A 72,089-nucleotide genomic window follows, 5' to 3' on the forward strand; every position below is an offset into this window, starting at 1 on the left:
GTTATAGTTAAGCAATATAACATAAGCAAGTGTGTCGTGTTCTCGAACATAATGTTAAGTGACATACAGTACACAATATTGTCTGTTTTTGCTATTTCACCAAAGAAAATAGTTCCCAACAAAGCCAGGATATAATTAATCTGCGTTGTTGAACGAATCAGCTGAATGAACGATTAAAGTGACTCAGCCATTAACACAGCGACTCGCTGCCACCTACTGACGCTTTACTTCATATTTAACGTTAAAAAAAAAAAAAAAAAAAAAAACTAATTTCACATCTATGATGTTAGAATTTGATAAAATTATGCATGAATGTAATAAAATTATGCGATCTATAAGCTTTGAACATGTTTTTATTAGAGTCAAGTTGAATCTAATATAACAACAGGGCAGAGCAGTTAGAAGCGGGAGTGGAGGAACAGTTGATCAGGTAGTCTACATGTATTTATTATTTTTCTTACAAAAAAAATAATAAAAATCAGGAAGCATACCCACACTTCTGTGCATGTTTGCTTTTAATGTTAATTTATATTTTTAAGATTTTGATTTATTTATTTATTTTTGGTGTTGCGTGTAACCACTAGACGCAGCCGCGCTTAAACTTCGAGGCATATATAGTCTAGTAAAGTATATTTATTTGTTAATTTAATTTTTGATCTAATTCTGATTGTTTAATCTGATGTAGCCTACATATGTTACTTAAGTTGGCTTTTTTATTTCTTTGTTAAATTGGAGATGACGTGGAAAAAGAAATGACCCTGTTTGTTTCAAGTGAAGTTGATAAGAAGTTGAAAAATGCATCCGTTTTTATATTTACAATTAATTTTTTTAATGATAGTGTTCATGCAAATTTTTATCTATGAAGAGGCTTCCTTTTGTTTTTTTTAAGTAAATGATAATTACTGTTTTGAATGTCCCAAGATTCATGGTTTGTGATTTTATGTAAACAATGGATCAACAAAAACATGGATTGTGTGCTGATTATTTATTTATATAGACTGATTTGTTTTTATTTATGATTAATGATGCATGAATGTATGAATATTAAAAATAAATGATGAAAATTGAGGTTAAGAGAACCTTAGGGGAACGTTAAGAGAACATTATGGGAACGTTCTACAAACCTTAAAAATGTATGTTCTGTGAACGTTATGGGAACCAAAAAATTGTTAGCTGGGTAGGTGTAGACCTACATATTGTACGTATAGTGTTATGATCCGTTTCGATGTTTTTTTTTTTTTTTTTTTTTTTTTGGGCTAGACAAACTTTATGTTTTTATTATAATGTATTTATTGCAACAACAATATAAAATATATTCCATACTAATACTGTTAGGTCAATGAATTTATGTTTTTAGTTTTAAATGTTTGTTAAGTAAGTCAACTGAAATTATTGTTATTTTTATTTAGGGTTAATAGATATAGGGATATATGGGTAGCTCTATATTACAGCATTAATATTTTTTATATGAGCCAACATGTGATATAACAAGCAATAGCAATATTTAGGGACAGTATAGGAGAATCATTAAATTAAATGTTGAACTCTGGCCTATACTGTACATAAATCAGACATATCGCCAACGTATGAACATCTTATAAACATCTTAAAAAGATCGGATTTACATCATTCATAACTCCTATACATACTCCGCTAATGCTTCATCTCTGAGCGATCCACCGGTGACGTAGGCTATTAGAGACGTAGTACTGAATATGAGCAAAGGCCCTAAATAACACGTCTTCCAGATGAAAAACGGAGATTCTGTTCATGGGGATATGTAATTTTTTTCTTACGTGCGCTCTCATTAATCCAGACCGAGTTTTTTTTTTTTTATATTAATCTTTTATTTGTTATGTATTTTTAATTTATTATTATTGTAAAACTTTATTTAATGTAATTTTAATGTGAAAAGTGCTCAGGTGCATCCTGTTTTCACCGATGATCCTTGAGATGTTTCTACAACTTGATTGGAGTCCACCTGTGGTATATTCAGTTGATTGGACATGATTTGGAAAGGCACACACCTGTCTATATAAGGTCCCACAGTTAACAATGCATGTCAGAGCACAAACCAAGACATGAAGTCTGCAATTGTCTGTAGATCTCTGAGACAGGATTGTATCGAGGGACAGGGTACAGACACAGGGGAAGGGTACAGAAACATTTCTGCAGCATTGAAGGTCCCAATGAGCACAGTGGGCTCCATCATCCGTAATGGAAGAAGTTTGGAACCAGCAGGACTCTTCCTAGAGCTGGCCGCCTGGCCAAACTGAGCGATCGGGGGAAAAGGGCTTTAGTCAGGGAGGTGACCAAAAACCCGATGGTCACTCTGACAGAGTTCTAGCATGTCTCTGTGGAGAAAGGAGAACCTTCCAGAAGAACAACAACCATCTCTGCAGCACTCCACCAATCAGGCCTGTATGGTAGAGTACAATGACACCTAGCACACAGCCAAGATAACAAAGGAGTGGCTACAGGACACCTCTGTGAATGTCCTTGAGTGGTCCAGCCAGAGCCCAGACTTGAACCCAATTGGACATCTCTGGAGATTGGACGATAGGAAATCGATTGGACATCTCTGAAAATGGCTGTGCACCGACGCTCCCCATCCAACCTGATGGAGCTTGAGAGGTCCTGCAAAGAAGAATGGGAGAAACTGCCCAAAAATAGGTGTGCCAAGCTTGTAGCATCATACTCAAAAAGACTTGAGGCTGTAATTGGTGTCAAATGTGCTTCAACAGAGTATTGAGCAAAGGCTGTGAATACTTATGTACATGTGCTTTTTTGTTTTTCATTTTTAATAAATTTGCAAAGATTTCAAACAATCTTCTTTCATGTTGTCATTAATTAGGTATTGTTTGTAGAATTTTGAGGAAAATAATGAATTTAATCCATTTTGGAATTAGGCTGTAACATGACAAAATGTGGAAAAAGTGAAGCGCTGTGAATACTTTCCGGATGCACTGTATAAATAGAACAGAAGAGGGAAAAATTAAGAAAAAGACTTAATTTTTTTTTTTAAAGATCTATTTTAAATTTTTTGAAGGAAAGTAAAACAGAAATGCAGGCATACAACAAGTAGTCAGAAGGCAATCTTTTTAGGTGACATCCACCATGAAATATAGGCCAGTAAATCAGTGTAACATCAATATGGTAACCTAATAAACACAAAGCATCCCTCTAAATAAACAGATTTTAATTTACTTTACACTTTGTGTGGTGCTGCATGGACAAGGTGTCACGATTCCCTCTTGAAGCAGCGTGCTCTAAGCGCGAATGCGCGAGCACCTGCTTTTCGGTTGTTGACTGTAATGACATCTGGACACGTGTGTTTTGTTTATGTTTCTGTCATGTCTCCTCCCTGTTCTGTCATTGGCTGGGATTTCACGTTGGTCTGAATTGCTCTCAGCTGCTAGAGGTTTAGACGCTGAACATGTCCGCATATATACCGCGCGCCTCCCAGCCCACAACGCGGAAGATTAAAGGGTTAGGGTTAGTTTAGCGCGGGTCATAGTCATGGGCCCTGTTTAGAGTTAGTTCGCGCTGGATTATCCGCTTCCAGTCCCTCGTCATAGTTCGTTTCTTGTTCTGTTTATCGACCCTGTTTTCCGTGACCACGACCTAGATTCCTGCCTTGCCCCGTGTATGCCTGTTTGCCAATCGCCTGACCTCTTGCATGTTTATGGATTACGTTTTGGATCACGTTTTGGATTTGTCTGCCTGTCTGTCTTTCAAATAAACAACTGTTCATCCTGCACTTGCATCCGTCCTATCTCTGCTCCGTCACGATTCGTGACACAAGGGAAGTAGTGCTGAAAGAGCTGATATAGCCAAATAATAGGCCAGTAAATAAAGGCGTGTAGGCTTGTACGTGCCTTTATAAACCGCTGAAGCTTGTCACCAGTGCACATTACCCCAAACTGAGAAATCGAGAAGAAGTCCTAAAGAAACCTGCTTTTTTTCAATTACTGCTTACAGGGTAAGTAACTTCACGATGTTTTTTCTTTTTCAGATCTTAACATTTCGATTTCTTTCCCTTTTCCCGTTTTAGTTCACCTTTCCCCTATTTACATCACATAGATAAGCTTATTTTTTGACAGACTGAACTGTAATATATATGTAATATATATGTTATATATATATATATATATATGTATATGTATATGTATATGTATATGTATATATATATGTATATGTATATGTAATATATATATATATATATATATATATATATATATATATATATATATATATATATATATATATATATATATATATATATATATAAAATAATGTCTGATACATCCTGTAGTGATAACAGGTAATATGATTTAATCTTATTGACTAATTAATTGTTTGGTTTGGTTATTTGTGCTCGTTGAGTGCAGGTTATGACAGTTGTAGAATGAACACTTGACTTCATGAGGCTCAATTTCTGTGGCCACTTCCAAACTAAAGGATGATGATTAATGGGATGTATTTCTACTTTTAATTCATTCATTTTTTTCATGACATGATTTTTATTTTTATTTTTATAGTGGCTGTGAGATAAAATGGACATCAAACCACTTTTTCGGAAACTAGGCATAGGTGTACAACTCTTTACATTTCTTTTTGCCCTCCTAGTTCTTGGACTGGTACTATGGGCTTACATTGCCCATGTAAATCTTTTAGCATCCCAGTATGGCATTATGGCCTTTGGCTTTTATGGTCTTCTGCTATGTTTTCATCTACTGGTCCAGAGTATTTTTGCCTTTGTGGAGCACAGGCGGATGCGTACCCGAAAAGAAGCTTGTTCCTACACCAAGACTGTGGGTTTTACCATCTCTGCTTACCAGGAAGACCCAAAGTACCTTTGGGACTGCTTAGAATCAGTTAAGGCACTCTGTTATCCACCTGAGTTGCTCCGGATTGTCATGGTGGTGGATGGTAATACAGAAGAAGACCGCGACATGATGGAGATGTTCCAGGAAATTTCTGCAGATCAGGATCCCAGCTGCTATGTGTGGCAGAACAATTACCACACACACCCAGCTGGGATGGATCCCCAGGAAGATACCCAGCTCAGGAAGGTGGAAGAGATTATAAGAACCAAGCGATGTGTTTGCATTATGCAAAAGTGGGGAGGAAAGAGAGAAGTGATGTACACAGCATTCAAGGCACTGGGATCTTCAGTGGACTACATACAGGTAACTGGGGTTTGATCAGTTTATATCAATAAATGATTTTACACAGAATGAGAGTATGTGTTATATTGTCACTTGTTTCTAGTACAGAAGTTGATCTTTTCTCTTTTTCCATTCCTCTTCTGCTGCATTTTATTCCTCAGGTGTGCGATTCAGACACAAAGCTGGATCCCCTGGCAACAGTAGAACTGGTCAAGGTGCTTGAGAGTAACACAAGATATGGTGCTGTGGGTGGCGATGTGATGATTCTTAACCTGAAAGACTCATACATCAGCTTCATGAGCAGTCTGCGATACTGGATGGCTTTTAATGTTGAGAGAGCATGCCAGTCATTTTTTGACTGCGTCTCTTGCATTAGTGGCCCCTTAGGTAAATGACAAGGATTGTGTGAAGTATTAATTAGTAATGAGTAATAAGTAATTATATAATCAATTAAAAGTATTTAGACCTTAAATCCAATTTTAAATACATAACTAAGATTCATGTAGATAAAAAAAAGAACTTCATAACATATTAAAATATTATATTTAGGCCTCATTGTACTCTTTTCTCTCTTGTTCAGGGCTGTATAGGAATGACCTACTGCAACAGTTTTTGGAAGCTTGGTACAACCAAACATTTCTTGGCAGACACTGCACTTTTGGAGATGATCGTCATCTTACGAATTGCATGCTGAGCATGGGCTAGGCTACCAAGTAAGTACTGTACTTGACCTCTTGCTTCCATTAGACAATTAGATAATTGTATGAACTGACATTCAATTAATTTAACCCACACAGTAATCTCTGACATGCATACAATAATTACAGTAACATATTTTTATTTTTCTTGTCTCATCAGGTACACAGCTCGCTCAAAGTGCTATACAGAGACACCGTCCCAGTTCCTCCGTTGGTTGAAGCAGCAGATGCGGTGGACCAAGTCATAATTTCGTGAGTGGCTCTACAATGCTATGTGGTGGCACAAGCATAACCTTTGGATGACCTATGAGTCCATTGTGGCTGGAATCTTTCCCTTCTTTGTAACAGCCACCATGATCCTGTTCTGGATGGGTACGCTTTGGAATATCCTGTGGGTCCTTTGCTGCATTCAACTAATTGGGCTGATTAAGGCAGCCTATGCCTGCATCTTGCGACAAAATTTTGTGATGTTCATGTCTCTCTATTCTGCCCTGTACATGACAAGTCTTCTGCCCACTAAGTATTTTGCTATGATTACCATAAATAAGAGCAGTTGGGGCACTTCTGGCCGCTGTAAGCTAGTGGGAAATTACATGCCTCTCCTTCCCCTGTCAATATGGGCAGCCATCCTGCTGAGTGGTTTAAGCTACACAATCTATAGGGAAAGCAAGCAGGACTGGAACTCGGCTGCAAAAAAAGAGATCAAATATTTGATCTATGGTGCTGTGGCATATGTCAGTTACTGGTTTATAATGGTCTTCGTATACTGGATGTGGGTTCGTAGACTGTGCCGAAAACGTTCTCAGGGTTACAATGTGAATGTGTAGTATAATTTTCATGTGCTTTATTTATTTATTTATTTATTTATTTATAGTTTGTTTGTTTGTTTGTTCACTTGTGTGCGCAATGTTTATTTATGTTTTTGTTTATGTTGATTTGTTATGCTTGTTATGGACTGTTTATAACATATTAGGATAATTTGTAAAGCATCCTGCAATATGAAAAAGTTCCACTGTATTATAGAATTTACTCTGTGTTATACAAACTTTGTGAAAGATCAAATTACTTTGTGTTTGAAATGTTGACTGAAACAGTATTTATACTTGTGCACTGTGGCACCTATTTACTATTTCAAATGTATTTATTTCTTTTATTCTGTGACATTATATTGGTGTACATGTGACAGTTGCTGAAAGATCACATCTATTAATGTCAATTGGATGGTTTGAGATAAGGTTACAAGTGTCATGTCACATGTCATTTCCCATCCTGCACAGTAGCCTACAAACATGGCCGCCATGGACTACACTTCCCACACGCAATCACATGTTCACCTTCTTCAGAATACTAATCACACACACCTGTTTCCAATCTCACACACACACACACACACACACACACACACCACAGTGTATATAAGAGACTGCTCAAACACTATGACTTTGCGTAGTATTGAGTTAACTCTTTGCCAAGCGGTTTTTCTTTGTTCTCGTCTCGTTTCATTTTATCTTTATACCTCGTATCTCGTTTCCCGGCTCTGATTCAAACCTCGCCCTATTTATGCCTGTTTGCTGATCGCCTGACCCATTGCCTGTTTTGACCACGCTTCTGTCTAATGATTTGGATTTGTCTGCCTTAATCTCCTTTAATAAAACGTCTTTACCTGAACTTGCTTCCACCTCAGTTACCGCTACATGACAACAAGGCCTAAGGTTACAAGAAAAAAATTGCAATATTTCAAGAATAAAGTCATAGTACTATGACAAAATGGTACATAATGTTCATGTCTTAAAATGAGAGATGGTTAAAGTTTAGAATTTCAGCTTTTATTTCATTGAATTTACAACCCCAATTCCAAAATGTTGGGACAGTATGGAAAATGTTAATACAAAGACAAAAAACAAAGAGGGGTAATTTGTGAATGTACTTTGACTTTATTTAAAATTATATATATATATATGTGTATATGAGACAAGGTATGGTCACAATTTCCCCTCACGGTAAGCACTGGAGCACACAGTGCGAGCACGTGCTTCTGGGTTTCAGTGACACTGATTTTGTTTACTTTTGACAAGTGCGTTTTGTTATGGATTATGTTCTGTCTCCGCCCCAGTATTGTCATTGGTTGTTTCCCGTATGTGTCATGATTAGTTTGTCATTTAAACCCCTCGTGTCTCATTGTACTTCACGAAGTGTTGAGTGTTATCACTGTGCCAAAGCCTTTGTTCATCGTGTTTGGTTTCATGGATTTTGATCTCGCTTCTAGTTTCTCGGGTCGAGGCTCGCCAATCTGCCAACAGATGTGTCAGCGAATAATCCAAGGAATTCAAGGAATCCTGTCAAATCTCGGTGCTTAAAGGGCTAGACCACTCCTGAATGCACGTGATCTCCGATCCCTCAGATGTCACTCTCTCAAAAACCGTCATGAGTCTGTAATAGAGATCCTATCATGGGTTCAGGAATACTTTGCCTCTGCCTCATCTGAGATGGACAGCAGCACAGCGGAATCATGTTTTGTGGTCCGACGAGTCAACATTTCAAATAATTTTTGGACAAAACAGCCGTCGTGTTCTTCGGGCCAAAGAGGAAAAGGACCATCCATGCTGTTATCAGTGTCAGGTCCAGCGTCTGTCATGGAATGGGGGTGTGTCAGTGCCCATGGCATGAGTAACTTGTACATCTGTGAGGGCATCATTAATGCAGAAAGATATGTACACATTTTGGAGCAGCAAATGTTGCCACCCAGAGCAGGACAACGCCAAACTACATTCTGTGTGGATTACAAGCACATGGTTGTGTAAGCAGAGAGTGTGGGTGCTAGCATGGCCTGCCTGAAGTCTTGACCTGTCTCAGAGTGAGAACATGTAGCACATTACAAAGCGCAAAATAAGGCAACAATGACCCCGTACAGTTGCGCAGCTGAAGAAATGCATAATTGATGAATTGTGGAAAATTCTGCTTGCTAAACTTAACCAACTGGTGTCTAAAGTGTGCAAATGCATAATAAGTGTTATTAAAAGAAAAGGTGGTGTTGCACAGTGGAAAACAATGAACTGTGCCATTTTTTGGAGAGTGTTGCAGTCATCAGATTTGAAATGACTCTATATTTTCAAAAATAAATTCACTTCACAAAGTAAAACATCAAATAATGTGTGTCACGTTTCGTGACGCAACAGCGATAAGGTAGGATGCAAGCGCAGGTTGAACAACAGTTTTATTTAAAGAGAGACAGGCAGACAAATCCAAAACGTGATCCAAAAACGTAATCCAGTAACATGCAAGGTTCAGGCGATCGGCAAACAGGCATAAACGAGGCAAGGCAAGAATCAACGTCATGGTCCTGGGTATATACAGGGTCATAAACATAAACAGCAGGGAGGGACTGGTAGCGGAGAAACCAGCGTGAACTTAACAAACGAAACTAAACATGACATGAACTATGAACTAAGACTAAGACTATCAATCAAAACGTGAAACTATGGACTGCGACTGTGGTTATCTATCGTAAGGACTCTAAACTAATCGACTATCTAACTCATTCAACATTCCGCATTGTGTGCTGGGAGGCGCGCGGTATATATGCGGAGATAATCAGCCTCGTAATGGCTGACGGCTGAGGAGGATTCAGACACACGTGAGCCTACAACCAATGACAGAACGGGGAGGAGACATGACAGAAACATAAACAAATGCACGTGTCGAAATGTCACGATTGTCCACAAGGGAAAAGCAGGTGCTCGCGCACCTGCTCGTGCACGCACGCTCACATGCTCCACAGCGCGCTGCTTAAAGGGGAACTCGTGACAGAACCCCCCCCCCAAGGGCACTACTCCCGGAGTGCCATGAAACATCCATCTCCATCGGTGGCCCCGGCCCCCTGGGCAGAATGTCCCAAGCAGAGCCTGGAGACCGCACGGCGTTCTTGGCAGAGCGACATCCTCAGCTGAACAGGTAGGCAGAGCGACGACCACAGCCGGGCAGACAGGCTGAGCTACGTCCTCGGCGGAGCATGAAAGTGGAGCGACGTCCTCGGCGGAGCATGAAGGCAGAGCGACGACCACAGCCGGGCAGGCAGGCTGAGCGAAGTCCTAAGCAGAGCATGAGGGCAGAGTGACGACCACAGCCGGGCAGGCAGGCTGAGCGACGTCCTCGGCAGAGCGACGACCACAGCAGGGCAGGCAGGCTGAGCGAAGTCCTCGGCGGAGCATGAAAGTGGAGCGACGTCTTCGGCTGAACAGGGAGGCTGAGCGACGACCTCAGCTGAACAGGAAGGCTGAGCGACGTCCACAGCTGAAGAGGGAGGCTGAGCGATGTCCACAGCTGAAGAGGGAGGCTGAGCGACGACCTCAGCTGAACAGGGAGGCTGAGCGACTTTGAGGTAGCTGAACAGTGGGGAATCCTTGAGACCGGTAGGAGATGGAGTGACGTCTCACGGAACGTGGAGGCAGAGCGACGTTCTCCACTGAACATGAAGGCTGGCGAGAGCCATAATAGGGGAGAGAGAGTGGGAATTGGTCTCCGCCCTGACCACAGACTCCCCCTCCTGTCGGTGTGGCATGGCGTAGTCCTTTGTGAACATTGCCGGTGGTGACCTGGTGCATGGTCTGTCCCGCCGCGGCAGCCCGAGTATGCGGCCATTCTGAGCGAGTAGTTCATCTGTCCTTCTTCCCTGCTCCAATAGTCCTCTATACCACTCCTCATATGCTGCAAACCAGGCGTCCATCTTGGTGATCTGCTGCTTCTGATAAATGGTCTTTCGTTCTGTCACGTATCAAGGTTGCAGCTCTGGAGTTGAGATCACCTCATAGATCTCAGGCTGGGGCTCTGAGGTCACCAGGTGAACCCTGGGCATGGGCAGAACTTGTGCAGCCGTGTCGGTAGACTCGGGCATGAGCAGAACTTGGGCGGCCGAGTCGGTAGTCGGTAGACTCGGGCCTGAGCAGAACTTGGCTGTGTGTATCGGCAGACTCGGGCGTGAGCAGAACTAGGCTGTGCGTGTTGGCAGACTCGAGCGTGAGCAGAACTTGGCTGTGCGTGTCGGCAGACTCGGGCTTTGGCAGAACTTGGGTGGTCGTGTAGGTAGTCTTGGGCGTGGGCTGAACTTGGGTGGTCGTGTCGGTAGATTTGGGCATGGGCTGAACTTGGGCGACCGGGTCGGTAGACTGGGCGTGGGCTGAACTTGGGCGACCGAGTCGGTAGACTTGGGTGTGACATCAGGAACTTGAGACTTGACTTGGACTTCCGAGACTGGAGCCTTGACTTGGACCTCAGGGACTTGAGATTTGACTTGGACTTGGACCTCAGGGACTTGAGATTTGACTTGGATTTCAAAGACTGGAGAATTGACTTGGACCTCAGGGACTTGAGACTTGACTTGGACCTCAGGGACTTGAGACTTGACTTGAACTTCAGAAGCTTGAGACTTGACTTGAACTTCAGAAGCTTGAGACTTGACTTGAACTTCAGTGACTGGAGACTTGACTTGGGCCTCAGGGACTTGGTTGTCCGTGTTAACATCAACTTGGTGGCTCATCCGCTCATAATGCATATGGAATGGAAGATCAGCACTGTTCACCACATTAACTCCCTTCAACAGCTCATCCAAGTTGTAGCTCTGCCCTGGTTCTCCAAACTCCCTCAGAAACAAGTCCAAAAACTGCCTACTGTCCTCCAGTACCCGGGGTCTCATGGCTGCTACTCGCTGTGCCCACTTGCGAGCTGGGCCAAAAAATCAGGACATCATGAACTTAATCCATTGTCCCACCCTTGGCTTCGGGTCAAACAGGCTTGAGAAGTAACTCTGGCAGTCTATCATAAAATAGTCCGGATAACCAAAGAAGCCATCATACCAATTGGGAAGGTCCATGAAAGTCCATTGCGAGAACTGCATAGAATCCAATGCGGGGATGATTGGCGTGGACCTCCAGGTTCTGCGTTCTCGTGCTGCATCCATAATAGGCGGAATGTTCTGTCACGTTTCGTGACACAACGGAGATAAGGTAGGATGCAAGCGCAGGTTGAACAACAGTATTATTTAAAAAGAGACAGGCAGACAAATCCAAAACGTGATCCAAAAACGTAATACAGTATCATGCAAGGTTCAGGTGATTGGCAAACAGGCATAAATGAGGCAAGGCAGGAATCAACATCGTGGTCTCGGGATACAGGGTCGATATACCAAACATGAAACATAAACAGCAGCGAGGGACTGGTAGCGGAGAAACCAGCGTGAACTTAACAAACGAAACTAAACATGACATGAACTATGAACTAAGTCTTAGTCTTAGTCTTAGTCTAAGACTAAGACTAAGACTAAGACTATGAATCGAAACGTGAAACTATGGCCTGAGACTGTGGTTACCTATCGTAAGGACTCTAAAGTAATCGACTATCTAACTCATTCAACATTCCGCGTTGTGTGCTGGGAGGCGTGCAGCATATATGCGGAGATAATCAGTCTCGTAATTGCTGACGGCTGAGGACGATTCAGACACATGTGAGACTACAACCAATGACAGAACGGGGAGGAGACATGACAGAAACATAAACAAATACATGTGTCGAAATGTCACGATTGTCCATAAGGGAAAAGCAGGTGCATGCGCACCTGCTCGTGCACACGCGCTCACATGCTCCACAGCGCGCTGCTTAAAGGGGAACTCATGACAATGTGTTAATAATATGTTTTCAATATAGTATAGGTTAGAATATTAATTAATTAATAGAATATTCAAATGACTCTTTTTTTTTGGCATTTTCCATACTTTCCATACTTTTTCGGAATTGGGTTTGTATATGTAGATATGTTAAACAACATATAACACAGCACATTTTGTATCAGACCACCCAATTTTTAGGCAAACAAAAATATTGGAAAATCTGACGGATAGGTGCTACTTGTTACCCAGGTGTGTCCTGTTAGATTGACAGTAAATAGCTCTGAACATCTACTTTTGGTTTTAGCCTTCAGTTTCACCTGTGCATTTGGAGTTACAAAGGATAAACCAACATGAGGATGGGTTCCCTCTTGAGTATGGTTGCTGTCATGGATGCTTCCTCATATCATCTCAAGGAGTTTTTCCTTGCCACCTTTGCATGCTCATTAGGAATAAAGTCATACATTTAAAATATATATCCTGAATTTATATATTTCTGTAAAGCTGCATTGGGACGATATGCATTGTTAAAAGCGTTATACAAATAAAACTGAATTGACATTAATTGAATTGAACATGAAGATCAGATATGGTCTGGTCTGCACTTATATAGTGCTTTTTTAACCTTAGCGGTTCCAAAGCACTTTATATTCACCCATAGACACACACACATCAATGGTAGCAGAGCTGCCATGCAAGGTGCTAACTTGCCATTGGGAGCAACTTGTTGTTCAGTGTCTTGCCCATGGACACTTCAGCATGTGGAGTCATGTGGGCCAGGAATCAAACCGCCAACCCTACAATTAGTGGACAACCCACTCTACCACCTGAGCCACAGCCGCCCAATATAGCTGTCTATGGCAGAAAAACACGCCATTTTGAAGCTAAGAAAGAGAGAAAATCAATCAGAGGCATTGCACATACATGGGGCATAGCCAATACAACAATTTGGAATGTCCTGAAAAGGAAAAAAAAGACTGGTGTACTGAGCAACAGACACCGAATGGATTGGCCAAGGAAAACAACAAGAGCTGATGACAGAAACATTGTGAGAGCTGTGAAGAAAAATCCAAAAACAATTGTCAGTGACATCAACAACCTGCACAGAGCAGGCTTGAAGGGATCACAATCTACCATTCGAAGATTTGAGAGCAGTAATATAGAGGCCATACCACAAGATGCAAACCACTAGTCAGCAGTAAAAATCAGAAGGCCAGATTGCAATTCCCAAAGAAATACAGAGATGAGCCACAAACATTCTGAGATTAATTAAGATTAAGATTAACTTCTACCAAAGTGATGGAAAGGCGATAGAGTGTGCAAGCAAAAGTATCTGTGTGTGTGTGTGTATTATATAGATATACACACACGCACACACACACACACACACACACACACACACACACACACACACCCTCATTAGCAAGTCAGTGTGCGGGTGTGTGTACATGCACCAAAGTTTAGTTTAATGCAAAAGAGAATTATTTTGGGTTTAATATTTGCTTTTGGGATAGAAACTGATCACTGAGGTGTTTTTGAATTGTTTTAGAATTTCTAAGAAAATGGCTCATGTTCAAGTATGTTGAAGCAATTGGGAAAAACTATAAATATAATATTTCTGACTCTGCTTTCCTCCCCCAGTCAAAAGACATGCATGGTAGGCTGATTGGCTAAGTGTCTGTAGTGTATGAATGGGTGTGTGAATGTGTACGTGATTGTGCCCTGCGATGGATTGGCACCCTGTCCAGGGTGTACCCCGCCTACACTCCACGTTCCCCACAACCCAGTAGGACAAGCAATATAGAAAATGGATGGATGGATATTTCTGATTTTTCACATTTGCTGTTGTGTTCCTGAATTTGCTCTTGTGTTTTTTTTTTTTTTTTGTTTTGTTTTTTGTTATGTTTCTGAATTTGCCGTGTTGTTTTGGTTTTGCTGTTCCATTTTCAGATTTCTTGTTGTGTTTATGAATTTCCTGTTCGTTTATTAATGTGTTTTGCACTTATAGCCCACCCCATTACAGTTAAAGCAATGCTTAATGAAAGCATGGAATTAGTCAAAAAGAAAACATCTGTCCAGTCATTGTGGGCGGATTCTGACAAAAAGACTATTTTAATTCTCTGACAAATGCATCCCACCCATCCTGTCTTATTCTCATTGCTTGCGCAGAAGGTCCTGGTGATTTTTTCCCCATGGGTTTTGGCTGCATATCTGTGATTGATTAATTGAGAAAGATTAGTTATTTAAATAAATAGGAAAATGTTTGCATCATACTCCAACCATACTTGAAAACATAGGGTAATATCTATTAAATCCAGGACTCTCTGAGAAGAACTGGGCTGGTAGCAAAGATAATGTCTACAATCTGGTATCTTCTCCACTCACTGTTAATCCCGCACAAAATATAAGTTTATTTATAGTGCTACCAATTTTACAGCCTTTGTAGTTGTCTAAATATGTATTTTAGTCAGTATCATAAACAGAAAATCACAACACACACAAGCTACAAGTGACTAATGTTAACCTGTGTGGTCTTATATATTAGGCAGATTATAACACTGTTCTAAATGTCAGAAAATATGCAATTTGCATTCATGTCACAGCCAGAACTACATTGGATATAAAAGGTCTAAGCACCCATGTTAAAATGAGAAGTTTTTGTGATGAAAAAAATTAAACCACGACGTTAAATCATGTCAGAACATTTCCCACCCTCAATGTGATCAACAAAAACATGGATTGTGTGCTGATTATTTATTTATATAGACTGATTTGTTTTATTTATGATTAATGATGCATGAATATTAATGATGTATGAATATTAAAAATAAATGATGAAAATTGAGGTTAAGAAAACCTCAGGGGAACGTTAAGAGAACATCATGGGAACGTTCTACAAACCTAAAAAAAAAAAAAAAAAAACTTTATATATTTCCTAAAAGAAAGATTTCTTGGCTTACCAAAAACAAATCTTAAAAATGTATGTTCTGGGAACACTATGAGAACCAAAACTTGTTAGCTGGGCAGTTGTACATTTGTATTGTGTTAAGATCCGTTTCAGTCTGTTTTTGTTGTTGTTGTTGTTGTTGTTGTTGTTTTGCTAGACAAACTTTATGTTTTTATTATAATGTATTTATTGCAGCAATAATATAAAATGGATTCTATACTAATACTGTTAGGTTAATGAATTTATGTTTTTAGTTTTAAATGTTTGTTAAGTAAGTCAACTGAAAATATCTATATTTTTTATTCAGGGTTAATAGATAGAGGGGTATATAGCTCTATATTACAGCACTAATATTTTTTATATGAGCCAACATGTGATATAACAAGCAATAGCAATATTTAGGGACGGTATAGGAGAATCATTAAATTAAATGTTGAACTCTGGCCTATACTGTACGTAAATCAGACATATCGCCAACGTATGAACATCTAAATGAATAAATGTAAATGGAATGGCCAAGTCAGTAGTGTAATTTTCCCCTCTTTCAATCTTCTTTGTATAGTGCCACACCACTATCATGGTATTAGGGCTACATATTCTGTAATAATAAATGAGGCCTAATTAAAGTTATGCGTTATAATTTTGAATTTTGATTAACAAAATCACAAAAAGCAATGTTTTGTGACTGAACTCCTTAAGAACTAATTTCTTCCTTTACACGTCCCTAATACCCCGCCCGTTCACTGGATGACGAATCAAGCCAAACTTGTTTAATTTTTAGAATAAGGGAGCAGCAGTCTCACATCAACAGCCTGATATCTGAGTGTTACTCAATGTGCGTGAAGAGCTATAAATAGAACAGAAGAGGGAACATTGAGAAAAAGATTTATTTTATTTATGTTTTTATTTTTATTTATTTTTTTTATTTTAAATTTTTTGAAGGAAAGTAAAACAGAAATGCGGGCATACAACAAGTAGCCAGAAGTCAATCTATTCAGGTGACATCCACCACGAAATGTAGTAAATCGGTGTAACATCAATATTGTAGCCTAATAAACACAAACCATCCCTTTAAATAAATAGATTTTAATTTACTTTACACTTTATGTGTGGTGCTGCATGGACGAGGGAAGTAGTGCTGAAAGAGCTGATATGGGCAAATAATAGGCAGTACATCATCATCATCATCATCATCATCATCATCATCATCATCATAATAATAATAATAATAATAATAATAATAATAATAACAACAACAACAACAACAACAACAACAATAATAATAATAATAACAATAATAATAATAACTCATCATCATCATCATCATCATCATCATCATCATCATCATCATCATATGTAGATAATTAAATATACAAACTTTCAAATTGAGTACTTTCAGTAAACTAGTTTTTAAAATGTATGCCAGAGAAAGTACTCCTAACCTACAACAGCAATTTGCCAACAATTACTATTTTGAATTTATGAATGAACAGATTTAAATGTATTGATGAATGGATGAAATGAAAGTTGCACGGACAAATCATTTAAGAGATGTTCGTCTTATGCAGGTGACTCGGGATGGGTCGATGACGTTAACGGTACCAAACCTGCTCAAGAGTTATGAAGGCAAACTCTGCATAGTTTTGATTATGATGACAGATCTGATGATTTTTCAGCTTGATATATGAGGATAGGTTCCACTGACGTAGGCTTCTGTACGCATATCATTCTGTGTCACCACACGCAGAAGTCTCGTTTTCAACTTTTTTTTTTCTCTCTCTCGAAGGCGTGTAGGCTTGTACGTGCCTTTATAAACCGCTGAAGCTTGTCACCAGTGCACATTACCACAAAGGGAGAAATCGAGTCAGAAGTCCTAAAGAAACCTGCTTTTTTTCAATTACTGCTTACAGGGTAAGTAACTTCACGATGTTTTTTTCTTTTTCAGATCTTGACTATCAGAGTCTTAACATTTTGATTTCTTTCCGTTTTCCCGTTTTAGTTCCCCTTTCCCCTATTTACATCATATAGATAAGCGTATATTTTCTTTTGAATTATTTGAACGACAACATTGATCAGACTGAACTGTAATAAAGTTGTTTTAAAAAAAAAAATGTCTGATACATCCTGTAGCGATAACAGGTAATACGATTTAATCTTACTGACTAATTAATTGTTTGGTTTGGTTATTTGTGCTCGCGCACTAATTAGTGCACAAAACTATGTACTAAGGACTAAGCACTTTTAAGGTCAACGTAATTGGGTATTTTCCTATTGAAATATCTAATTACAAATTACTGTTACACTTTAAAACTGGCCTATCCTCCTTGCTAAAATCTCAACATTTGTGTTCTCTGTTAAATATTTTTTTCATGACATGATTTTTTTTTTTTTTTTGTAGTGACTGTGAGATAAAATGGACATCAAACCACTTTTTCGGAAACTAGGCATAGGTGTACGAATCTTCTTTACATTTCTTTTTGCCCTCCTAGTACTTGGACTGGTACTATGGGCTTACATTGCCCATGTAAATCTTTTAGCATCCCAGTATGGCATTATGGCCTTTGGCTTTTATGGTCTTCTGCTATGTTTTCATCTACTGGTCCAGAGTATTTTTGCCTTTGTGGAGCACCGGCGGATGCGTACCCGAAAAGAAGCTTGTTCCTACTCCAAGACTGTTGGTTTTACCATCTCAGCTTACCAGGAAGACCCAAAGTACCTTCGGGACTGCTTAGAATCAGTTAAGGCACTGTGTTATCCACCTGAGTTGCTCCGGATTGTCATGGTGGTGGATGGTAATACAGAAGAAGACCGCTACATGATGGAGATGTTCCAGGAAATTTTTGCAGATCAGGATCCCAGCTGCTATGTGTGGCAGAACAATTACCACACACACCCAGCTGGGATGGATCCCCAGGAAGATACCCAGCGCAGGAAGGTGGAAGAGATTATAAGAACCAAGCGATGTGTTTGTATTATGCAAAAGTGGGGAGGAAAGAGAGAAGTGATGTACACAGCATTCAAGGCACTGGGATCTTCAGTGGACTACATACAGGTAACTGGTGTTTAGATAAGTTTATATCAATAAATGATTTTACACAGAATGAGAGTATGTGTTATATTGTCACTTGTTTCTAGTACAGAAGTTGATCTTTTCTCTTTTTCCATTCCTCTTCTGCTGCATTTTATTCCTCAGGTGTGCGATTCAGACACAAAGCTGGATCCCCTGGCAACAGTAGAACTGGTCAAGGTGCTTGAGAGTAACGCAAGATATGGTGCTGTGGGTGGCGATGTGATGATCCTTAACCTGAAAGACTCATACATCAGCTTCATGAGCAGTCTGCGATACTGGATGGCTTTTAATGTTGAGAGAGCATGCCAGTCATTTTTTGACTGCGTCTCTTGCATTAGTGGCCCCTTAGGTAAATGACAAGGATTGTGTGAAGTATTAATTAGTAATGAGTAATAAGTTATTATATAATCAATTAAAAGTACTTAGACCTTAAATCCAATTTTAAATACATAATTAAGATTCATGTAGACAAAAAAAGAACTTCATAGCATATTAAAATATTATATTTAGGCCTCATTGTTCTCCTTTCTCTCTTGTTCAGGGCTGTATAGGAATGACCTACTGCAACAGTTTTTGGAAGCTTGGTACAACCAAACATTTCTTGGCAGACACTGCACTTTTGGAGATGATCGTCATCTTACGAATCGCATGCTGAGCATGGGCTATGCTACCAAGTAAGTACTGTACTTGACCTCTTGCTTCCATTAGACAATTAGATAATTGTATGAACTGACATTCAATTAATTTAACCCACACAGTAATCTCTGACATGCATACAATAATTCAGCAGTAACATATTTTTATTTTTCTTGTCTCATCAGGTACACAGCTCGCTCAAAGTGCTATACAGAGACACCGTCCCAGTTCCTCCGTTGGTTGAACCAGCAGATGCGGTGGACCAAGTCATATTTTCGTGAGTGGCTCTACAATGCTATGTGGTGGCACAAGCATAACCTTTGGATGACCTATGAGTCCATTGTGGCTGGAATCTTCCCCTTCTTTGTAACAGCCACCATGATCCGACTGTTCTGGATGGGTACGCTTTGGAATATCCTGTGGGTCCTTTGCTGCATTCAACTGATTGGGCTGATTAAGGCAGCCTATGCCTGCATCTTGCGACAAAACTTTGTGATGATGTTCATGTCTCTCTATTCTGCCCTGTACATGACAAGTCTGCTGCCCACTAAGTATTTTGCTATGATTACCATAAATAAGAGCAGTTGGGGCACTTCTGGCCGCCGTAAGCTAGTGGGAAATTACATGCCTCTCCTTCCCCTGTCAATATGGGCAGCCATCCTGCTGAGTGGTTTAAGCTACACAATCTATAGGGAAAGCAAGCAGGACTGGAACTCAGCTGCAAAAAAAGAGGAGATCAAATATTTGATCTATGGTGCTGTGGCATATGTCAGTTACTGGTTTATAATGGTCTTCGTATACTGGATGTGGGTTCGTAGACTGTGCCGAAAACGTTCTCAGGGTTACAATGTGAATGTGTAGTATAATTTTCATGTGCCTGCTTTATTTATTTATTTATGTATGTATTTATTTATTTATTTATTCATAGTTTGTTTGTTTGTTTGTTCACTTGTGTGCACAATGTTTATTTATGTTTTTGTTGATTTGTTATGCTTTTTATGGACTGTTTATAACATATTAATATAATTTGTAAAGCATCTTGCAATATGAAAAAATTCCAGTGTTATAGAATTTACTCTGTGTTATACAAACTGTGTGAAAGATCAAATTACTTTGTGTTTGAAATGTTGACTGAAACATTATTTATATTAGTGCACTGTGGCACCTATTTACTATTTCAAATATGTACCCTTGTCCTTTAACAATCTAGTTATGCTGATAAGAGTTGTAATGTACTTGAGGCAAACTGTAGTCAGTAGATTCTGTTTAGCAATGCAAAATTTTCATTAAATTTTTATTTCTTTCATTCTGTGACATTATTTTGGTGTACATATGACAGTTGCTGAAAGATCACATCTATTAATGACAATTGGATGGTTTGAGATAAGGTTACAAGTGTCATGTCACAGCAAACCAGTGACTACATTTCCCATCCTGCACAATGGCCTACAAACATGGCCACCATGGACTACACTTCCCACATGCAATCACATGTTTACCTTCTTCAATACTAATCACACACACCTGTTTCCAATTACGCACACACACCACAGTATTATAAGAGACTGCTCAAACACTATGACTTTGTGTAGTATTGAGTTAACGCTTAGCCAAGCAGTTGTTCTTTGTTCTCGTCTCGTTTCATGTTTATTGACCTCGTTTCCCGACTCTGATTCAAGCCTCACCCTATTTATGCCTGTTTGCTGATCGCCTGACCCATTGCCTGTTTTGACCACACTTCTGTCTAATGATTTGGATTTGTCTGCCTTAATCTCCTTTAATAAAACTTCTTTACCTGCACTTGCTTCTGCCTCAGCCACTGCTACATGACAACAAGGCCTAAGGTTACAAGAAAAAAACTGCAATATCCCTCCATCAATCTTCTATACCGCTTATCCTTTTCAGGGTCACAGGGAAACCTGGAGCCTATCCCAGGGAGCACTGGGCACAAGGCAGGGTACACCCTGGACAGGGTGCCAATCCATCACAGGGCACAATCACATACACATTCACCCACAACGGAAACTTTGGACATGCCAATCAGCCTAATATGCATGTCTTTGGACTGGGGGAGGAAACCGGAGTACCCGGAGGAAACCCCCGCAGCACGTGGAGAACATGGGCTAAGGTGGGAACATGTACACACAGGGCCAAGGTGGGACTCAAACCCCCAACCCTGGAGGTGTGAGGCGAACGTGCTAACCAATAAGCCACCGTGCACCCCAAAAATTGCAATATTTCAAGAATAAAGTCATAGTAATATGACAAAATGGTGCATGTCTTAAAATGAGAGATGGTGAAAGTTTAGAATTTCAGCTTTTATTTCTTTGAATTTACAACCCCAATTCTGAAAAGTTGGGACTATGGAAAATGCTAATAAAAATAAAGAGGAGTAATTTGTGAATGTACTTTGTCTTGTATTTAAACAAAAAATGTATCAAGACCAGATATTTGATATTTTACTAAATCAACTACATAGCTGTTTTTTTTAAAAAATGTATTTTGAAATTGATGCATGCAACACATTCCAAAAAAGTTGGGACAGGGACAATTTAGGACTAGCGATGTGACAAGTTGAAATAAGAAGGTGATGTGAAACAGGTGAGGCAATAATCTAATCATAGTATCTAAGGAACCTCCAAAAAACCGGTTTGGACCTTGAAGAGCAAGGATGGGTTGAGGCTCGCCAATCTGGCAACAGATGTGTCAGCGAATAATCCAACACTTTTAGAACAACATTCCCCAACGACAAATCGGCAGGATTTGGGGCATTTCAACTTGTTCAGTGCACAATAAAAGATTCAAGGGATCCAATCAAATCTTGGTGCATAAAGGGCAAGGCCGAAGACCACCTCTGAATGTGTGTGATCTTTAATCCCTCAGATGTCACTGTCTTAAAAACTGTCCTGAGTCTGTAATGGATATCCTGACATGGGTTCTGGAATACTTTGGCTTGGTCTCATCTGAGATGGACAGTAGCACAGTGGAATCATGTTTTGTGGTCTGATGAGTCAACATTTCAAGTGGTTTTTTGACAAAACAGCTGTCATGTTCTCCTGGCCAAAGAGGAAAAGGACCATCCAAGCTATTATCAGAGGCAATGCAGTCCACAGCCATAGCCTCTATGCACGCTCACCCCGCAAGACTCCATTACTAAAGAAAAGGCATGTCAATGCTCGTTTAATGTTTGCTACAACTCATTTGGACAAGCCTATGAAATACTGAGAGAGTGTAGTCTGGACAGCCGAGAGCAAAATTGAACGTTTTGACTGTCATACTACAGACCATGTTTGGAGAAGAAATGGCACTGCACATCACCCTAAAAACACTATACGAACAGTGAAGTCCTTCATATAATTGAAGGAATGATGAATGGAGCCCTTTACCAGGTGATTCTTGAGAAGAGTCAGCTGTCATCCACCAGGATGATGAAGATGAGACATGGGTGGACCTTCCAGCAGGACAACAATCCAAAGCATACAGCAAAGGAAACTCTCAGTTGGTTTCAGAGAAAAAAAAAATTAAGGTGTTAGAATGACCCAGTCAATCACCTGACTTGAATCCAATTGAACAAGATTTAAAGACAATATGTTTTTAAGAATGGGCCAAAATCACACATTAATAATGCAGCCAATTAATTTCTTCATACAGGAAGTGTCTTGAAGCTGTCATTAAAAACAAAGGTTTCTCCACTAAGTATTAAATAAATTTCTGTTAGTGTGTTCAATACTTTTTTCCTGTGTCACTCGTCTTTATTAGCCACAACTTCATTTATGACCGTTAATGTTTGAATTTCTTTATATGTGTGGATTTCTTGAGATAATACTAAAGTCTGGTGAAAATTTCATGTCAATAGCCTCATAGGAAATATATTTTCTAAAAAAAAAATGTTTATGCCTTCAATACCTATTTCCCCTGCTGTACATGTTTGCACCTATTTACCCTCATTAGCAAGTCAGTGTGCTGGTGTGTTAATTATTAAGTTCATTATTTTGGGTTTAATGTTTGCTTTTGGGATGTAAGCCGATTAGTGAGGTGTTTTGGGATTGTTTTTTAACTTCTGAGAAAATGGCGCATGTTCAAGTATGTTGAATCAAAATGTTGAATATAATGATATTTCTGACACCGGTTTCCTCCTCGAGTCCAAAGACATGCATGGTAGGCTGATTGGCATGTCCAAAGTGTCCGTAGTGTATGAATGGGTGTGTGAATGTGCCTTGCGATGGCTTGACACCCTTGTACCCCATGCTCCCTGGGATAGGTTTCAGGTTCCCCAGGACCCTGTGGCATAAGCAGCATAGAAAATGGATGGATGGATGGATATTTCTGATTTTGCTGTTGTGTTCCTGGATTTGCTCTTGTGTTTTGAATTTTTTTGTTAGGTTTCTGTATTTGCTGGTGTGGTTTTGGTTTTGCTGTTCCATTTTCAGATTTCTTGTTGTGTTTATGAATTTCCTGTTCGTTTATTAATGTGTTTTGCACTTATAGACCACCCCATTACAGTTAAAGCAATACTTAATGACAGCATGGAATTAGTCAAAAGGAAAACATCTGTCCAGTCATTTTGGGTGGATTCTGACAAATAGAGTATTTTAATCCTCTGACAAATGCAGCTCACCCATCCTGTCTTATTCTCATTGCTTGCGTCAGAAGGTCATGGTGATTTTTCCATTGGGTTTGGGCTGCATATCTGTAATTGGTCGATTGAAGAAGATTAGTTATTTAAATAAAAAGGAAAATGTTTGCATCATACACTCCAACCATACTTGAAAACATAGGGTAATATCTATTAAATCCAGGACTCTCCGAGAAGAACTGGGCTGGTAGCAAAGATAATGTCTACTATCTGATATCTTCTGCATTCATTTTTAATTCCCCACAAAATATAAGTTTATTATAGTGCTACCAGTTTTACAGCCTTTGTAGTTGTCTAAATATATATTTTAGTCAGTATCATAAACCGAAACCACCACAACACACACAAGCTACAAGTGACTGATGTCAACCCGTGTGGTCTTATATATTAGACAGATGGTAACACTGTCCTAAATGTCAGAAAATATGCAATTTGCATTCATGCATATAGCCAGAACTATATTGGATATAAAAGGTCTACACACCACTGTTAAAATGAGAAGTTTTTGTGATTAAAAAAATTCAACCACAACGTTAAATCATATCAAAACATTTCCCACCTTCAATGTGAAATTACAGTGTATAGAAATTAAGTGAAAAAACAAATTAGAAACATTTTAGGGACAAACAGTGAAAATAAAAAAAGTTACAATAACCTTGTTGCATAAGTATGCACACCGTTTTATAATTGGGGATGTGGCTGTGTTCAGAATGAACCAATCACATTCAATAAAAAGAATTATCATCAGAGGTGGGCAGAGTAGACAAATATTTTAGTCAGCAAGTAAAAATACTCATAAAAATAATTATTTATGTAACAGTAAAAATAATAATTTTAATAATTACTTGAGTAAGAGCAATAAATTATCAGATGAGAAGACTACTCAAATAGCAAGTTACTAGCCACTTCCAATCTGATTCCAATGAAGGGAATATCCTGAATCTCAGATTACATGGAGAACTGTAATTCACACCTCTCCTTGAAAGTCTGTCTGTTCTGTTTATATGCTATTAAACCTGGGTTCAATATCCCCGTCCTGTGATGGGTACAATAACACATAACCTGTCATTTTCAACACAAAATCGCACACACACACCCCAAAAAACAAACATCTTCCCAACAGTTGACTGTAATTTTTAACACAAACTTGGCAGTATCTGCATTTAAACAAGACAACAGCGAACAAAAGAACAGACTATGGACCGGAGTGTGTGTGTGTCTTGACATCTTTTTTCATGGGCTAAGTCCTGGAAGATAATGGCCAAAGAGGGTAATGAAGCAAGCCTGTCGATGGAGGCAGGACACCCACCCCCCCTTTGGCCATTATCTTCCAGGACATAACCCGCAAAAAAGTAGGGTTTTTTGCGTCCGCAAACCTCTTTATTAGACCCGCAACCTCATTACACATGATATAAACGATTATTTTTTAAAAGTACATATATTCATTAACATTTAACAGTAACAGAGGAAGGCCACCGAATGTAGCAAAGTAAAAATACATTTCTGTGATAAATTTTTTTTTACTTAAGAGTAAGTATATATATGGCCAGTTAAACAAAAGTAATTTTTTTTTCAAAAAGTTACTCAAGTAAATGTAGCAAAGTAAATGTAGCATGATACTACCAACTCTGAATATCATATAGCTGATATCGAAATTATTCTGATTAACCCCAAATAAAGACCAGCTGATTTTCTTGAAATTTACTGGCTTTGACTCTTGACTGCTGAAACCATGGTCTGTAAAGAGCTGACAGAGCCTGTGGAGCTTTTTGTACCCCAGGAGAGGAGTACAAAAAAAAACAAACAAACAAAAAAACATTATATGTACCATGGAACACTGTGAAGGCCATCATCAACAAGTGGAGAAAATGGAGCACCATAGTGACATTACAAAGAACAGGACATCCTTCCAAAATTTACCCCAGTTGTGAGTTGCTGAGTTTCAGAAATACCTCCCCTCCATAATACCTTGAAGGATCTGTCTGAAAGATAGGATTCAATCCAGCACAGAGCCATTCTGGTGATGCCCAGGCTAGGGAGAGTTGACAGGAGCATCTGATGATTCACAGTGTCGAAAGCGAGAGGTTGAGTAGGATGAGGACAGATGATCTAGGGGTTGCTCTTGCTAGTCATAAGGCTTCAGTGATGGAAAGCAGAGCAGCCTCCGTGGAGTGATTGCTATTGAAGGCAGACTGCTTGGTGTCCAGGAGGTTGTTCTGTGTGAGCAAATTGGAGAGTTAATTAAAAACAGCTCTTTCAAGCATTTTGGAAAGAAAAGGGAGGAGGGAAACAGGTCTGTAATTGTCAAATTCAGCAGGGTTAAGTGACAATTTTTAAAGTAGTGGGGTAACCCCGGCCTACTTAAATGAGGTAGGGTATGTGCCAGTAGAGAGGGATGTCTTAAAGATGTGTGTGAGTGCAGGTAATAGTGTGGGAGAAGGTGAGAAGGGTTAGGGTCAAGAGGACAGGTTGTGGGAAGGCTGGGGAGGAGGAGTTTTGAGACATCAGTCTCTGAGAGCGGAGAGTAATTTATTTTTAAAGAAAAAGAAAACCAATGAATAAATTCTTCATGTTGCCCACTTACATCATTTGAAAGAAATAAAAATGAAATAACACTCACAAAATTATGAGCTCCTGAACCACACGACACCTTCAATCCCCAGGAGTTGAAACTTCCAACATTTTAGATGTACACTGTATAAAACCACAGAAAATGACAAATCACATAAGACACTCAGGAAACCATTTAAATTGAAGTGTATAACATCATGAACTAGCAAAGGAAAGAATAAATAAATAAACAGCCTTGCACCAGATGGCGTAGCATCATACCATCACAGACATTACACGCGATATAACTCTCTTAATATGATACTTTGTTGCCATAAACCAAGAAAACATACATCCAGAAGTGGTATTTAAACAAAATATTGTCACAAACGATGACATTTACCACTGGATGACGTCAAATCTACCAAGCAAACCCAAGAGCGAGCTTCTCTCCCACACTTCTCACAGCATCGTGTAGTGTGAGTGAGTGAGTGAGTGAGTGTGTGCACGCGTGTGCCCAGCCTCTTCACTTGTACCTAACATTGCTACTTACTGACACCTCCAGCTTTTCTTGCCTTTATACTTATATGGAAATGTTCATCTGAACATGAAATAGATTTCATACAATGTAAGGAAAGAAACAAAATAAGCAGACCATTTACCAATTGGCTTTCCATACTATAATAGCACGTCAGGGTTATGCATGTAACCCTGTTCCCTGAGAAGGGAACGAGAGGTTGCATTTATTATAACAGTATGGGAACGCCTTGCGCGCGTGACCGGTATCTGAAGCTTGTGTAAAATCATGCCTCTACTTATAGGCCTGCCATGATCAGGTGACGTGGCAATTAAGCGCGTCGTATGATATATATATATATATATATATATATATATATATATATATATATATATATATATATATGGCACCTGTGAACCACGCCGCCAGCCTCCATTATATGAAGCGAAGACGCTGTTCACAGGCCTGCCCTGGTATGACAGTGCTATGCAACGTCTCGTTCCCTTCTCAGGAAACAGATTTACATGCGTAACCCCGCCGTTCCCTTTCAAATGGAACTTCGACAATGCATTTAGCATAACAGTATGGGAACGGGAATACCCACTCCGTCATACCGAGGGTATGGCCTGTTCAAAAACACCCAACCCCGAGGGTGACTGCAAGACACTCGAGCCCGTTGTGGAATGAATATCCAGGCTGTAATAACGAATGAATGTGTGTGGCGTAGACAACCCTGCAGCCGCACACACATCCTGCAAGGATACCCCTTTGGACAAAGCCTTCGAGGAGGCAACCGCCCTAGTGGAATGAGCTCTTATGCCCAGAGGCATGGCGAGACCGCGTGTCATAAGCCCTAGAGATTGCTTCCACTGTCCAAGTAGAGATGCGCTGCTTTGACACAGCATCACTTTTCCTGTCGCTGCCAAAGCAGACCAGTAGCTGTTCCGACTTACGCCACTGGCCGGAGCAGTGGACGTAAGTACAAAGAGCCCTTACTGGACACAGCAGGTGCATCCTCTCTTGTGTGAGGAACAGAGGAGGGCAGAAAGTCTTCAACACCACAGGGTGGGCAGCTGATGTAGGCACTTTAGGAATATAATCTGGCCTAGGATACAGGAAGGCCTTGGCTAATCCAGAGGTAAAGTCAAGGCAGGAAAGGGCAACAGAGAGAACTTGTAGACCTCCCACTCGTTGAGAGATGTCAAGGCCAGTAAAAGAGCTAGCTTTAAAGTCAGAAGCTTCTCAGAGGCTGACTCTAAGGGCTCAAATGGGGTCCCTGACAGACCTTCCGAGACCACAGCAAGGTCCCAGGAAGGTATGCATGGCCTGCAGATGGGCCTCAGCCGTCTAACACCATGCATGAACCTTGACGTTAGAGGATTTTGCCCCACAGAGGCTCCATCAACAGGGGCATGGCTGGCCGAAATGGCAGCCCCGTAACCCTGACTGTAGAAGGAGCCACCCTGCTGAGAAACGTTCTAAGAACTCCAGGACTGTAGCTATTGTGCAGTTCACTGGGTCTAGCTGATGTTCCTCACACCACAAGACAAAAGCGGCCACTTGAGCGCATAAAATGTCCTTGTGTATGGTGCTCTAGCGTTAACCATGGTCTCTACCACCTCAGTTGTGCGACCAGAATCTATGAGCTGGTGCCCCTCTGGGGCCAGACCCACAGTTTCCATAGTCCCCAAGGGCTCAAATGGGGCACCCGACAGACCTTCCAGGACCACATAAGGTCCCAGGAAGGTATGAGTGGCCTGCAGATGGGCCTCAGCCATCTGACACCACGCATGAACCTCAAAGTTAGAGGATGTTGCCCCACAGAAGCTCCATCAAAAGGGGCATGGCTGGCCGAAACGGCGGCCAAGTAACCCTGATTGTAGAAGGAGCCCAGCCCGCTGAGAAATATTCTGTATGAACTCCAGGACTGAAGCTATTGCGCAGTTCACTGGGTCTAGCTGACGTTCCTCACGCCACAAGACAAAAAGCTGCCACTTGAGTGCAAACAATTTCCTTGTGGATGGTGCTCTAGCATTTAACATGGTTTCTACAATGTCAGTTGTGAGACCAGAATCTATGAGCTAGTGCCCCTCAGGGGCCAGACCCACAGTTTCCGTAGTTCTGGCCAAGGGTGATAAATCAGCCCTCCGGCTTGAGACAGTAGATCTACCCTAGGGGCTCAAATGTGGCCCCCGACAGACCTTCCAGGACCACAGAAGGTCCCAGGAAGGTATGCACGGCCTGCAGATGGGCCTCAGCCATTTGACACCACGCATGAACTTCGACGTTAGAGGATGTTGCCCCACAGAGGCTCCATCAACAGGGGCATGGCTGGCCGAAATGGCGGCTGCGTAACCCTGATTGTAGAAGGAGCCCACACCGCTGAGAAATGTTCTTGTAGGAGCTCCAGGACTGTAGCTATTGCGCAGTTTACTGGGTCTACAGTGGATCCCTGTGGACTGGAATCTCCCAAGGAGTGCCATCTTGCAGGGATATTATGTCTCAGAACCATGTTGGAGCTGGCCAAAAAAGTGCTACTAGCAGACTGTCTTGGCGAACTCTCGCTAGAGCTTGTGGGAGCAGAGCGATGGGTGAGCAGCATACAGATGTGACCTCGGCCACATGTGTGGACTCCACCCCAAAAGTCTCCCAAGATCCAGCTTTATCTTGCTCAGTGTTGATAGGAATGACACTACGCATGTTGGGGATAGAAACGCCCTCATCGTAGTAGAATCCTATAATCCCTAGAAAAGTTGTCCACTGCACCGGGGAAAGCATACTTTTCTGAGATTCAACCTGAGCCCCAAGCTCTTCATGTGGGCGAGAACAACATCTCGATGTTGAACCGCCAGTTCCCTGGATCGTGCTACAATTAACCTGTCCTCCAGGTAGTTTGGTAGACAGATGCCCTGGAGTCCCAGTGGAGCCAGAGTGACATCCATGCACTTTGTGAAGGTGCGAGGGGATAAAGCTAGCAATATTCCTATGTGGAAATATGCACCTTTTAGAGCTTTCGCCACAAACCAGTTCTCAAACTGAATCTGTGGCACGATCAGTTTGAGCATCAGCCTCTGAACCTGTATGTCCGAAGAGTACGGTTCAAATGACGCAGATCTAAAATTGGCCGCATACTTCCACTTTTTTGCGGAACAGGAAATAATGGCTGTAAACCTCCCTCCCTTCAGGAACGGGGTACATGTTCTATAGCCCCATTGTCCAAAAGGGAACTTACTTCCTGCGCTAATGTCGGGCTCTGGTCTGTGCTGACTGCTGTGGTGAGAACACCTGTGAACAAGGGGGGGGGGTGTCGAGCTATTAACTGAACCCGGTAACCCTTTCTACAGTATACAGAACGCATGGAGACACATTTGGCAGTAGTTTGCATGCTGCCCGATGCTCTTTTAGTGACGTTAACTATTCCACATTCTATTGGAGGGAAAGCATCAGATTTTCGTTGCCCTGTGACAGCTCGCTGACCAGAGAACGCTGAAAACTTGGGGACCGCCTTGGCTAGGGGAGACCCTACAGTAGCACTGGGGGCTACCTGCCCTAACAACCTCATGTCCCCAGATACATCCCTCCACAGCCCCTCAGGACCGCTCTCCTTTGCCTGCTTGGCCTTTATGACCATTCTCAGATCAGATCCCCTGGCTGTCTGCGGGGGTTGTTGGGCTGCCATACTCGCCTTCTGGGTCACCCTCACACTGGTGCTGGCCCAGGCTCCACTCGTGGACGCCCGGGTGAGCTCGAGACAACAGGGAAGGAACTGGCTTTTTTGAATGCCGCCATATGTCGAGCTCACTGAGCAGGTCTGCTTGGTAGGCCTGCAACCCTGTCATTGTCTGCAGTGACCCACAAGCAAGACTACTACTGCATAGGCTTGCCCACCAATGCCACAGTGGCCTTACATGGCTTGGTTGCAAGCCGGCCCCATAATTACCTGCAGTCCGTGGAGAGAGGTAGCTCTCAAACGCCTCCTCCACCTTGAGCATAGCTAAATATCCATGCCATTCATTCCCACAATGGCCGAATAATCTAACATCGTGGGGTTATGAATATGGCGTATATGTGGTTTTCCCCCTGAAACCTGAGATTTTGTCATGTACTTCTGGAAGACAGGGGAGTTTCTGCAGTGTGAGGGATTTACTTTCACTGGGCAATCACTTCAAACAGCTGTTTATATGCTGCTCTCAGTTTTTAATACATACTTCTAACTCCTTGGCGTCAGAGAGGAATTATTACCTTTTGGCTTTCCATAGCGGAAGGAGGAGTCGCGACGCGAGCTCCAAAATCCAGCGGAGAGCCGAACCCGGAAGACAGAGCAAGAGATAGAGCAGCGCTCGTCTCCGGCTCCTCTTCCGGATCTACAAGAGATCCCCCGAACCTGAGACGGCTGGTTGCCTCGGCAGCGGCCGGCCCAGATCCGCGAGGCTCTGAAACCCGACTCGCTTCGGCTTCTTTCGTTTTTTTTTCTTGAAGAGCGCGAGTCGCTTACCCCTCTTTTCCTCTATGAAATGATAGAAAAGTTAAGAGATTTTGAGAAAATACCGAGTAGAAATGAAGCGTTTTTGTCACACAAACAACACACATGCAGTCTCGCTGAAGATAATAAGGCTGGCAGCGTGGTTCACAGGTGCCATATATATATATATATATATATATATATATATATATATATATATATATATATATATATCCTGCCTTGCGCTTAATTCCTACGTCACCTGATCATGTCAGGCCTATAAGTAGAGGCATGATTTTACACAAGCTTCAGATACCGGTCACGCGCGCAAGGCGTTCCCATACTGAAAGCTCATCACATTATAGAATAAAGTTAATAAGTGGAACCTGAACATCAATAGTAACTTTCACCGTTTGAGCATGGTCTGGACTTTAAGTTCACTTGGAAATCCTCTATAAGTTATTGGTCATGGGGGGAAATAAGATTAATCCATCAGGATCACGTTACGATCTATAATTACATCATCATTTACACTCCGACTCCGTGTTGTTCATGATCAGGTGATTTGTAGGATGTAGAAATCCGTCTCCAGATTTTGAGTGAGTTTTATGAACACGGTAACGTCCCTACACGCACCTCAGACAAGATTTTTCACTTTATTCGGTTTATTCTAATTCTGTAACCTTGACAACACTGTGACGTCATGGCTCAGCCAGCAATAAAACATTCCACTCAGCTGAAGTGGTCTTTGGTTTCTACAGACAGATCACTGAGAGGTATGGCTCTACTAATATCTTCACTTTAACTAAGCTTCTTGTACAACTGTCTTTCTGTAATAATGCAAAAAAAAAAAAAATCAAAAATCTATCTTTTGATAAGTTAGTCAAGTCAAATGTATTTATATACTGTATATATCTCAGATTTAATAGACAATGAGTGTCAAGCAAAGTACTGTACATCATCTTGGCTAAATCTAAAGAGTGACATAAAAGAGATATAAAGTGAGATAAAAAGAGAAAATTAAAATAATGTAAAAACAAGAAATAAAAACATTAAAAGGCAAAACCACAGATAAAAGACAGGACAAATGCAGAAGACCTGATACTACAGAGCTCCATTTTTTCTGTTTCTTTTTATTGGTATGCTTTTAACTGAGTGTACTGAGCCATGGCAGTGAAATCTGATCCACAAATTATTAATTTTATTATATGGTAATGTCAGCTGTTTCACTCAATGGGAACATGGCTATCTTTTTAATTACTAAAGATAATATTCCATGAGTTAGTGTGCGTCAGTAATAAAGCTGAACCAGTAAAGATATTTGTAGCAAAACAAGAACCTCTAAAAGAAAGGTTAGATAACGATGCTCATTTACTTGTATGATTAACCGAAATTCAAACAAAATCTCTTACATGTCTTTAAATAGCAACTGAATTTGTTTAAGTCTGTTTATTTTGCTTTAAATCGGTGTGATGTGATTCTACTCACAGACTTGTTTCTGCACGACAGAACGATTTTCAAAAATGAGGAGGAATCACAAAAAGACACCTCAGCATCAAGCTGTGAGGAAGTTTTTTTTAACCATCCATACACTTTTAGTATTTGAAATGCATGACTACATAGCAATCAGTGTTAAAATAGAATTTGTTCATGTTTTTCTTTTATTTTCTTTCTTCTTCCTTTTTTTTGTTTATTTTTTTAATTATTTATTTATTTATTTTTTTTACAGATGCAGGGATTAAGGAGTAGTAAAATGGACATAGTGTCCAGGTACAGTCATTACACCTGTTCACACACAGGACAATTAGTATGATGAGTGTGTTTCATTTCTAACAGAAAGCTGAGTCTGAGAAGCAGAGAATGCCAGTGTAGAGTTATTAAACTCTTTGACCTTTTGATAGGAAACGATCTGAGAACAGAAGTGAAATGTTTAAAAAGTAAAATGTGTGGAAAGACTTTTATCAGAAGTGTGTTTTAATTTAACGGAATGTGTTTGTTTCTTAAAGAACAAGAGAAAAAGCAGCAATGACGATCACTCCAGAATCGAGTAACAGGCCTACAAACCAAGATTTCTTGCAGCAAACTGCACGACCTGAGGAAGTTCTGGTAAACAGATAATTAAAGGATTTTATTAGTTGACGCTCTTTATATATTATTAGGTATATTTAGATTTTTAAAAATATGTTTATTTTTTTGTGTATGCCACAGCATAGAACGCCCAGAATGGATCCGATTGGTCTTCCCCCATCCAGAGCACCGGTGTGTGGGGAAAAGTTAAGCAAAACAACCAGCAATCCTGAGGAACTTACAGGTACTACAGAGGTAAAGAGTAAGTCTCTTGAGGCTACAATTGAGGTAGAACCTCAATTAAGAACCAACATTACTGATGCTATCCTGGATTGTATAACCTCTACATCGTTCAAGAATCAGCTCGCTCTGCGCATTGTGGGTGAGATTGATGATATACTAGCAAAAGCTGTGTCCCAGGTTCACGAGAAACAGCATGCTGTGAGTTTCGAAACAGCAGAAGATAAGACGAACATCTCCCCGGAACAACAATCGAGCAACAATGTTTTCATGCCTGGCTTCAGTGATGGTGTGGCATCTGTGCTTGGTTATGCACTGATAGAAGTTAGAGAACATGTGAAAAAAACTTTTAGAAGCCAGTCACACAAATTTCAGACAGTCTCACCCACGGCATGCGATTCTGTAACAGAAATAGTGGACAGCGTCTTTGAAAGCATGCTTGATTCCTTGACTGCTCAACTGAAACCAGATGTTTGCACTGAAAGGGATCCTAGCATGATTGATTCTCTTTATAGTCATGAGTTTGATACAGTGTTTGATAGTATCCTTCCCAGCACTGACTCAGATTTCAACCAGAGTCCAGTCCATGAGCCAAGAGGAAGTGATGATGAGTCTAGTGTGACAACTCAGGGCAGTGAGACATTAGGTAAATGAATCTTCTTATGTTACATAGCCATATATTCATAGTGAGATAAGATTTTTTAAATGAATGATGTATTATTACTTATAGAAAGCATTGCATTGTACTACCATTGTGATGAATGCAAATCACATTAGTCATAGCTAAATACAATTTTTTGCCCAAATTGCAGACATTGTGAAAGAGAGAGCTGACTCCCCAAGAAGATCTACCAAAGTCCCGTTCTCCACAGTATTTGACCAGTCTTCTGGACCTGAAGTTAAGGCCAAAGATGAGGTTGAGGGCATCTTGGCTGATTCTGGAAGCATGAGCCACCTTGATGACCCTCTGACTTCAAGAATCAAATCTGACTCCGATTCGGATACAAGCGTTCTTGAGCTCACTGCTACTTCTGCAACGGAAAATGTTGACCACATGTCAAGATCTGATGAAGTAGCAGAAGAAGGACTTGTGGCTAAATCAGATGTTGAGCTTGAGCAAATCATGGCTGCTCCTTCTGAGGAAAACACTCCTTCTGACATAACTTCCCAAAGCCTTGAGCTGATTGGACACCAGGAATGTGCTAGCCCTGTCCCTTCACCACCTTCTAGTGATCAGCCAGGTAAGGGAATCTTCCTAGGATACATAGCTAAGATTTAACATGTTTATAACCTTTTAAACATTATTAATTCGTCAATCAGAAATATTTTGTGTTGCTATACCTCTGTTATATTTATGTTGAAATTATTTTGAGGTATTAAATCATGGCAAATAAATCAACCATCCATTGATGATCTTTTCACACTGTTCTCTCTTGTATCCATATTGTGACCTCCCCAAGAGGATCTGCCAGCTCTTTGCCAAACAGAGCATCTTTGACCAGTCTCACCAAAATGTAGAGAGTGATGGCAAGCGTAGACTTTCTCTGACTGGCATGGAAATGGGTTCTTCTGGAAGCAGAAGTCGCCTTGATGAACCTCAGTTCATCTGAAACTTACAACGTTGAAGAAGCTGCAGCAAAATCAGCTGGATACAAAGCAGTACTATGTTGAAATTATTCTGACGTATTAAATCATTGCAAATAAATGAACCATCCATTCATTATCTTTTTACACTGTTCTTTCTTGTATCCAAATTGTAGCCTCCCCAAGAGGACTGTCGTGGGAAATAATCTTTCCAGCCTAACAAAAAGCTTCAGAGACAGAGGGTTTGTAGATGTCAAAAGTAATTAAACTTTATTGAAACAATAAAGTGAGACAGTCTGCAGAAAGTCTAAATTATGCAACCACACACAGCCCTTTTTATACCTTTCTCCACAGCAAACTCATCTTAGGTGGGGTTTTACCTTTTCTCATTAAAAAAAAGACCAGTCTTCTTTGGCCACAATTAATTATTCAAATCTATATGTTATCTTAAATTTGTGGAGCATGCGCAGTTAGTTGTTTTACTGGAAAAGGTTTTATGAGGACAAGGTTTCTTTTTTTAAAAAGAGTCTTTGTTTTTCGTTCGTCTCTGACCAACACTCCCTTCTTATGTCTCAATGAGCTTCTGTCTGTTTCTATCTGCCATCCTAGCTGATATCCACCTCCCTTCCTGAGCCCTTTCATATAAAATGCAATTATTTCAATACAGTAATTTCAATGCATCATATTTCACAATGGCTAACATGGCTAATTACAATGAATGCAAATTATATGCTTTAATTAAAAAAAAAACAAAAAAAAAACAGCTGTGGTTGCTTATTCCACTTGTAATTTCAGGTGTAATTTGCAGTTGTAATTTTTCATGAAGTCGTCAGCCAGTAACAGTCAGGACGAGACTGGGTAGTGGAGGTGTGATATGAACAGGGTAAGAGACAAACAGGAGGTTTGCCTTACTGAAACTTCAACAACTTTTTGTACTTCAGCAATGTTAAAATAAAATAATTGAAATAATCTTTTTTGAGACGTGTTGCTGCCATCAAATTGAAAATTACCTATTTTTCCCTTAAAATTGTACATTTCCTCAGTTTAAACATGTGATATGTGTTCTACGTTCTATTGTGAATAAAATATGGGTTTAAGATTTGCAAATCATTGCATTCTGTTTTTATTTACAGTTTACCCATCTTCTATATGTTGATGCTGATAGTTGTATCTTCCTCATTTTTTTATTTTTAGCTGGAAACCCCCACAGATGCCTTTTCTTTCAGCAGAGGGAAGGTTTGAAATTATGACCCTGTGCCATGCATGGGGTTTATTCATGTAAAAAATCAGGTTGCTGGTGCTGCCATCCTTATGGAGGTCTGCAAATAGAGTCTCTGAATTTTCTATCAGTCTCTTGTTTTTGAAAACTTTTCGGTAGCGCTAAACCCTCATAGAGCAACTGTTCAGTTGAAGGTTCAGTTCAGTAAAGACTTAGTGGTGGAAAGTAAAAGTAAAAATAATTACTTGAGTAAGAGTAATAAAGTATATGATGAGAAGACTACTCAATTTACTAGTTACTTTGGATCTGAATCTGATTAAAATCAAGGAAAATCCTAAATTTCACTCTCTCTCTCTCTCTCTGTGTGTGTGTGTGTGTGTGTGTGTGTGTGTGTGTGTGTGTGTGGAGACACGGTCACTTCTTTCCCCTCTCCAAGAGGCTAAAAACATGAGGGGCTGTTGTGTCAGACCACTGCAGCGCATTGCTAGGCTCAAAAACAATTTATTCAAACAATTTACAAACAATTAATTCAATCATCTAAATATTTGTCCTGGTCAGAGTCACAGTAGTCTCACAAGTCAGACTTTTAGCTAAACCATTAAGTGACATGTTTTCAAGAGGGAGAAAACTGGAGAACCTGTAGGAAACCCACACAGGCCCAGGAGGAACCATGAAACTCTGCAAAAGGGACCACAATTCAGCATTGAACCTGAACATGAAGTAATAACACTACCCATTTTGCCAACTTACAACTGGAGCAAGCTAAAGTTGAACTAGCTTACCATATGGATTAATTAAGTAAGCAATGTTACCTAATTTATTGATACATAGAAGTCTTTAAGCAAAGAAATGTGAAGGTACAAATAAGTAAAAACATGTACAAATACTAAAAAGTAATAATGCAAAATGTGTGTGCATTTTACATATATATATATATATATATATATATATATATATATATATATATATATATATATATATATATACACACACACACACACACACACACACACACACACACACACACATATACATATACATATATATATATATATATATATATATATATATATATATATATATATATATATATATATATAATATATTTTTTTAAGTAGTACAGAAATGAAGTATGGACACAAAGTTTAAATGCATACTTAAAAAAATAAGTATGCATACTAGAATTTTAAGTATGTATGCCAAATTGTAAATATGCATACTTTAAAATCAGTTTGCAAAACAAATACTGTATATTGACAGCCACCAAGGTATATTTTATCCCTTTAAAATGTATTTTATTTATTTATTTATTTATTTGTGGGTTATATATACATGTATATTTGTTGTGCAATGGTACTTTTTGTATAGTGTAAATTTGAGGAAATAAAAAAGTGAAACTTGGTTTTGCAGCATTTAGTGTACCTGTATAATTCCACATTGTATTTTGAGGGCTGTAGTAAGATGTTGAAAAGTTCCATATTTACCATCATTAGCAAGTTAGTGTGTGTGTGTGTGTGTGTGTGTGTGTGTGTGTGTGCTAAAGTTTAGTTTAAATTCAAAAGTGTATGGTTTTGGATTTAATATTTGCTTGAGGGATAGAAGCAGATGTGAGGAGTTTTGGGATTGTGTTGTAGGTTCTGAGAAAATGGTGCATGTTCATGTATGTTGAAGCAATTGAGAAAAACTATAATAATGATATTTCTAATTTTGCTGTGTTTTCACATTTGCTGTTGTGTTTTTGGTTCTGCTGTTTAGTTTATGAATTTACTGGTGTGGTATTGATTTTGACTTTCTGTTTCATGATTTGCTGTTGTGTTTTTTGTTTATTAATATGTTTTACACTTACAGCTCACCCCATTACCGTTAAAGCAGCTCTTTATGAATGGATAGAATTGGTGAAAAAGAAAACATATGTCCGTTCATTGTGGGTGGATTATGACAAATACAGTATTTTACTCCTCTGAGGAATGCATCCCACCCATCCTGTCTTGTTCTCATTGCTTGCGTCAGAAGGTCCTGTTTTTTCCATTGAGTTTGGGTTGCACATCTGACACCAATAGCCATGCAACGTTTAATGTCACAGAGATCACACTTTTTCCCCATTCTGATGTTTGATGTGAATATTAACTGAAGCTCTTGACCTCTATCTGCATGATCTTTCATGTGCTTCTGGCACATGATTGGCTGATTGGATAACTGCACAAATGAGGAGGTGTATAGTTGTTCCTGTTAAAGTGGAGTTATGATGGTGAGTTATGTTAAATGGGCACTCAAATCAGAAATTTGCAATAAACTATATTTAAAAAATCAGGTTACAAAAAAAGTGCTTTGTCAGAAGTTGCCTGAAGTAGCACATTCAAAATGTACAGTATGCTACTCATATCTGGGGTGAAATTAAAATTATTTATAATCTCCTATATCTTTCTGCTGATACATATGACAGAAGTGTACAAGCCTTACAGAACTGTTTCTGAAAGATATCAGTTCAGATAGCATGCTCAAGCTGTGGGTGAGTCTACAGACTATTATGTAAGTGTACTACATGGGCTAGTCAAAATGTGTGTTTGGGGACATATAAAACAAATTGATTCTGTATCAGATTGTTCAGGAAGAAAGGATAGACAAGCTGAAACAAACATAATACTGAGCAGATTGTGTGACTAAAAGACCAACAGCTCTCTTAATTGTGGGCTCTGTTAATCATCTAGTTAATATCCTGTCTTGCCCAGCAAAAGACTATAAGAGCAAAACATTGGGAAAATGTTCGCACTGACCACAAAACATGACTCAACCCCCATGTAAATGTAAATGAAGTGTTTTGAGAGGCTGGTGCTATCATACCTGAAGGACATCACAGGCTCACTGCTGTATCCCTTCCAGTTTGCCTTCAGTTCAAATAGGTCTGTGGAAGATGCAGTCAACATTGTCTTGGACCACATTCTGGGGGACTACCCAGGGACCTATGCATGAATCCTTTTCCTGGACTTCAGCTCAGCATGTAATACAATCATTCCTTCACAACTCAGCCAGCTCTCCCTTCCAACACCCACCTGCAACTGGATCAAAAACTTCCTCACCAACAGAGAGCAGCAGGTGAAACTGGGGGAAATCACATACAACACCTGCACCCTTAGCACCCAGGAGTGCATGTCTTCCCCCCTTCTTTTCTACAACTACAAAAGTGATTGCACTTCTGGGGACTAATCTGTCAATATCCTGAAATTTGCCAATGACAACACAGTCATCATCCTCATTTGGGATGGTGATGAGTCCACATACAGGCAGGAAGTGGACCAGCTGTCCCTATGGTTCAGACACAAACACCTGGAACTAAACACCAGCAAGACAGTGGAGATGACAGCGGACTATAAAAAAGAACTTACTCCTCTGCCACGGCTGCATTGTGTCCAGCACTGAATCCTTCGAGTTCCTAGGCACTACCATCTGCAAGGACTTGAGGTAGGAGAGGAACATTGCCTCCATCACCAATAAAGCACGAGGATGTACTTTCTCCTCCAACTGAGGAAGCACAATCTGCCTAAGGAGCTGCTGTGCCAATTCTACAGGGCTACAACTCCATACTGTGCTCAACAGTTAATGTCTGGTTCAGCTCTGCCACCCAATTGAACAAACATAGACTTCAAAGGGTAGTAAGGTCAGCAAAGTGCATCATCAGGATCAAGCTGTTCTCCCTCCAGGACCTGTACACATCCTGTGTCAGGAAACAGGCTGGAAGAATCGTATTCACCTCTCACACGCTGCACATAGCCTGTTCAGACTCCTACCTTCTGGCAGGTGCTACAGACTAATCAGGACAAGAATTCCAGACACCAAAACAGTTTTTTTCCTGGCAGCTAGAAAGACTATACACACCTTCCTATAAACCTAAATTTATACTCGATTTTAACTTTACACTCACATGCAATACCAACACCATGTGCAATATACCTATTTATTATTCAATACATATACGTTTTCGAACAATCACTACAATGTAATTTTACTGTCATGTGCCAATATGATAACTGTTTTGTGTGAGAAGACATGCATACAGGTGACCAGCCACCTCACCTGAGAGAGGAATTAGCAAACTTAGAAAGTGCTTCCTTTTCTTCTAGGCTTGCTCTGTTATTTCTCAGTGAAACCTCACCCTCTGTACTTGTTAAGGGACATTGAATCTGTACTCTGTATCCCTTAAGTCTGTGTCTTTTTGCCAATCTGACATTTGTGATTTCTTAAGATATATTGTTGAAATCTATGGTGTTAATAAAACCCTTTTTCTTTTTTTTTTAAAATAAGCTGGCTGAACTCGTGCCACAATTATAGTTAAGATATGAAGGAAGAAACAGACGTCAGAAGAGTGACTAAAAGAAAAGACTGGAAAACCCCACCTAATGAGATCATTGTTTTAGTGTTGTATAAAGGCATGAGCCTTGATTACATTCATCAGATGATCTGCAGACATCTCGGCTTTTTTGATTCATCAAAAAAAATCAAAGTAAAAGGCTAGAATATGTTGGAAAACTTCGCTGAACCCCCAACCATTAAGCCACCATACGCCCTACATGATGATATTTATGATAATTAATTACAGCCACGTAAGAGAAGGAGCACTCCTGGCACAGAATATATTTTCAACTTTTTTATTTTGTTTGGCAAATTCTTTATCCATAAACAAAAATTTATGGGCTCATTTCCTACTCTTTCACATTTTTTGACTGCGGTAGACTCACTGCTCAGGTCTTTTTGTTTAACTAGTAATAGAAACTGTTATAGATTTCTGAAACTATAAGATTTTTTTTTGTAATGACTCTGTTGATTAGGTTTAACCAATTTTCTTTCATTTATCTTTAATTATCTATCTCTTGCTGGCATTGCCTCCTTATAGGAATTGTATGGTATTTAATCCTTTACCCTTGTCCTATATATTTTATTATTATTATTATTATTATTATTCTCTTCATATTTATGTACATGATTATTCTCTCTTCTTCCTCTGGTTGTCTGGTTTTACATACAAATGTTTGTTGAATGCTTCTTAATTTTGTGTATAACTTGTTTGTATATGTTTTTTAAAATTATTAATAATAATAACAACAACAATAATATATATATATATATAAAATTTATATTTAAAGTTTCAGTTTGGCACTGAGGTCCAAATGCAGGAGCACTTGAGTCCATGTGAAATTTGATAGAAGTGTAACAAATGTATTTCATTCTAAGAAACTGGTCTGACTAGTCCTGCGGCATTCTGCATGATAGGCTTCCTGATCCTGAATGAAAAACATGCATTTTTTATGGTCACATCTGTAAGTGACGCATATGCACCCAACCATCCACACGATGTAAAAGAAAGCATGATTCATCAGATCAGGCCACCTTCTGATGTCAAAGTCGCTCATATTCGTATGCTTACCGATTTTTCCTGCTTCCAACACATTCCAACACAAGAGAACTGACTGTTCTCTTGCTGCCTAATATATCCCACCCCTTGACACATGGCACTGTAACAAGTTAATCAGTGTTATTCACTTCACCTCTCTGTGGTTTTTATATTCATCAATGTATTTATCAGGCTGATAGGCTGATAAATAGGCATAGATAGGTTGATGGATGTTTTTATCATCCTGCTCTCATGAAAAATCTTTCAGAATTTGATGAGAGAAATTGGATTGAATTGGATTTCATTTAATTTCATTATGATTTACCTTATTTAACTAATTTTCTATATTTCACTTCCTTATATTTATTTTATATACAATTTATTACATTTATTAATCATTATTATTTGTCTAGGATTAATACAAATGCAAACTGTAGATTTTTATGATTGTTCTCATCCACTGTACCTACAGCCAAGAAAGACATAAGAGTATTCAGTCTCTTGCATATTTCTCTCTCTTGTATAATTTGATATGCTGTTTAGCTGGCATAACAGGAGTGTTTCTGTTGTGTTGCTATGGGCATTAAGATGCAGTGAACCAAACTAATGTACCAATCCCACTCTAACGGGGCATGCCTATGTTATGAGTAATATCAGACTAAGTTTAGCATCACGAGGATTACTATAAAATCAACCAAACTAGTTATCATTGACACAAATTTCATTTATTCAGCTTCTCTGGGTTTCTAGAAATCACATTCATATAGGTTCACAAGCAAAAACATGAAGATTTAATTTAAAAATTAGCACAGTTCTACAGAGTTTTCTATATATGAATAAATGTTTGCTATATTGATATATGAATAAAAGTTTGATATAGTAGATCTCAACCAGCTTCACTGGATTTCATGGACACATATTACATATTAAAAGATAAAAGGTACAAAAGATGAAAGTAGCACCTGAGGACAAGGAACTTTTTTTCCTGAGTGCGCACTGTAGGTAATTTCACTCGCAAACAAAAGGTAATGAAGAACTCTTTGGATTTAATATGGCTCATTTTGCAAAATGGTACAAATTAGATAAGAAGATTAATTTGTCACTAAATTTAGATTCAGATTATTATCAGATATGTCAGAAGCCAATCCTACATTAGGCACGTGGTTTTAACATCCTCTAGTGGTGAACTAAAACTATTACAGGCCATTTCAATAGTATTTTCTGTAACTTCTTCTAGTTCTATGATTTGAAATGCATATCTATTCCAGTGTGGTTCAGGTGTTTGATCTGGTTCACTGTCCATTTTCTTAGAAGACCACCTCAGCAGCAACCTTAGGAGAAGGAGAGACAGATTTGTTTGTGTCATAGCAGTTTAGTGTAGTCATCACTGACAAGTATTCACTTCAAATATTATAGATGAATACAACATTAATAGGTGTATATATAGAGAAAAGTATGTGATAGCTGAGGTATGACATCTTCAAACACTAGGCTGCTGCCTCACTTTATTTTTCCTGATTAGGAATATAAATCTTTAGCAAGAAGGCAACAAAGAAAAAAGTAATAATATACTGCAGGAAAGAAGGTTTGTGGATACAAAGATGTCTCATAAGTAAACACTACATTAAGTGTGCATATCCATTACATAAATTAGATGCACACTGAAACATCTTACTGTATACAAGGGGCAGACATGTATGAAACTTTCATTTTAATAGTACATAGATAGATAGTTTAGTAGTACAACCAAATCACTATTATATTATAATATACACAATAGGGATGTCACGATACCAAAAATCTAGTAGTCAGTATCGATACCACCAAAAGTACATGATACTCGATACCAAAGTCGATACCACGGTGTGGTATAGAATTAAAAATAATAAAAAAAACTCTCCTGGAGGACATCCTTCTCTGGCTGATACTGGCAAAGAGAGAGAGGGGGGGGTGTATTTTAGCTATCAAACACTGTCTGATAATGAGTGGACGTGCACTCCTAAACGCACACACGCACACACAACTTATACTCTGAATGCAAGCATTAGTTTAAATTCACTGATATGGTGGCAGACCAAAAAGATTTATTAAAAGCATGAACATGTGAATAATTATTAGTGACATTAGGCTACATTTAGCTGACAAGACACGGGCTGAATTGTGATGAATGGAGGCCCATTAGGAGGTAGTTTATAACACTGCAATGCGTTAGCATTGTTAAGAAATAACTGGCTATCGCAAACATTACATGGAGCATAACGTTAGCTGGTTTCATGGCCACAATGCCAGCTGCCTCAAACAAACATAATATAGGACCATCTTTCAGGTGCTTTGCCAAATTCCAGGTGTTTCCTCGCTTTGTTTGAAATGAACGATAGCACACCGGAAACCAATACTAGCTTTCCTCTCTTTTCCTCTCAACAAGTCTGGGCGAAGCTAAACTTGTTAAGCTAAGCTAATCTTTTGTATTTTTTCCCGTGTGCTTGTAGGCATTCCTCTTCTTCTTCACCACTTGTGGACCAACTAAAACACTTGCGCGTGCATTTGCTGCCCCCATCAGGTCCGGAAGAATCGCAACCTCGGTACTTTCGTCACAATCGATACCAACGGAAATGCAGAAAAACAAGTACCGCCACGTTTTAAGAATGTTGGTACCGACTTGGTACCGAAGTATCGGTTCTCATGACATCCCTAATACACAATGATAAATAAATTCAAGAACATGAAAGGTACTAAATGTCAAATGAATGATCCAGAAAAGGTTTGTAATTGATGCAGCTAAGCTAATATGCAACTAATTATAACTTAGAACATAGCAAGAGTTGAAAAGGGAGGTGATTATTGTCTATAAGGACTTGTGCTGCACTTTGGTATAACTATTCAGAATTTCTTTTCTTAGCACACTGTCACACTACTGTACACACTGTTCAAATCTGGCAAACACACTGATATAGCTAGACTTAGCATTACCCTAGAGTGAGGAAGAGCAGCAAAAGCAGTGATGTCAGACAGACGGTGAGAAGTTCTGGACTAGGCAGCCTCAGCAGTGAAAATGGAGGTATAGAGGGCAAAATTTGAAACTTTCCAGCAGGTAGGAGAGCCTTATCAAACACATCCTGCAGTTCTGCATGACCAACTACCTCATTAGGAACAACTGGTAGAGAAAGAGAACACAAGAGATAGATATGCGCTGGAGTAAATTTTAATTTGGAGTAAAAGTTTATGTGGTCACTCATTCAAATAGCAATCCATAGAAACCACTGAACTATGTTGGACATAACTTCAACACTTGCAAAAACTTGTTAACCATGAGTTTAGTAGTATTACTTTTCCTATATGACATAGTAAATATCATAAATATCTTAAGTCCTTAGTTTGGTACCTGATACTCATGTGTCCAAACTTAATTACTGTATGTTCAAATTAGTGCTGCTGAGCAATGAATGAGAGAACTGTAAGTGAATAAGAATCATGAATAGTATGAAAACAACCCAAACTTTCTCTCAAACTCCTATTTAGATATCCAAAATCCTTTAGGGTGTTGATTAAATTATATATATTCATGTTTGTTGTTTAAAAATAACAAATCGTTTACAAATTGCACATCAAGATCAGATTAAGTTTGCTTCAACCCACAATGGAAGCAAGTGAAACAGACACTGGGAATGTTCAAATATTCAAACCTGTAAGATGATAGTAGATGCGGACCAGTGAACGCTCCTGAGAAAAGATCTCACACTGATATGTGCCCGAGTGCTCCAGTCGGGCCGAGGGTATGGAGAATAGCTTATCCATGCCAACGGTCACCTCCTCAAATTGATCCACCAACAGTGTCTTGATCTTAAAAGACAAGTTGGTAGTCAAATGAGGAAGGTTTTCATAGAGACATGTAAAATTTTGTACCCCTCTTATTTGACTTGGTTAGTCTTGATACATGGATTGATGAGGTTTATAAACAGTATATTTCATAATAATATAACTTTCCTTACCTCTGCATACCTCCAAACTATCTGTATGTCACTTGGTAAAACAAATGGCACATGACACCAAATCTGAGTTCTGTTGTTTTCCTCCACAGTGATTTCTTGCACTACCAAGACACACACAGACGTAAATATTACACATATAGTACATACTCTAGGCAGGGCTTTTAACTTGTCACATTGCAACAAAGCTTCCCACGAAGGAATTAAAAGGACCAACTCTGTCTGCATATCATTCCTGTAATTATAATATTTAAGCAGAGCCTCTAGGGAGAGTGGTAAAGAGGATGATTCACCTCACAATAATTGTAACTGTGCTGGCTGGAAATGAAAACCACAGTGCAAAGGAGGAGGCCTGTCACCTCACATCATGGAGTCAAGGGCTTAAAGGCTGCATGCAAATTTTATCTATGAAAATGTGCCAAGGCCAAGGAATAACTCTTGGGTTTATTGTAGGGATTTAAAAGCTTCAAATGGATGATTGCATGGTTATATAATTGCAGTTTTCAAGAAAGGTAGCATAGTATATGCACAAAACATGAAGGAATATTGTGCACATACAGTGCCCTCCACTAATATTGTCACCCTTGGTAAATATGTGAAAAATTGTGAAATGCTGTGTCTTTATTGCTTAACCTAGTGAACTTTTGTTCAAACATTTCCAGGATATCAAACATTTGCAGACACAACACAGGTTTATCAAAAAAATAAATCTTTGTTAAGTATAGGTGTGCAACAAATATTGGCACGTGAAAAATATATTTGAAGTATATTCCCATTGACATGTTACATTTTTCAACTGGAAATGTTATGAATCAACCTGGAATTAACGTGTGTCTATATCGTCTCAACGCACTGTGAAGAGGACGGTTCGTGTGGCCAAAAAATCTCCAAGGATCACAGCTGGAGAATTGCAGAAGTTAGGTGCGTCTCGGGGCCAGAAAGTCTCCAAAACTACAATCCGAAGTCACCTACATCATCACAAGTTGTTTGGAAGGGTTTCAAGAAAAAAGCCTCTACTCTCATCCAAAAACAAACTCAAGCGTCTTTAGCTTGCCAGACACTACTGGAACTTCAAATGGGATCGGGTTCTATGGTCAGATGAAACCAAAATAGTGCTTTTTGGCAATAAACACCAGAGGTGGTTTTGGCGCACACAGAGAGGTAGCCATATGGAAAAGTACCTCATGCCCACGGTTAAATATGGTGGATGGCTCTTTAATGTTTTGGGGCTGTTTTTCTGCCAGACGACCTGGACATTTTGTTAGGAAACATGGCATCATGGACTCAATATCAACAGATATCAAATATCAATATTTTAATATCAACAGATATTAAATGAAAACCTGACTGCCTCTGCCAGAAAGCTTCAAATGGGCCATGGTTGGATCTTCCAACAGGACAATGATCCAAAACATACATCAAAATCAACACAAAATGGTTTACTGACCACAAAATCAAGATCCTGCCATGGGCCATCCCATGTTCTTTCAACTATCAAAAGATGAGACCTTGCTTAATCCAGAAAGAATTATCAGAGAAATCCATACACATTTTGTGATATGGGTAAGTTAAGGGTGAATGACACGATTATTTTCCCAGTATGTGTAACATCACAACAGTAATTAACCACCCGACAGTGTTATGCCTTCTGGCTGGCCTCTTAAAATGTGAATATACTTCAGTGTTAAAATTGCATTATAAAGTAATATCCTCTTTGTCCTATGCCCTATATGCCTCATATCATTTATTACCATATACATAAAAGCATTCATAATACTACTGTTTGATGACCGTGACCTAAGCTTTTATATCCTTTTGAACTGCATGCACACACTGGATGTAAAAGATATACTAGGCAAAAGAGACTCACATGGGCAATCCAGGGGAAATTCACAGGAGTCATACTGACAAGTCATGCAGTTATAAACAGTGCCCTGAGCCTGAAAACCTGACAAAATTGCAGGAATATAAAACGTTTGTGAACATGAACATGAGTGTTAACAGAAGTGCTAATATTAATATTATATTTCATAAAGAATGAGAGTTTGGATGAACTGTCACCTACCACAAGGGGGGAAACATCCGGAAGCTGTGAAAAGCATGAGAAAAAGGTACGCAGGTAAAGACAGACATGCAACACCTTCAAACAAGTCTAAAAAGAGCCCCACTCATTTGAAAAGAGCTGAAGGTATGAAAAAAGGAGCGGGTAACCAGCAGGTGGTGTTCCATAAGTAAATCTGAATTTTAAGAATTATTACGCTTAGGTCAATCAGGTTATTCATATAAGGTAAAAATACAGTATATATACAATATGTTTGTACTAAATGGAACTGCTCATAGGCAATAATCAAAAAGAAGTACTAATAAATATGACCACATTAGACCTATATTATTATATACACAAAGGGGAAAAGGGAATTGGTCTTACCTCTAGGCAGACCGGAAGCCATTATGATAAAAGTGTCTGCAGCAGCTTGTAACCTTTCTTCATACACTGTGTCTGAGAAATATGAGGAAAAAGAAACATAGGGCTATGTATCATTTTTGACAGGAAGTCATAGAATGTATTTGTATGTCTGTGGTGAATGAACATGTATGTATGTTGTACAGTATCTCACAAAAGTGAGTACACCTCTCACATTTTCGAAATTTTTGATTATATCTTTTCATGTGACAACACTAAAGAAATGACACTTTGCTACAATGTAAAGTAGTGAGTGTACAGCTTGTATAACAGTGTAAATTTGCTGTCCACTGAAAATAACTCAACATACAGCCATTAATGTCTAAACCGCTGGGAACAAAAGTGAGTACGCCCCTAAATGAAAATGTCCAAATTGGGCCCAATTAACCATTTTCCCTCCACGGTGTCATGTGACTTGTTAGAGTTACAAGGTCTCAGGTGTGAATGGGGAGCAGGTGTGTTAAATTTGGTGTGATCGCTCTCTCACTCCCTCATAATGGTCACTGGAAGTTCAACATGGCACCTCATGGCAAAGAACTCTCTGAGGATCTGAAAAAAAGAATTGTTGCTCTACATGAAGATGGCCTAGGCTATAAGAAGACTGCCAAGACCCTGACACTGAGCTGCAGCACGGTGGCCAAGAAAAGACAGCAGGACAGGTTCGACTCAGAACAGGCCTCGCCATGGTCATCCAAAGAAGTTGAGTGCACGTGCTCAGTCATATCCAGAGGTTGTCTTTGGGAAATAAACGTATGAGTGCTGCCAACATTGCTGCAGAGGTTGAAAGGGTGGGGGGTCAGCTTGTCAGTGCTCAGACCATACACCGCACACTGTATCAAACTGGTCTGCATGGCTGTCGTCCCAGAAGGAAGCCTCTTCTAAAGATGATGCACAAGAAAGTCTGCAAACAGTCTGCTGAAGACAAGCAGACTAAGGACATGGATTACTGGAACCATGTCCTGTGGTCTGATGAGACCAAGATAAACTTATTTGGTTCAGATGGTGTCAAGCATGTGTGGCGGCAACCAGGTGAGGAGTACAAAGACAAGTGTGTCTTGCCTACAGTCAAGCATGGTGGTGGGAGTGTCATGGTCTGGGGCTGCATGAGTGCTGCCGGCACTGGGGAGCTACAGTTTATTGAGGGAACCATGAATGCCAACATGTATTGTGACATACTGAAGCAGAGCATGATCAGTATGCAGTATTCCAGCATGATAATGACCCCAAACACACCTCCAAGATGACCACTGCCTTGCTAAAGAAGCTGAGGGTGAAGGTGATGGACTGGCCACGCATGTCTCCAGACCTAAACACTACTGAGCATCTGTGGGGCATCCTCAAACAGAAGGTGGAGGAGCACAAGGTCTCTAACATCCACCAGCTCCGTGATGTCATCATGGAGGAGTGGAAGAGGACTCCAGTGGCAACCTGTGAAGCTCTGGTGAACTCCATGCCCAAGAGGGTTAAGGCAGTGCTGGAAAATAATGGTGGCCACACAAAATATTGACACTTTGTGCCCAATTTGAACATTTTCACTTAGGGGTGTACTCACTTTTGTTGTCAGCGGTTTAGACATTAATGGCTGTGTGTTGAGTTATTTTGATGGGACAGCAAATTTACACTGTTACACAAGCTGTACACTCTACTTTACATTGTAGCAAAGTGTCATTTCTTCAGTGTTGTCACATGAAAAGATATAATCAAATATTTACAAAAATATGAGGGGTGTACTCACTTTTGTGTATGTATGTACTTATTTATTCATTTGATGGAGGACATGAAACTGAATGATGAGGGTAGAATTTCATCAGTGCTTAAGTCTGGCTCAAATAAGATTGTGTGCAACAGTTTAAAAGAATTGGAAACAAGAGTTGGTAATAGCTGATACCATCATTCATATTCTGGTCAAATTCTTCCACAATAGGCATGATTTCAGCCCTCAAAATCTCCTTTAGTACCAAGTCATAGCCTCTCCCTGAGAAAAAGAACAAACCAACACACAAAGAGACAGTGAAGCAAGTAAACACCAAGGGTCATCGTCAGAGTTGGTGATTTGAAGTAAACAGATTGCAAACAGTTCTTAGTTCTATATATTTAGAGAGGGATTATGCATGTATTAAGTTGATTTCCTGTGCGGCTCATTGAACTTAATAAAATCAACTGTGCATTGTTCATGACTACAAGGTTGCCAGATTTTACTGAGTAGAGATGCCTGAGACTGCTGAGGTATCTTTTTCAGTAGTGTCTAGATCAATGTGTTAAAACACAAGCACTTGTCTTTAAGCATGACAAAAGTCTAGTATATTATCAGCATATTGCTGTATGATTACTCCTAGTCGTTATATTATTAATCAATGAACATTTGTCTTTGTTTAAAAAATATTCCTTGGCATATTTTTTGCACAATGACAAAAGTGAAGAGGCAGAAAGTGTAAACTGTTAGTGCTCAAGATATGTCTTTGATTTAGATGGTGTCGTCCAATCCCCTCTGTGCAAAAAAATAAAAATTAAAATCCTGAACAAACAAACATCCTTCTGAGTTCTGATGCTTTCTTCCACAGTGATTTTCTGCAGTATCAAGACACACATACTGTAGACATGAACATTACATATAATACATACTCTAGGCAGAGCAAATAAATAAATAAACAAACAAACAAACAAATAAATAAATAAACCCTGAACAATCAAACAAAATTCGGTGGACTTTCTGGGATGATATGATTAATTCGAATTATTACTGCCATACTTATGTATTTCCCTAAATGGCATTCAATAGTTTTTAATGTATTTCTATGCACAAAACATGAATTTCAAAAACTGACAAATCAGACAGTAGCACTGGACTTAATACTCGTCCTTGCCAAGGTTATTATAGTTAAGCATTTTTCATTAGTTTTTATTTTTATTTTGTTTTGACTTTATATGTTTTCAAATTCAGTTTAGTTTTAATTAGTTTTGAAGTGGGTTTGCTAGTTTAGTTTAAAATATTTTTTTGAAAATGCTTAGTTTTAGTTTAGTTTTTATTAGTTTTAGTCTTTTGTAATATGAGTTATTTGTCAAGGCCAGAAAATAGTATTGTGTAATAAAAACTCAACAAAAACATCATACAGTTTTAGAAATATGTATTCAACAATAACCTCAGTGCATAAAATGTACATATGGGCACAAATAACCTGACACAACCATGAAAGATGCTGTTAATCCTCTCTTGCTCCAACCATCTACACATATTGTCAGCTTCCTCGCATTCTTAATGATCTCTTTTAATTCCTGCTTTGCTGTATCCATCTTAGCCCCCAATAAGGCTGTTGACTCTTGCAGCTCCAGGTGTTTTGAACTTTTGTTCGAGTAAAGTGGTGAACTTTTTGAAGGCAATCGACTCACACAGTTGTGTAGACATCCCAGTATCAATAAACATATGAACCAGCGCTTCCTCCCACTTGTGATGTTCCTGTGTATTTACTAACCGGTTGTCTCCATCACGCTGCCTAGCCCTGTACCGTGGTTAGCTTCTGTTTCGGGGGAGGGGGGCGTGGCGTTCTCCTTTACCTTATTAAGCTAAGCTAGGCTAGCCTCCTTGTGCGTGCTTCTCAAATGTACTTTCAAATTCGTGGGGGTTTTCCCTTTAATAAATTGTCCACATATTTCACCACCTTCCACTGCAAGGCACTTGCTTTTATCTGACACACAGTCATATTCAAAATAATCCCAAATAGTCGCTTTCTTCCGATTTCTGGTACCGCCATGATGCCAGGCAAGGAGCATGGACTATGCAGCGTTCAATTTGATATGAAATTTCGTAATTTCCGGGTTCCCAGTCGGAAATGTCAACTCTGAAAGATATTTGCTCCATGGAAGACATCGACAAAGACGAAAACTAAGGACATTTACTCTATAATTGTATTTTTATTTTAGTTACTTTTGAAAGCAGACAGTTTAGTTTTAGTTAGTTATCGTTTTTATTTCGATTTCAGTTAACAACCATGTTTTTTCACACCTAGTTTTCGTTATTTCGTTCGTTTTCGTTTACGATTATAACCTTGCTCGAGCCAATGAATTTGTATATAATTAAGACACACCTGTTTTGGCAAACTCCAGCCGGCACACACAAATCACAAGTTCAGTCCATAGTTAAGTCTGAAGTCTGAACTCTAATTTGTGCAGTTCTGGTATTACCCCAACACGGTTCTTCTTAGGTCGGTTGAATGTCTTACCTACTTTAGCTGCGTTGATTACGCTTGGATTGTTGTTGAATATTCTATCCAGAGTTTTGAAACAGGCATCTATATTACGAATGTTATATTCACTGAGAATGTGACCCCAGCACAGACGGACACTGTCATCTGGATCTATAAAGCACTGGTAACAACTTAGTCCCATACAAACAAATGACATTAAAAATAGTAACCTGACTGCAAATCCAAACATCATGCTCATTTGTCGTGTGTTTAGATTTGAAATTCTTAGAATCCTTTTTTTGAATCATAATGCAAAAAAAAACTACAGATGAGAGAATACAGCAGAATAATGATATTATGCTCAAGGAAAACTTTTCTTCAAAATCTCTTAAGTCACATATACAGTCATGTGAAAAAATAAGTACACCCCATGGAAATTGTTTGATATACTTGAACAAAACCACAAGGAAAATGAACAATGTTCAGAAGAACAAAGTTAAATTTGTTCAGTGCTTTGGATGTGTAAATCATACAATGCAGCTTCTTTACTAACACAGAGCAGCCAGAAGCTAGAGGAAAGGTGAACACATCCATTGATCTACTTTTCTCAGCTAGCCATGTCTTTTGTCTCAGAACCCTCTCACAATGCACTGTTTTTTTTTTTTTTTTTTTTTTTTCCCTGTTATTCTGCAAACCAAGATGGGGAGAGGAGACACAGGGAGTACTAGTGAGGCATACAAAGATGTGTCAGGGTTTGTGCTTCTAGTGGCAGCTGTGTATGCATTTTTTGGGAAACTAGAATTTGATAACATATTAGCCAAACACTAAAAGGAAGTCTTTAGCAGATAATCAAATGTAACAACAATCTCATGACCATTGCAAATTACAACATGACAGTACACAAAAGGGTAAAGCATAAATTATGTCTTTGTGAAATAGGTATGATGTATAGATTAGAAACACTGCAAAAAAGACGAAGATTAAGAGATGCTGAAAACCCAGCCAGTCTCTGTGTGTGCATGCTTGTGTGTGTAAGAGAGATGGTGAGCAAGAAAGACTACTGATAGGCCCCAAGGCAGTTCCATCACATCCCGTATCCCCCAACCCCCCTACTTCTTCCTTCTCATACCATACACCCCCCAATTCTTCACTCTCTACTTCCTTCATCCTCCATCCGTTGCCATAGAAACCAGACAGGGTGGCTAATATACGAAGCTAATATGTTTCCAGTGGCAGTGAACAACTTGGGTGCTAATGCATTCATCTGTCTCCTCTGAGACAAGACAATCAATAGTGTGCAGGAGCCCATGGTGGATGACAAGCGGTTCATCAGTCCATCGTATCTCTGTCTGTAAGTTAGTTGGAGCCATTCTGATTGGAACTGCTCATTCAGCAATATTTGTTTTTGGTGTTCCTTTTTTCCTCATTTTATAACAATGACACAGGCTGAACATTTATATTATTATAATCTGGGTTTAAATATGATAGCATCAATTTAAAAAATGCCTTGTAGGATGTCAAACGTAAAACATCTTTAATCCTAGAAGATAAAAGGAAGAGGTTAACTAATGCTGAGACAGAGAATACTGCCAAATTGATTCATGTATGAATTAAGCTAAATGAAGCTAATAAATATAAATGTGAAAAAAATAAATAAACAAATTATAAATACAATACATATATGTATGTAGTTTAACTCCAATTGGTTCCTGACATTTCAGACACCCTGTATACTCTAGAATAGTTCAACATTTTAATTACATTTGTTCTAATAATTCTTGAACATGAAGACAATGTCGAAGATGATCATACCATGGGGTCACGACCCTTAGCTCTCTTCTGACTGGACCATTTCAGAGGTCACAACACAAAGCCAGCCTAAAGAGTGTGCCCCCTTAAGCCTCCATGGCAATTGAGCCCGAATTAAATGCTCTACAAGTTTCTCTCTTTCAAGAACCAAAACTAAAAGTTTGTAGTCAATTGTTTCAGTCTATTATTAAATATGAGAGTAAATATAATGAAGATAATGCATAGGTTTAACAATATTTTGGGCTTATCTAAATTTGGATGAATCATAAAAGTCAAATATGAATAAACAGGAGTTCATGAATGGTTCTTGGTTTTGCATAATTGATGACATTGCATGCTGCCCTGTTCCTGACCACCTCACCTGTGACCTGCATTTACATCACAGGTTAAGGGTCTCAGGGATGGAGATGCATGCTGAGGAATGGCTGTGTATTTTAAAAAGGCACTGTTTGTGAGTTACGCTTCTCCACTGCTCAATACGTACTGCAAGCTTTTCCCTGAAAATCTATATGCAAGCTGCTGCTAATCCAGAACTCCACACACAATAGGAAAATGTGGCTTTGGATTATGGTTGCACCAAACATTGTTGTCAGTTATAATAAAAACCTTGGATGTCAGTGGACATTTTTGCTGCAATGAGGTTGTGTCGTCACAGAGGATGTAAACCCGAATCTTTCTAAGCTCTTTCAGCTGAACTACATTTACTGACTTCTGAGACCAAAAGGTTGCACATTTCTCTAAACATTTAGCAACAACCCCTATTAAACATTTGAGATATATAGATAGATAGATACGCATAAATACGTACGTACATACATACATACATACATACATACATGCATACATATACATAAAGAAAATCAGTTATATGTTAAATTTAGTCTTAACAGCTATGTTATTAAATTTAAATAAAAGCAATGCAAAGGAACAGGAATGATGCACCTACACCAGCAAAGTCTAAATGGGATATAATATTTTCAAAATGGCACCCCCTGTGGGTAGACAGCTATCACTGACACAGGACTTAGTAAAAGGGATCTGTCTATCTTTGTCTTCTCATAATCTTTTCACTGGAAACCAGGGTTGGGTGGGTTACTTTAAAAATGCATTCAATTACAGTTATAAATTACTTCATAAAAATGTCACAATATGAAAGTAATGTAATGTAATCTGATTATTTTTGGATTATGTAGAGTTTATTTTAGAGCTAAAAAAACATGTTCAATATTTGTATAATGAATAAATAAATAAAGATCACTGTCCCTGATGCGGGTAACATTTCATTACAAAAGCATTTCAGAGAACAATTTGTGTTCATTTCTACCAAATTAACTTTGCACAAAATTTATTTGCCCATGCACCAGGAGGTTGCTCATGTGAGTCACGACTAGCAAGAGAGAACAAGAAAAATAATCAAGCAGCTGTCTATATTGTGTTATGTCAAAAGATTAATTTCTTTGGATTTAAATGGGGAAAAAATGTAATCCTGATAGTAGTCCCATTTTTTACTAAATGTACCTGTAATCTGATTACTTTTTGTTTTTTGACGTAACTGTAACAGACTTTTATATCTTGATTATGTAATGCTGTTACATGTATTCTGTTACTCACCAAGCCTGCTGGAAACCATTTTAAGACATAATCCCAGTGACAATATGCCTGCTTGTGTGAACCAATGGAGACTTTGTACATAGACATCAAGTCACATTTTTTGGACATGGTAATGAAATACTGTGGAATAGTCACAGCACGTTAAATGGCAAAAAGATACCAAACCATCATAAAATGCTGAATTACATATTGTTCAGTAGCAATTATTAGCTGCAACAACAAATCCAATATTTGAGAGATGTAGAAAGTACTGTAGGCAACGCACAGAACAGTTTATCTTACCATTGCACGCTTTGTTCAGTCCTCTCCATGTACAGTACTTGAGCCAGACTCACATCCAGCATATTCATATATGCACAGGTGAGAATGCATGTAAATGGTGTGACCACAATAAGCACTTTGCTGCAGTCACATGCACATGCTCAGTCCCATTATACAAAAACTTTGACTATTGAATAGCTTATTGTACATTCTGAATCTTATACAAGAATAGCAACAAAGCATTGCTGAGAGGTAAATAGGTATAGAAGGAATATTACCATAGTGGTGGCATCTCACATCTGCAGAGTTGGACAGTAACAGTGTTTCAGAGGAACAATGTATTCTCACAAGAGCATCCTGTTAGTGTCTCTTTCTCTCTGTCTCTCTATCCATGATGATCAAGAGTCACCAGAAACAAAGACAGTTAAAATAAAAAATAAAAAAAAAATCAAGAACATAATAGCAAATAGAAGTTCATATTACCCCCCCCCCCTCCCCACTACACAGTGCCAATAATACTGCAGCCTGTTAAAACACATGCTACGAACATACCTGTGAGTGCACACGGGTTTGTGCTTTTCCATCCTGCTAATTACTCTAATTTCCTGACTCTGTGTCTTCCCTCATATCACCATTCTCACAGTCTTCCCTCTCTTCATGTTTCTCCCCTTGCTCAAATTTTTTCAGGCACCATGTCTCTGTTACCCCCCCAGAGACATGTGTGTGTGTGTGTGTGTGTGTGTGTGTGTGTGTGTGTGTGTGTGTGTGTGTGTGTGTGTGTGTGTGTGTCTGCTGAGGAGAGGAAATGTGTGCGAGACAGAGGGAGCAGGGAGGGGGCAGATGAGGAGAGAGGAGAAGAGAAGAGACAGCAGGGAGGAGAGGGGATGTAGGGGGAGGGTCAGGATCACAACGAAGCATCGCCCTGATGAGAGATGAAGCAGGGGAAAATATAATCCCACATATTTGCATCTCTTAATCAATATAGACATGCTTCTCATTTTGAGTTCTGCCCATGTAAAACAAAATGAGCAAAACACTCATACATTTTTGTAAATGCAAAATAAAACACATCCTCTGCGGGAGGTGGTACTGTCTGAGATACTGCATTAAGTACAGTAATTCTGATTAAGTAAAGGCCTACAGCTAGATTAACATTCCATGCAACTCATTCGTAGGACAGAGCTGTGCAATTGAAGGTAAAATAGAATAAAAGCGATGTGCTTCTATTATTAAAAAGGAGGCTGCAGATTGCAAATATGAACATGGCATGCTTATATAGCTACTGCACTAAAACTTTAGCATTACATGGTACACTGTGGTATGTGGTACATTGTGTTAAGCAGTAAGCCAGTCTTAGTGGATTTGTACTCATTTAAATGTGATTTATGACATTAATTCATTAGTTCATGAGGAGGTTATTCCTCATAATGCTTGCAAAATGAAGAATAAAGATCACCACAAAGACTCAAACAGTAGAGAATTATTATGTTGTGTGTGTATGTATTCATGTATGTATGTAGTGAGGGAAATAATTTGACATTTTTTCAGTAAATGTATTTCCAATGAGGCTATTCACATGAAATTTTCACCAGACTTTGGTATTAACTCAAGAAATCCACACATTAAAGTCCATAAATGAAGTGTAATAAATTGGAATGACACAGGAAAATTTATTGAATTTATTGAACGTGCTAACTGAATTTTTTTTTAATATTTAGTGGAGAAGTCTTTGTTTGTAATGACAGCTTCAGGATGCTTCCTCTATGAAGATATTAATGGGCCACAATATTCAGGTGTGATTTCGGCCCATTCTTCTAAACATATTGTCTTTAAATCTCAATCAATTGGATTCAAGTCAGGTGATTGACTGGGCCATTCTAACACCTTGATTTGAGCAGTGGAGTGCATTGCCCATTGTTTTCTCTGTGATAATGGCACCTGCTCCAAGTGTTTCTGGAGTTCTTTCTGAGTGGTCCTTGGTTTTTGGGCTACACTTCTGACTATTCTGCTGACTCCCTGGCCATAAATCTTGCGAGGAGCTCCTGTGTGTGGCCGGTTGATGATGGAGTGATGTTGCTTCCACTTGCGGATAATGGCCCCAATGGTGCTTACTGGAGGATTCAGAAGTTTTGAAATACGTCTCTATCTGATTCCATCAATATGTTTCGCAACAATAAGGTTGCAAAGGTCTTGAATAAAAGAAAAGAGCGCTCTCATCATGAGATGTTTCTTGTGTGACACCTTGGTAAAGAAAAGCCATTTTATAGACTATCAATTTAGTAACCCAGCTGATATTAATTTGCACAGATAGGAGGTATAATACATTTCTAACTACTTACAGATTTCAGCTCATTCCTTGCCTTATCTTGCCTTGGAGAACTGCTTTTTCTTAGTGTGTTCAATACTTTTTTCCTGTGCCATTCCACTTTATTACACATAACTTTATTTATGGACTTCAATGTTGTGAATTCTTTATATGTGTGGATTTCTTGAGTTAATACTGGTCTGGTGAAAATGTCATGTGAATAACCTCATTGGAAATATATTTACTGAAATAAATGTTGATGCGTTCAATTCTTATTTCCCCAACTGTGTATATATGAGCAAAGAAGGCTGTGAAAAATTGTCTTTATTGTTTAAATATTTGATCTTTTGTTTAGCTTTGAGACTTCTCCTATAATGCCTGATGAGGTTGGAGAATACATGGAAAGGGATCTGAGACCATTCCTCCATACAGAATCTCTCCAGATCCTTCAAATTTCAAGGTCCATGCTGGTCCATGCGCTCCTCTTCAGGTCAAGGGACAGGGATGGCCATGGCAAGACCTTGATTTTGGCGTCAGTAAACCCTTTTTGTGTTGGTTTTTATGTATGTTTTGGATCATTGTCCTCCTGGAAGATCCAACCATGGCCCATTTTAAGCTTTCTGGCAAAGGTAGTCAATATCTGTTAATATTTGATAGAGTCCATGATGCCATGGACTCATGGCAAACTGAAGACGCTTGGGATTGTTTTTGGATGAGAGCAGGGGCTTTTTTCTTGAATCCCTTTGAAACAACTTATGATTATGTAATTGAATTCAGACTGTAGTTTTGGAGACTTTCTGACCCCAAGACCCAACTAATTTCTGCAATTCTCCAGCTGTGTTCTTTGGAGATTTTTTGGCCACTCAAACCATCCTCTTCACAGTGCATTGAGACGATATAGACACATGTCCTCTTCCAGGTTGATTTATAATATTTCCAGTTGCCTGGAAATTCTTAATTATTGCCCTGATGGTGGAAATGGGCATTCATTTTCAATGCTTGTGCTATTTTCTTATAGCCACTTCCCATTTCGTGAAGCTCAACAACCTTTTGTCGCACATCACAGCTATATTCCATGATCTTACCCATTGTTATGAATGACTAAGAGAAAATGATGTATTACATCATATTTATACCCCTGTCAAACAAGAATTCATGGTTGAACAATTTCCTGTTCCTAGTCACCCAGTTGTACTAAAAATATTTAAATACTTCAAATATATTTTTCTCACATGAATTCATCGGGGTGCCAATAATTGTTGCACACCTACATTTAACAAAACATTTTTTTAGAAACCTATAGCATTGTTTGATATCCTTGACAGCAGAGTATTTTTGTGATTGTTTTTAACAAAATATCAAAAGGGTAAACAATAAAGACAATTTTTTACAGCCTTCTTTGTTCATACATATACATATATACACACGCACATGCGTGCACACACACACACACACACACACACACACACACAAAAAAAAATACAGTTAAACTTTGCATACATATTTAACCCTGTGTGGTATTTTTTTCAATTTTTTCAATCAAGGAACAACAACAACAAACATCCATATAAATGGCTGCATATTTGGGTTCAGTCTGACTGAACAAACCTCATCTCTTTGAACTATTGTGTGGTGTAGACTCTCAGTGCCCTTTGCAGCTGTTTTTAAATAAAGGGAAGGAAAATGTGCTGTGATATAACCATTTTCATAGCTCCAAATATTAGTTTGAATAACATGGAATTAGGCCCCAGTACCTGCAAAACAAATTGCATATTTCAATACTCAGGTCAAAACACACCCCTTCACACAATCCTGCAACACCACCTAACTCTCTCAAGCCCTTATCTTGTGTGTGTGCTGTGCATAATTTCTTCCATTTATCATCTGTTTGGCTTGAATGAATGTATTTACCATAGAAGCCCAAGTTTCACTCTGAACCCCCACCCCCCAGTGATTTCTGTATGCATCTGTCTTAAGTTACTTTCCTTGTTAGTACACACCCGCCAGTGTACAGTATATAAAACTCATATAAAAACTGTGATTTTTCTCTCTTTTTTCATGTTTCCTAGGTACATAAATAGTTTTTCAGTGTTTTCACATCTGATCATTGTCTGAGTTTTTCTGGGATGTTGAACAGGGCATAACACGTATCAAAATTGAACACACAGCTTTAAAGAAGTGCTTCAGCAATCATGCGCAGTTTGTAAAATGTTTCTTCTTCTTCCTCTTCTTCTTCTTCTTCTTCTTCTTCTTCTTCTGCTTCTTATTATTATTATTATCATCATCATCTTAATTCCATCTCCGGTCTTATTTATTCCTAGCTGCAGTGGCATTATGGGATTGTAATAGGTGTTCAAGTGCTGCCGCAGGGAAAGCTAGAAGGCTGTACAGTTATCTCCAGGCCATTTACGATGTGAAACCATACAACCAACTACCTCAATCTGCGGCACACAAAGCTCTTCTCCATGCGGACGCTTCCAAGCAGCTCATCATTAGTTCTTCATAATGTCTGTCCAAGGAGATGGCATGATGGCCTGTTTGTCCATCTGTTTCATTGTTGTTCATATAAAAATCACCCTGATTTGAATTTTCATTAAAATTTCATTTACATAGTCTGTCTAGAGAATCTAGTGTGTCTGAAACCAATATCACAAACATCAAGGACAACATAAAAATGGCGAACATTTTTTATGGTATTGCCCTCCTGTGGCCCAACAAGAAAATGCAGCAAGTCTTCTTCCTTTTCATGTGGCACGTGCACGCACACACACACACACACACACACACACACACACACACACACACACACACACACCAGCAAATGCACACAGCACAAAAGATGATTTTACATTTCCTTTATGCCTCCTTTATACCTTTATGTCATCGAAACATACTTCTACAGAATTAAATTAATATTAAATACACACTCTCTGATCACCATTATTTGCACTTTGTAGTTTTTACTAGTCATCAAGGTTTCAATTAGGTGTGGACCCTGTGCACTGTTATTGCAATCAGGTTTAGTGGGTTACAGATAAGAGACCTCTGTTGAGTTCCCTCAGGCCCTCAAGTCCTTTATGTAATCATCTGTCTCTTCATGGCTATGTTCAACATTTCTGCTAAGTTGTTTTTCAGTCTTCCGTCTCTTCAAAACTCAGTAAATCAGCCATACAAACTGATCTAATTGTGGTACTGTGATTCTCTATTTAACTCCAGTCTATCACTAGCTGCGTTTACATGGACAACAATAATCCACTCTTAATCCGATTAAGACCATACTCTAATTAAGAAACTACCATGTAAACAGCAATTTTTACTGACATTAATCTAATTAAGGTCATAATCGAAGTAAGCAATAATCTAATTAAGACAGGTGGAGTACTCCTGTTTTAGTCGCATTATGGACGTGTAGTAGTGACATGTAAACACCTTAATCACATTATGAACGTCGTGTGCGAATTTTCACCGCATTTTGAGACAGGACACGATCACACACGGCAGTTTTATGTTTTAAGGCGAACAAGAGAATTCGGCTGTATCCCAAATCGCATACTTTCCTACTATCAGCCTGTAGTGGAGAAAAATACATGTATCTCAGCTACTATATAGATGATAACTATTTGGGACACACCCACCGTTTCAAGCAGTTGTCTATTAGCACGTATAGCATGACAAATAATTAACTGCACTGAAAGCGTTCGTAAAAAAATTAATAAAAACACCCAAAACCGTATACGGTGCCATAACGAAGACAAACTGTATGTTGATACGTGAAATTCTGGAGGGACGTCGGACGGTATGGCGCGGTGATGTAATGTTGATTAATCAAATTATGTTCTAAAACATGTAAAACGGGAACATGACAGGAGTATTCTAAAAGCGACTCATGTAAACACCTTAATCACATTATTATGCATATGTATATAGTGTCTCAAAACTGTGCATTTCATAGTACCTCCTCCATCCACCCCAATATCTATCTTGCATATCTTGCATATCTTGTATATCTTGTTTATTTATCTTGTTTATTTATCTTGTTTATTTATCTGTGTATTTATCTGTTTATTCTTCTTGTTTATTGAATGTACATGTTTACACGGAACAAAAAGGAGTGGCTCTTAATTTCATTGTACATATGTATAGTGACAATAAAAGGCATTCATTCATTCATTCATTCATTCATTATCTTACTCAGATTAAGGTCAATAATTAGATTACTGCTGTCCATGTAAATGTAGTCATTGTTTATCTCTCATTACCGAGGTCCTGTTGAAATAATTACAAAAGCTTACTTTTAAAATCTCACATGGCTCTTACAACTCTCAAACTCAGATTTTACATCATGGAGAGAAGTCATTCAGTGTACCTAAAACTATCGAAATTCTTATCTCAATTACTCAAAAATTATTCTTAATTTTTCCACCATTGAATACTATACTAAATGTTTCAACTTTTCCCCACATACTTCTGAGTGTATTTAAACTGTATGGTGTGCTAATTATCCAACCCAGTATTATGCTAATTATTATATTATACACTGTATCTGATTCTCCATTTATAATTTATTATAAATAAAATTTAAAAAATATTTATAATTTAGTTTCTTTTTATATATTTACTTACAAATAGGATAATATTATGACATTATATTACACTGCCAAGGCTGTATAATGTATGTAGCAAATTATTAAGATAATACTAAAACCTACTGTATCTTTCTCTCATTGTCCTGTGGTGCTCGTTAAAAAGTAGATAATCTTGTTTCTTTTCTTTTTTTTAATCTCGTATTTTAATGTATTATCAAAAAAAAAAAATTATGCATGTATGTATGTGTCATGACAGTCCAGGAATCCACCAGAAACTCCACTTCAATAAACACATCATGGCCTACAAACATGGCCACCACAGACTACAATCCCCAGCACCACACTCCACCAGCACTTTCACACTCAACAGAGTTCTGATCATGCACACCTGTTTTCAATCACACAGTGTGCTTTTACCTGAACTCGCCAAGCCTAACTTCTGCGTGTCTTGATATTCTGTTTTTGTGAGCTTGCATTGCTACATGGTTTTGGATTTTTGGACTTGCTCTTGTATTGTTATTTGCTGATCGCCTGAATTCCTGCCTGTTCCTGTTCACATCTCTTTGCTTTGTTTTGAATCTGTTTGCCAGTTGTTGTTTTTTTTAAAAATAAAACTGCATTTGCATCAGTCACTGACTGTGTCACATGACACAATAGTACAGTATGTATGTATAAGTATTATTTTATTTATTTTTTGATTACATATGTGTGCATGCTTCAGGAGTTCATGAGACGTTGCATGTCCAACTGGGTCAGGCCTCAACCCAAACACAAATCCCAGTGGCCGTATATTGCCCTACCACCATACCCCACTGTTGAAGCTATGATGGGTGTTTTCAAAACATTGCTTCAGGAAGCTTCGAAACCTTTGCGAATCTTTTGTTTCGAGTCAGTGGTTCGGCGTATGTATCAAATTGGGCCAGTCACGTGATTTCAGCAAACAAGACTTCGTTACGTCATCACTGTTTCGAAATTTCCATGGTTACCCCTTAGGGAGTGTTGATCTCCAGGTGAACCAGTGTTTAATATATAATTTGAACTGTTCTCCAGTCAGTTTTATTATGTAAATTTGTAAAACTGAAATGATTCAATAGTGTTTGCACTGATCCATGGTCAGTGCTTGCCTCAGGATGCCTTGTTAATCATCTGATGTGAAATCCAACCAAATTTCCTGAGAAAAATAAAGATGTTATGGGTTATTACGTAGGCGAGAGAGAATTTTGACAGTTTTGCATTTCTTAATCTTCATTTTTCATGACCAAAAAAACCTATAGTGAGTCACAATAAGGAGCCTACAAGTTACAAAACCAAGCTCAGGTAGTTGTCAGACAGATGTTAAAAACTCAAACATTAAAAAACCACACATTTTTAAATGGCTCTTACAACAATGTGTACAAGCACACGTCATCCAGGATTCAAATCCAAGGCAGCAACATACCAGTCGAGAACACTATCAGCTCCCCCACCACCCTTCTTTGTTTGACCCAAACATCATGTAGGTTATAATTCATCAAAGCTTGTCTGATCGTTGTCAAGGTTGTTTAAGATCAACACCTGCAAGTGACCACTAGGTGTCACCATGGAGACGAGTGTCGGATTGTTTCAAAGCCTCCACACAATATGGCACATTTGCTTCAACTGCTCCAGTGTTCCACGCAGCCTCCCTCTGCCCACCCAACTAGTTGAAGCACTGGGAGGGGAAAAAAGGGCACATGAATATTTCAAGTTGGGCTGCGTCCGAAATCGCATATTGTGACAGTATGTACTGCATTCGATGCAGTCCCTACTGCACGGCCGTCGAAAAAGTTTGTACTAACCAGTACGTGTTGTGTACTATGAACACAATCCCGGACATACTACATCCGCCATGTTGGCACTATCATGTAACCTTCGACATCATCATAAGAACTAAAATCTTAAAGGGAGCACCAGATTAAAGCAACTGCACTAATGGCAAAATGCACATCAGGAAAGTTAACCGAATTAGTAATTTAATGTGGGAAGTGTTAACAGGCTGAGGTAAATTTGTTACTGTTAGCTTGTCTGACTAAGGCATGATGAAGTTCTCAAAAAAGGTTTCAAATGCTGTGACAACTGTTTTCTTGTTTAAACCTTCAACAAGTTAACAATTTATTCATGTGTTGTTAAACAAATCCGGGGAGAGAGCCGACAAGCTGTCTTCCCCAATTTTTTTTTCTGAGATCGCCTGCACCAGTCCCGTTGCATTATGGGATTTTGACTCGCATAGTGTCCATCGGTTGCACACTGCAAAATCTCACCAGATGTAGTACGCTATCTGGGTATTTCTCGGCCTACTGAGAATTTGGACATACTACCCCTCCTGCGTACTGCTTTTCGCCTACTGTTGTAGTAGGTTAGTGCACGATTTCGACGCAGCCTTGGTCTAGTGGCACACTGCCACAGTGATGCCAGAGCCTCCATTAATGCACAACCAGGTGGATTTCTTAACCCTCTTCCCTTTCACCCCACCCCCTTTTACTGGATGTGGCTGAAGTTGCTAATCCCCTTGTGAGGCCCCTTGACTATTGCCGGATCTTCTCCCTCTCTCTCTGTCTTCCCTAATTCTTCTTTTTCCGCTGCCCCAAAGTGCCCCTCACACACTCGCCTTATGGGATAGCACTGTACAGTGTCCATTGGTTCCATACTGCAGAATTGAGGCGGGTATTTCTCTGTTTTATGAATTCTGTGAATTCGGACATACTACTCCTTTGGCATAATGCTTTTTGCCTACTGTGTAGTACGGCTATACAGACGCAGCCTTGGTTTTGCAAGTTGATTCCATTTTGTCTGAGGGTCTTAGTCTCTTGAATTCAGCTCATTTCTTTCCAGCTATGACAGTCAGTCTGCGATAATTCCTCCATCGGTTACTAGATTTATGAATGCCTTAAATTTCACTTGTATGTGTGAGCTGTCTTTGTGCTTTGTATTGATGGTACACCTGAGCCATCTTGTACACAGAACTGTGATCTGAGGGTGTGCAGAAACACATTAAGGGTGGGAGTGTGAGAATTCTGTGTGTATTGATCTCACTGAATGTGTGCTTTGCTCATCTGCATGTATGATTGACCAAATGATTCTGTTGACCCTTTGCCATTGAAATAATTTGAGAAAATTAATTAATTCAGATAATCTACCTTTGTTTTATGAGCTGTAATGTATATAATAGTGAGGGGTTGATTTTGGAACAAGGTCACTCCCAAGTTTTATCATTAATAAAATAATACAACTAATAATTTAACCTAGTTTTTACTTTTAAAAATATTCATTAACATATTTATTCAAATATATGTTTTCAGGAATGAATACATTATAGTACTGGCACCAAATCAAAGCTGAAGTGTGAAAATGAAATACATTAAAAAATTATAGTATTTTCATTTTCACATTATTGTTTAAAGTGTAACACATGTATGTTCCAAACAGAGAGTTAAGGAACACCTCATATCACATAATTTATTGGGCTCCTTTATGCCTTATGCATAATTGTCATTATTGCAGCAGTAAATAATAGCAAACAACTTATATTTATGAGAAATTGTATAATTGGGTTCGAAAAATATAACATTTATTAGTTTCTTATTCTTGGTAGTGATTTTTTTGTCTCTGCCGATAAACAGAATTCATGAGGGATGCCATAAAATCTGGTATTTGAAACTCAAGCACTTTGAATTGCTTGTGCAATTATGTTGGATGTTGTAAGCAGTAGTTACAGTGTGAAGGCTGAAATCATACCAATTTTTTTATCTTCATTTAGCATAAATCCATAGAGTCTTCTCCTCTTTGAACAGCCCTATCTATATACGATGATGTGTTGGGGAAAAAATAAGTTGTTAAAAAGGGTTGCTATAGGAACAGGTGCTGTGGTAACCACTGGCAGTTTGGCAAGGTGCCAAGCAGTCACCATGGCAGTGCTGTCAGTCATGTTTGGGTGCAAAACATGTAGGTGGTACAGAGACTAGATGGGTGTAATGGGGAAGCTGGGGATTTACATTTTCATTTACATGGCTTTGATGTAATGAATGTCAGTGGGTAATTTGCAGTGAAAACATTTTAACCCATTTAAATTGTCCATGTATATTAAGTGAGAACTTTCAAAAATGTTGACAGAAAGAATAAGCGTATAAGTAAATGGCACATTTCTTTAAAATTACTTCACTTATTTTCCAACACCAGAAGTTATGGAAAGGCACCCGTCACAAGCATCACCATGTCTAGGTCTATTTCCATAAATGTTATTCATATACTCATATCTGAGATGAAGCCAAGATATATTCAGGATTTTAAAATACATACAACTCTATTGCAATCACATGAAAACATTACCTGGATCAATTGGCAATCCATTAATTAATTAAAAAGTGGCTTCAGATGAAGAAATGTGTTTCATATGGCCAAAAGGGGGAACACATTAAAGCAGTTTGATTTGGGGTTTACAGTTTGAGCTGAGGTATGGGGCATATTACGATTAGATTAAAGAGGGTGAGGGAAGCTGAGTTACCTGACCACTATAGAAACAAAGCACACCAGGAACCTTAGAGGCAGGAGAGACAGATGAACAGATGAAACATGAAGACCAGCTCCTGAAACTGAAGACCAGCTCCTTTATTCGCCAATAGTGCAGGTATGTCTAGAAGAACATTAAGGAAAAGCCTGGTACATTAATCTTACAATAAAAAATATTGGTTTTCAGTAAATCATTTACAAGTTAATAAAATTACATGCATTGCATGTAATTGCATGCCAAATATTAATCTGTGTGGGGGAAATAGCTATACTTTTTTTTTGAGGGCATCACTGTATATAATATACTGTATTAACTTTATATAAACATTATACATTATACACATTTTTCACTTTTTGAGAAACTACTTACCTTCCCTCAAATAAAAATCTTCATACTGTTTTTGTTTCCCCAACATACAATACTTAAAATATTCTAATATTTTATCATAACAAGGAAAGCATTAACACAGTAATATAACATATAGAATTAAGCAATAACCAGGTGTTAAACACATTTTAAACAATATTAGTAATGAAGCTTTGCACACTTAATCAAGCTTCTGAGGTCACTATTTAGGAGGCTTTTCTTAAAGTCCCTAAATGGCCTACATACTAGTTAGCTGCTTATCCCAATTTCTAAATGAAGACTACTTGTTTGGGGTAGATAAATATTATTTAAAACTAGCAAAAATTACTTGTACTAAATGGTCTGCACTTATATAGTGCTTTTTTCCAAAGCACTTTACACTGTGTCTCATTCACTCATTCACACACCAATGGTAGCAGAGCTGCCATGCAAGGTGCTAACTTGCGATTGGGAGCAACTTGGGGTTCAGTGTCTTGCCCAAGGATACTTCGGCATGTGGAGTCATGTGGGCTTGGAATCGAACCGCCAACCCTACGATTAGTGGCCCACTCTACCACCCGAGTCACAGCTGCCACAAGTGGCTTGTAACAGCATAGTCTCCAAGAAGATTAAGTTGAGAGGCTATCACACTTGATTTATGTTTAGGCTACTATCTACTGATTTTTAGAATAACCAGAGGCAGACTGTAGGAATTCTATTGTTTCCGTTATGTCACACCAGGATCGGCACCAAACTCCCTCTCCCAGAACACACTGCACCCTACAAACATGGCTGCCAAGGACCGCAACATCCAACCGTCTCATATAGTGTCATGTCCACAGTCACCAGATTACTGATTGCACACACCTCAATTGCTACTCACATAATTAAGCACACTCTGTACACTCACTCTTTGTGAAGTATTCACTCAGCTCAGTGATTTTCCATCTGACATACCAAGCTAATATTTCAGAGTTCTCTTTCATGGTTTTTGATCTGGTCTGTTTTCCTGGTTTTGTGATTTTTTCTTTGCCTCTGATATCCTGTTTGTGAATCACCTGACCTACTGCCTGTCCTTGACCAAGTTTAAGCCAAGTGTTTTTTGGATTTGTTTGTTGTCTGCCAACTTCAGTTAAAGCACTACCAACAACTGCAGCCGTCTTTGCTGCTTGACAGCAGCATGGAGGAAGTAGGAATGCTAGATTGGCAACAAGCACTAGTGGTGCATGGCTGCATAGTCAATGGACAACAAAAGTAGAGAGAGATGCTAAGCACCAAGCTGTTCACACAGCAATCCAACACACAGACACCACCACAAGCTACAACTGCGGCACCATCACCCTTAGTTCCCCCTCTCATCGCACAGTCTAACAAGTATTCCGTTAATCCTGGGGTTTTTGCTTCAGTGCTCCCTGTACTTCTCCAAGCAGGAAGGAGTGTTTTAAAAAATGCAAGATGGCTCAAACATTAACCTACTTGTGGAGAGCAGCTCCTTTCCATGGTCCAGGGTAAAAGCAGTGCAGCTGAGTACACAGTGTTCTGGAATTCAAAACACTTGCAGTGGGTGAAATGAGCCTGCACTCAAGGTAGCATATCACCAAGGCCTAGATCCTGTGATACTCACTATACTTGCATGTAATGACAAACAGAAATCCCTGGATTCACTCAATGACCTCTCCATCTGCCTGGACCAGCTACTTCATAACTGTCAGGTTCCCAAGCTAGCAGTAAGGGTTTTCTCTGACATCAGTCCCACTGAAAGCATGCAGACTGGCCAAGCCAAGCTCACAGCTATGGCATACAAATGGCACAAAAGGTCTGGTCTCTATTCTGGTGACACTCAGCACCCAAATTCACAATGCCCATTATGTCCCCAGCCACATTCATCACAACCACAAAAGCATTCCTCAAGCATTTTCCATTCCTGTTCAAATTCAAGTCAGCACCTTACATCAAGGTATAATATCCTTTCTTGTAACCGACAACTATCCCATAGTTGTCGGCTTCTCTTGAATGCAGATAATCCCCATACCTCCTGGTCCAAGAGAGAAACAATCAGCTGATCTCCACAATGCCTAGACACCTGTCTCTGTGTTCCCGTAGTTATGACTGCCTCAACAACCATCAAAAGCCAAAGCCAGTGGCCTGCCTCCCCTGTGTCCCTATGATTGTGCCATTGACCTCATGCCTGCAACCCCTTGAAACTGCATGCACAGAAAGCCAAGCAATGCAGGACCATATCAACAAAACCCTCGCACAGTGTTAAATTTGACTCTTCACCTTATCTGAATCAGCTGAATTCTTCTTGCCATATGTGCTCTCTTGCACATCCTCTGTTTTTCAGTGACTGATAAATTATTTACTCAGAGACATGCTGGGAAAATTTAGCACATCTTGATTTACTCACCATCCCAGGAAACCCATGTAAACCACATAAAACAAGTACTATCTCAACTTCAAAAAAATTTTTTGTACATGAAAGGTGAAAAGTGTGAATTCCACGTCTCAAAAATGTAATTACTTGGCTAGAACATTAGCTCCAAGGAGGCCTCCATGGACCAAGACAAAGCCTCCACTGTTATAGAGTGACCTGTTCCGACTATTGTCAAAGAACTCCAAAGATTCCTCTGCTTTGACAATTTCTATCAAATGTTTATCAGAGGGTTCAGCTCCATTGCCAATCCCCTAATAGTCTTTTTGAAAAAAGGTCCACAGAGACTAAAATTGAACTCCGCAGATGACCAAGCCTTGCCATGCCTCAAGTGGGCATTCACAATGTTACCCATTCTTAAACATCCTGACCCATCTAAGCCCTTCATTGTGGAGCTAGATGCTTCTGAAAGAAGAGTGGGTGCAATCCTGTTACAGAGGTTCGGAGAGAAACCCAAACTGCAACCAGTGGTCCATTTCCCAGACAACTCACGCCTACTGAATGAAATCGGCAAGTGAGAACTGCTAACTGTGAAGCTAGCTCTGAAGGAATGGAGACACTGGCTGGAAGGTGCCCACAACCCATTCCTTATTTTCACTGACCACAAGACGACTCACTGACCACAACAAGACTCAACTCCTGCCAAGCGAGATGGGTCTGCTTCACCAGGTTTAATTTTAGCATTTTGTACCGGCCTGGCTACAAGAATGTCAAGGTGAACTTATTCTCCCATATGTACCCTGCTCCTCCCAGAGAACAATGTGAAGAAAATATCCTCCCATGAGTCATGTATTGTGGGTGCTCTCCCCTGGTACCTGGATCAAGAAATAGCATGTGCAAATCGGCTTAAAAACCCCAGGGCCTGCCCCGATTGGAAAACCAATGTACTCCCAGGGCTAAGGGAAATACTTGTAACTTGGGCTGACACAGCCCCAGCCACTGCTCACCCAGGCATTCGTAAACCCTACCAACTGCTAAAGAGTAAATACTGGTGGCTGTACATGCTAGCTGACATATACAAAATCACCTCCTCTGGCACCACTTGTACCCAAGCCAAGGTTCCATGTACTCAAGGTTCAATGTAACCACAGAGCTACTGTTCAACCACACATTCAGATACTTTGGCAAACCAGAGGACATGACCAAGGAGCAAAAATCACATCCTGGGTCTGGAAAGGATTTATGGAAAAGCTGGGAATGGTCAACAGTCTCAAATCTCGATACCACCCCAAGCCAATGGTCAAGTTGTAATTTCCCTGCGAGTTAGTTACTGTATATAATTGTGTATGTGACAAATAACAATCTTGAATCTTGAAGTTGAATGCGCTAATCAGGAAGTTGGCACTCTTGTGGTCATTTTGTGCTGACAGTTAAGAGGACTGGTCTCATTTCTTTCTCTAGACAGAACATGGACTGTGGTTCAGGCAGGGTAAAGAAGTTTGGGAGACTACCTATCAATGTCTAGAGCAAGTTACACAGAATAACAGGGAGTTTGCCAAAAGAGTGGGTTAACTCTAGACAGAGTTTTCCTGACATCCACTGCAGACAGACAAAGTACTTGGTTGGTGGAAGTTGGAGTGGTCTTCCTCACTGGCATGTTGTTCTGTGCTTCAAACTGTGCATAGAAAATGTTCAGTGCATCTGGGAGTGAGGCATCATCATCACAGACAGGTGGTGTTGCTTTATAGTCTGTGATGATCTGAATGCCTTGCCACATATGCCTTGTGTCCTTGGTGTTTATGAAGT

General features: G+C 39.2%; 4 protein-coding genes across 11 annotated transcripts; 3 read left to right on the forward strand and 1 right to left on the reverse strand.

Annotated features, from left to right (window-relative positions):
* Positions 1 to 4,307: 4,307 nt before the first annotated feature.
* LOC108265377 (hyaluronan synthase 1-like) lies at positions 4,308 to 7,535 on the forward strand. The gene is given in 4 exon segments (XM_017467640.3): positions 4,308 to 5,192; positions 5,333 to 5,558; positions 5,752 to 5,884; positions 6,030 to 7,535. Coding segments are annotated over 4 exon segments (1,662 nt in total). The 5' UTR covers positions 4,308 to 4,556; the 3' UTR covers positions 6,697 to 7,535.
* Positions 7,536 to 17,055: 9,520 nt separating this feature from the next.
* On the forward strand, positions 17,056 to 20,484 carry LOC108265336 (hyaluronan synthase 1). The gene is made up of 5 exons (XM_017467546.3): positions 17,056 to 17,383; positions 17,871 to 18,524; positions 18,666 to 18,891; positions 19,084 to 19,216; positions 19,364 to 20,484. Exons 2-5 carry the CDS (start codon positions 17,886 to 17,888, stop codon positions 20,037 to 20,039), a joined length of 1,674 nt encoding a protein of 557 aa, XP_017323035.1. The 5' UTR covers positions 17,056 to 17,383; positions 17,871 to 17,885; the 3' UTR covers positions 20,040 to 20,484.
* An 11,128-nt stretch (positions 20,485 to 31,612) lies between these two features.
* On the forward strand, positions 31,613 to 36,341 carry LOC108265359 (uncharacterized). Of its 5 annotated transcripts, none has more exons than XR_008396364.1 (8): positions 31,613 to 32,119; positions 32,853 to 32,905; positions 33,073 to 33,113; positions 33,350 to 33,449; positions 33,552 to 34,296; positions 34,463 to 34,891; positions 35,113 to 35,476; positions 36,030 to 36,341. XR_008396364.1 is itself a non-coding variant. In XM_053679963.1 (7 exons), exons 1-7 carry the CDS (start codon positions 32,047 to 32,049, stop codon positions 35,146 to 35,148), a joined length of 1,467 nt encoding a protein of 488 aa, XP_053535938.1. In that variant the 5' UTR covers positions 31,613 to 32,046; the 3' UTR covers positions 35,149 to 36,341. The 5 variants fall into 5 exon arrangements, 3 of the variants coding, with proteins under 3 accessions (XP_053535938.1, XP_053535941.1, XP_053535935.1); XR_008396365.1 differs by having other exon boundaries at positions 35,113 to 35,309; positions 35,411 to 36,341; XM_053679963.1 differs by having other exon boundaries at positions 35,123 to 36,341.
* A 6,203-nt stretch (positions 36,342 to 42,544) lies between these two features.
* Positions 42,545 to 53,083, reverse strand: spaca6 (sperm acrosome associated 6). 4 transcript variants are annotated; one of them, XM_017455365.3, is made up of 9 exons: positions 52,507 to 53,082; positions 50,178 to 50,264; positions 48,254 to 48,325; positions 47,891 to 47,914; positions 47,696 to 47,773; positions 45,829 to 45,929; positions 45,523 to 45,679; positions 44,810 to 44,993; positions 42,545 to 43,170 (listed from the first exon to the last, which is right to left on the reverse strand). In XM_017455365.3, the coding sequence occupies exons 1-9, from the start codon at positions 52,727 to 52,729 to the stop codon at positions 42,987 to 42,989; spliced, it is 1,110 nt and encodes a 369-aa protein (XP_017310854.2). In that variant the 5' UTR covers positions 52,730 to 53,082; the 3' UTR covers positions 42,545 to 42,986. The 4 variants fall into 4 exon arrangements, with proteins under 4 accessions (XP_017310854.2, XP_017311163.1, XP_017311085.1 ...); XM_017455674.3 differs by lacking the exon at positions 52,507 to 53,082 and adding an exon at positions 51,760 to 52,358; XM_017455596.3 differs by lacking the exon at positions 52,507 to 53,082 and adding an exon at positions 51,677 to 52,358.
* Between the last annotated feature and the right edge of the window lie 19,006 nt (positions 53,084 to 72,089).

Source organism: Ictalurus punctatus, chromosome 1 (assembly GCF_001660625.3).
Source record: "Ictalurus punctatus breed USDA103 chromosome 1, Coco_2.0, whole genome shotgun sequence".
Taxonomy (NCBI): Eukaryota; Metazoa; Chordata; class Actinopteri; order Siluriformes; family Ictaluridae; genus Ictalurus; species Ictalurus punctatus.

What these genes read in the sequence shown, in the direction of transcription:
- LOC108265359 (XM_053679960.1), top strand. Translation starts at nt 32,047, where the DNA reads ATGGCTCAGCCAGCAATAAAACATTCCACTCAGCTGAAGTGGTCTTTG. An exon ending in AAAATGGACATAGTGTCCAG is followed by an intron (nt 33,114 to 33,349) that starts GTACAGTCATTA and finishes TGTTTCTTAAAG; the next exon opens with AACAAGAGAAAAAGCAGCAA. An exon ending in TCAGGGCAGTGAGACATTAG is followed by an intron (nt 34,297 to 34,462) that starts GTAAATGAATCT and finishes CCCAAATTGCAG; the next exon opens with ACATTGTGAAAGAGAGAGCT.
- spaca6 (XM_017455365.3), bottom strand. Translation starts at nt 52,729, where the DNA reads ATGAGCATGATGTTTGGATTTGCAGTCAGGTTACTATTTTTAATGTCA. An exon ending in ATTTCCCCTGGATTGCCCAT is followed by an intron (nt 45,930 to 47,695) that starts GTGAGTCTCTTT and finishes GTGTCTTGGTAG; the next exon opens with TGCAAGAAATCACTGTGGAG. An exon ending in CATCTACTATCATCTTACAG is followed by an intron (nt 44,994 to 45,522) that starts GTTTGAATATTT and finishes TTTCTCTACCAG; the next exon opens with TTGTTCCTAATGAGGTAGTT.
- LOC108265336 (XM_017467546.3), top strand. Translation starts at nt 17,886, where the DNA reads ATGGACATCAAACCACTTTTTCGGAAACTAGGCATAGGTGTACGAATC. An exon ending in CTTCAGTGGACTACATACAG is followed by an intron (nt 18,525 to 18,665) that starts GTAACTGGTGTT and finishes TTTATTCCTCAG; the next exon opens with GTGTGCGATTCAGACACAAA. An exon ending in AGCATGGGCTATGCTACCAA is followed by an intron (nt 19,217 to 19,363) that starts GTAAGTACTGTA and finishes TTGTCTCATCAG; the next exon opens with GTACACAGCTCGCTCAAAGT.